The following is a 63,313-nucleotide window of genomic DNA, read 5'->3' as shown; positions in this document are numbered from 1 at the left end:
GCCAGGAAAGGAAGTCCCTGTTTTGCTTCCCCTTAAGCTCTGATTGCCTGTCAAATCTCTTGTGCGCCCCTAATTTTATGCTTGGTTGAATGTCCGCATATGATCACAAAAAGAGCAACTTTCATTTCTCCTATTATGGAAAGTAGCTTGGCTCAGCAAGGTTATTCTGCATATTCAGTGTTTTCCTCTTACATAATGCTGCAGACTGTTGTTAAATATGGCCTCTTCATGTTATTGTTTTTCTCCAATATTCTAATCATATTCTCTTTAATTCATTATATCTCCTCTGACTTCATCTAACTTGATTGTTTTTCATCAACTGTATGCAATTACCTCTTCAAAGGGATTCACTTTATTTCATTTCTTTGGAAATTATAGCATCCACCTTCTCTAAAGTTGCCCCCTCCAAAAAATAAAACTAAAGAAAAGCAAACAAAGAAAAGAAGGAAGGTAGGGAGGGAGGAAGGAAGGAAGAAAGGAAGACAACTTTGTTCTACTCTTTCTGGGTTTTGTGGTTTGGTATGTCTTGCATTTCTACTATGTTTTGAATATTTGATATTAATTTAGTTAGAGCATAAACAAAGATAAATCACATTTTAGTGGACAGAAAATATGAACAGAAAATAAAAAGAAAGTCAATTAGTATATGAGAATGCTATTCTACTCACTAGCAATAAGAAATTATCAAGATGACACAATTTTCTGTTTAATGAATTGAGGAGGGTGTGAAAGAGAGAGTGGTAATTTATTAAAATTATTCTAAATTTAGTGAACAGGGCACACCTGTCGTTTGGGGGACTGTATATCTTAACTAAAAACTATATATAAAAAATTGTCACACATGAAAACAAATTATTGGAGTCCCTTTGATTCAACATTTCACTGACTTCCAATGTAAACTTTAGTAAAGGGATAAAAGAAGAATAAAACTGAATGTTCATATTTTAATTGATAAATGAAAATACAGACAGATATGTAGATAGGGAAGTAGATATGTATACAGTCAGAATCAACTAGATAGAGATAGACAGTTCACCAACAGGGTAAATGGGTCATTTTGGTATTTTTCATGATGCAGTATTATGCAGTCTTGAAAATGAGAATATAGAAATCTAAAAATACCTACACAAAACCCATTATAAATGTGATGTAGAGAAAAGAATATGTCTGTTGGTTAGTATGAATGTCAGTAACCATAAACAGAACTGATTTTTAACCATCATCATTTAATAAGTGTTGTTTGAGGACATACTCTTTTAGGTGCTGCAGTTTTAGCAGTAAGCACAATAGACACGTCACAACTCTCAGAAATTGTATTCTAGGCAGGAGAAGCAAACAATCAGATAAATGATAGAAACATCAGATTGTGATAAGTGAGTGCCAGGCAGAGAATTAAGATGAAGTGGGAGGGAGTGCGCAGAGAATAAGGTGAAATTGGGTGGTCAGAAAAGGCCATTCAAAGGAGTTTTATGTTGTTGTTGTTGTTGTTTTTTTCCCTGTCATGTCTTCAAAATTCTTAAAATAAATGTTTTTACAAGTCAGAAGTATATTTCAGCATATCTAAAGTGATAACTAGTTACCTAATGTTTTTTAATCTTATTTGGATCCCATACAAGGAATTTAGAACAGTGGTCCTCCAACTGCTGCACATTAGAATCGTGTGAGAGTTTTTAAAAATTCAAGTTTTCATAAAAGAAAAAAAAAGTATGTGTCTGCTTCATTGAATAAGTTTTAATAAAGTTTTCTACCATCTCATGACTTGGATTGTTCCTGTCATAAACGTAGATTCACTGCAGCTGTTTCCTGCAAAATGCAAAAGCGTAGCTTTAACAAGTTTCATTTCCTATACAGATAAAAGCACAGAGAGTTGTTGATAGATCTCTGGGCAGCTCTTTCCTTGCAGAAGCTGATGAAAAATGGTGCCCAATAGTTATGGTATGAGTGCTGTTTGACATTTCAGGGGACCAGTGACTTCTCCCTTCCTTGATCTCTCCTGGCCCCTGGAGTAATACTGCTCCTGTCTGATGCTGCAGCCCACAAATGTGTTTCTGTCGTATTGGCTGTTCCTATCAAAGCTGAGGAAATATTGTTTTGAATATCAAGAACACTGTAAAAGCCACACACAATTGTCAGTAAGTTGTTAGAATGTCAAGAAGTTGGAAGTGAAACACCTGAACCCTAGCTCTTCAGTGAAAAGAAATGTCCAAACTCTGCAAACTCTTGACCACTCACCAGTGACAGCAGGTTAATGCTTCTGAATGATGTAAATTCCACAAAGAAAGGAATTTTTGTCTGTGTTGCTCACTGCTTATATCCTCATCACTTAGAACCAGTCCCAAGTGCAATAAATATTTGCATTTGTTAAATGAAGGTACCCTGTACCTATCTGTGCCTGCAGGTTTTAGACCACCCACTGTTCTGGGTAATTCCTTGCCCTGCTTCTCAGACCATCAATCATCTCCCTTCTTCCTTTTACGACCAAATATTCCCAAAGCAGAGTCTGCTCTCACAGCTTAATGTTTTCATGTCACATTCATCTTTCAGTGAATTGCAGTCTTCTCTTCTGAATACCCCTCTAAAATTGTTTCCCCTAATAGCACTCGTGACAACCTGGTAGCTGAATCCAATGAGCCCTAGTCAACCCCCATTCTTTAGGATTTCTCAACAACACTGCTCTGCTTCCTCTGGGCCCTTTGAGATGCTTAGCTTCCAAAATAGGACACTCTTTTTAAGTCTCTTTCCTACTTTCTTAGACATCCTCAATTTCATCTTCACTAATTTCACTTTCTCAGACAGCCACATGTGAGCATTCCTTACAAGGTGTCACCCTCCCCTGGGAACTCTCATTCATTCCCATAACTTACCAGTTTTAGGTGAATTTGTCACAGAATGCCATGTTCCTTCAATCGTGTTCTCTCATGAGATTTTCAAGCTTGCATTTCTAGCGATTTGCAATGCATATTATGACGAATCTTCAATCTATGATGTAAAATCATAGAACTGGTCCAGTCTGAGCTCATGATCCATTTCCCATGCTTCTCCTTTCTTGGCTTCCTATCTCTCTCTCTTAGCATCATCACCATCTAATGCCCGTCCTACTTCCCATCGTCCAAACTCAAAGCTGAGAGATGTCTTTGATTTTGTCCTCTTTTTCACTCTTTATATCTAGTAAATTAGATATAATTTATTTATTTATTTATCTTCACATTTATTAAGTCCTTTCTACCCCCAAATATCTCTAAAGCATAGCCCCCTATTATTTCTAGTCTTTAATTCAGGTCTAGTTCCTTGTTTACTCCTACTGTCTCACTTGTTTTCTAAACTATTAATTGTAATTTCTTCCCTATTCACTTCACTTCCAGCGATTCTCTAATGCTTATGGATTAAAGTCCAAATGCCTTGGGCATTTAAGACCCAGCTTTAGTGTGGTTGCAGCCTTTGTCTATTGCCTTGAGTCTGATTACACCCTGATTTAACCACAGTCCATCTAGGTTATTCTGTTATTGGCTCTGGACACAGCTAGAATGTTTCCATTTCATCCTGTATGGGTATTGTTCCTCCTATCTTGGATAGTCTTTCCTTTTTCTCTTATTATATACTTTCTACTTATTCTCTAAGATTCAACTCAAATCCCTTCTATTCCACGAGATTTCCTTGTAATATCCTAACCTTCATTGAGCTCATTTCTATAATATTATGGAGCAATTATTTTGTGCCAGGCATTAGAACATTTTACTGTTTTTTAGTTCTTCCTGGCTATCTTATATCACTTATCTCTGTTTAAATTATTTTAATTGGAATATAATTCACATATCTTTTAAGGTTTTTTTTTAATATATTCACAAAATTATGCAGTCGTCATCACACCATTATATAGTTACAGAATATTTTCATCACGCCAAAGGAAACCTAATTAATTAACAGTCATTCTCTGTTTCTCTTGCCCCCCTACCCCCAGCCTATACCTACTTTTTGTTTTTATGGATTTGCCTATCATGGGCATTTCATATAAATGGAATCATGTAATACATAGTTTCTTGACTTCTTATACTTAACATGATATTTTTAAGGCTCGTGTATGTTATTACATGTACCAGTACATCATTCCTTTGATGGCTGAATAATGTTACATTATATGTATATACCACATTTTCTTTATCTGTTCATCAGCTGATGGACATGTGGGTTGTTTCCACTTTTTGCCTATTATGAATAAAGCACCTATGAACATTTGTATAAAAGTTTCTGTGTGATCCTCTGTTTTCATTTCTCTTAAGTTTGTACCTAGTCATGGACTACTGGGCCTTATAGTCACTCTATGTTTAGCTTTTTGAGGAACTGCCAATTTTTCAAAGCAGCTACACCATTTTGCATTACCACGAGCAATGTACGAGGGTTCTAATTTATCCAAATCCACGCCAGACGCATTACTTTCTTTTTGATTATAGCCATCTCTGTGGGTGTGAAGTCATATCTCATTGTGGTTTTGATTTGCATTTCCCTAGTGACTGGTGATGAGCATCTTTTCATATGTTTCTTGACCATTTGTATATTTTCTTTAGACAAATATATATTCAGGTCCTTTGCCCAATTTTTAATTGTGTTGTCTTTTTATTGTTGAGTTGTAAGCTTTCTTTATACATTCTGGATACTAGACCCTTATCAGATATATAATTTGCAGATATTTTCTCCCCTTCCGTGGGTTGTTTTCACTTTCTTTATAGTGCCCTTTGAAGCATAAAAGTTTTTAATTTTGATAATATTCAATTTTTCAAATTCGTTTATGCTTTTGGTGTCATACCTAAGAAACTATGGCCTAATCCAAGATTATGAAGTTTATACCTATGTTTTCTTCTAAGAGTTTTATAGTTTTAGCTCTTACATTTAGGCCTCTGATCCATTTTGAGTTAATTTTTGTATGTGATATGAGGTAAATGTTCAGTCTCATTCTTTTTTGCACGTGGCTATCAAGTTTTCCCACCACAGTTTGTTGAAGGATTATTATTTTCCCATTGAGTTTTCTTGGATCCCTTCTGGTTATCTTTTATTTTTTTTAATTTTTATTTTATTTTTTAAAATGTATTTCTTTATTTTTGGCTGTGTTGTGTCTTCGTTGCTGCACACAGGCTTTCTCTTATTTGCAGTGAGCAGGGTCTACTCTTTATTGCGGTCCACAGGCTTCTCTTGTTGTGGAGCTCGGGCTCTAGGTGCACGGGCTTCAGTAGTTGTGGCACGTGGGCTCAGTTGTTGTGGCTCCAAGGCATGTGGACTCTTCCTAGACGAGGGCTCGAACCCGTGTAGCCTGCATCGGCAGGCAGATTCTTAACCACTGCACCACCTAGGAAGTCCCTTACTGGTTATTTTTAACACATATGGCTTTTATCATCTCTAATTAGGCAGAAAGATTTGTGAGGGCAGGGGGCTTTTCTTGTATTTTGAGGTAAACCCTCTGTACTTAACAGGATACCATACCCAGAGTAGGTGCCTGATGGATACATTACTAATGTCTGTCTGTCCAACCAGGTAGTAAGCTCTAAAAGGAGAGGACTCTTGCTTGTTTTTGCTTACCGGTAGGCTGGGATCAGTAAGTACTTTTGGATAATTGAATTAATGATTTCCCAATGATTAGTTCGTGTCTTACTTTAGGATTTTTTTCTCCCTTGCAGCAGAATGCACAACTAGGTAAGAATAATTTTCTTACAGCATGTCATCAAGGGAAGAGGTGAGCAAGGGGCAAACATGACTCCATGGGAAAATCCTAGCTTAGCTCTGATTTTGCCACCATATGATTCTACCATATTCATTTTTTATTGCTTGGTCCTCTTTCGCTCAGACAATATAACCAGGTTTTGAATTAAAGGAAACCCCTATAAAGTTTACAGACTTAGGAAAATTTCCGATTTGTGTTTTAGGTTATGTACCAAGAATTTAAAACAAATCAAATCCAAGCTACCATTTCTGTGTATTGGATTTTTCTCTTCTCAAAGTGTAATAAAAATTAATTCCCTAATTTTTAGCAAGTGCCAGTACTTCCTACTGGTGGACTTTGACAAGGCCTGACGTGTGAAACCACATTTTGAATAATGAGAACAGGAAATATGTTTCTTTCTTGCTCATGGTTTCTGCAACTATAAAAGTGAGTAGCTAACAAAAAAAAAAAAAAAAAAATGGAAATACCCTAAATACCCAATTATAGAGGAATGGTGAATTATTCTGTAATGATTCAGTGAAGCACTAAGTTGCAACTAAAAATAATACTTAAGAAAATTACATAGCAGTAAAGAAACATTTGTAATATAAATTTAAGTATAAAAAGATTACATTATGCAGTGATTGCAACTGGGTAAAATCATGTATTGTCACGAACTAGGGTGATCAACCATCCTGTGATCACCATCCTGGTTTGCCTCAGATTAACTGGTTTTTAGCACTAAAAGTTCTGTATCCCAGGAAATCTCTCAGTCCTGAGCAGAACAGGGTGGTCAGTCACCCTACTATGAACAAATTGCCAAAGAGATAATTGGGGAGGTCCTACCAAAGATTTTCATTCTTTTTTAAGAGTAGACATCAATGGTGTCTCATTATAAGGAGTTAATGTGAGATCAGTAAAAACTAATTATTTGAGATTGTAAAAATGAATAAATAAACTAAAATTCTTAAGGAAACTATAGGTTTGGAGGAGGATCCGCATGAATATTTCAGAAGTGGAGAAAATGAGATAGAAATAAGATCTTGTCTCTTCCCTGAAAGGTGTTCAGGGTGGAGAGCTGAAATTAGGCACGCTATACTCTGCGAAAAACTGGCAGAACAGGTCATTAGATTAAGTTAGATATTTTCAGGAGCCAACTTTATGGGCCCAATTCTTGTATCTCCTCATATCTAGGAAAACACTAACATCCTTCATGGTGACGGCTGCTCCTTGTGACTAGCAGTGACCTTCTGTGAAAAATATGTGCTTGATTGCATGTTTTTCCCTTTCACCAAACCACATATATACTGAGCTTCCTCCCTGCCTCTTTGGAACAGTGTCTCAGAGCTTTCTGGGATGCTGTCTCCTGGGCTGCCGTCCTCATTTTGCCCCAAATAAAACTTAACTCGCAAAAAAAAAAAAAAAAAAAAGATCTTGTCTCTTTTGAAGGTTTTCTCACTGAATTTTGCCTTGAGTCTGCCATTGCCACACCCTCTTCCCTTTCCTCTGGTCCTGGCAGGGACTGGGTCCTGGTCCACCACCATATGCTCCAGTCACATTCTGGAGTGCAAACAGCAAGGAATGTGTGACTAATGACCCACCCTAGGAAAATTTTCCTTGGGAATATGTGTGTGTGTTAGAATATATTGGCACAAATAGTCGGTCTTGACATCTCACAGTTCAAACCCAGATTGGGATTATGTGAATATGAGTTTAAGGCTGTTGGAGCCTCCGCATGGTCAAAATGTTACAAGAATAAAGAAGATTAGGGAGGCATTTCCCTGGTGGTGCAGTGGTTAAGAATCTGCTTGCCAATGCAGGGGACAGGGGTTCGAACCCTGGTCTGGGAAGATCCCACATGCCCTGGTCCGGGAAGATCCCACGTGCCGTGGAGCAACTAAGCCTGTGCGCTACAACTACTGAGCCCACGTGCTGCAACTACTGAAGCCTGAGCACCTGGAGCCCATGCTCTGAAACAAGAGAAGCCACTGCAGTGAGAAGCCTGCACACTGTAAGGAAGAAGAGCCCCAACTCGCCACAACTAGAGAAAAACCCCTGTGCGGCAACGAAGACCCAACGCAGCCAATAAATAAATAAGTAAATAAATAAAAACTTAAAAAAAAAAAAGATTAGGGAAACACCATGTTGGAATCATCTGTTGTAGACGAGAACACACATATGGTTTTATTCATTTTAAACCATTTTCAAGGACTTTGCATAGACAGAGAAATGTCCCAACTCCTTTCTTCCTAATCACAGGAAATATCTTCCATTGGTGGTCCCTGACAAAGTGGAAATATCACTGACAGTGGAAATTACATTGTCCATATACCTGCCAGTCTGGCAGCACTCAACATGTAGGTTATGGTGACATCTTCCTAGGTTGACATTCTTTCTATGTAGGGTAGTAACATCTCTGAATAGGAACAAGAATCAAGAAGTAGGGTAAATATTCCCTGAGATTTGGCATCGTAAGTAATTATGTTATTTTCAAGTATGATCTTCTTTCTCAGAATGTCTATAGCACTTAGTGTCCGCATTCTGTAACCTAACAGCTCATTGTATATTAATGATTTTTCAAAGGTTTGAATGCCTAAGTCTTTTTGTCCCAAAGGGGTAAAACTTGATTTCTGACTCTTTGTGTCCTTCTCAACACCTGTTTCATGCTGGTCAGAGATTAAGTGCTTGATAAAGCTGTTGATTTGGCTCTAGTATTTTATGCAGGCATTGGATAGGCAATTTGGTTATTTCAAGCATTATAGCATTTGAATAGGAAGATCTGGGTATGAAACAAGGCTCTCGCAATTACTTGCTGTGACCATTGACAAATTACCTTTACTTATTTATTAACTTCTTTTCTCTTTGAACATTTGTAAAATAGGGATAAGAATTTTTTTCCCTTGATCATGGAAGTTCAGTTGCAGTTATTTGATAAAATACTTTGTGAACTGGAAAATATTCTACAAATACAAGTATTGATTATCCTTTGCTATTTAGGTACTCTTTATGGCATTTTTTTTTCTGTCATTCTTTCTTCCCTTGCCTAAAGGCTAAAAGTAAGTAGACAGTGCAACCAGGAACCTAGAGGAGGAGTTAGGGAAATTTAAGACAGAAGGAGACCTATAAATGGTGCTGTTTGTACAAAGACAGGGCTGAGGACTGGCCACTTAGAGCTTCCCCAGTGGGGTGTAGAGGCCACAATGTCAGCCCCTTAGAAAGATAGATGAAATAGGTTCTTTATTGTACCTCATTATTATTTTTTTTTTTACTTTCCTGAAAACAGTGGTGCACGAGAGACTCCACGAAAAATGTAGATGTGGAGGGAATTAAAGATAGCTTAGGGATGGCATGGAGCAGTCACTTAACATTTCTCATCTGGTGTGGAGTCTCCCTGCTGCAGAGGGAAGAAATGAAAAAAAAAACTGCTACTGCGGCGACTACTGCCGTAACTACTGCTACTACTACACCTTATCCAAGGAGCAGGCCAGTGAGAAATCACATTCTGCAGCCCTTATTCAGCCTTTCTTTAAATGTAAGAAAGCTGTCCTAATCAAGAAACACGATGATACAGTCTGCTACAATGGCCTGTATCCATCCTCTGAATGAGGATAGAGAGAAGGGAGCTGTGGTCGCTCCACGCAAAGACCAGAGAGAGACATGGAGGCTGCATGCAGAATGCCTTCAGAAATGGGGGTAAATGACTTTGGAAGCTGTGAACACTAATGCTTAAAAAAAAAAGAAAAGAAAACATAAAAAAAAAAAACCCGGGAGTTTAAGGGACACTATCATTTTCTATTGGTGAGACTTCCTGATCTTGGGGAGGTTCTGGAAAGTTTATTTCTGTTTCTTCTCCTCCTTCTCCTTCTCCTCCTCCTCCTCCTTCTTCTTCTTCTTCTTCTTCTTGGACCGGAATAATTTCAATGTCTTCTTCATTCATTGGTTGCAAAGATACCTCAATCTGCTCAACCACCTCTTCTTTTATTTCAATTGCCTCTTCCTTTTTCTCTTCAGCTGACAGGAGAACTACATTCTAGAACACAAAATTGAACAAACTTTTCTTGACCTTTATCAGTGGCACATTTCTCAACAATCTGTACGAATATCAAAATGCCTCTTGGTTTTTATGCTATTTGTGTTATTTTCTATGTGCTTCTGAAGACCAGGATTGAGTTCCCAGGTGCTCACATCCTTATCAAACCACTTATCAAGGCTCATCCTCCAGGCCAGCACATGCTTGCCACTTTGCCTGGAATGATCACACAGTGTTTGGGAAAGAACACTGCAATAATAGAGGAGTTTAAATTTTAGTTTTGCTTGGCCTTTCTTGGAGATAACCTTGGGAAAGTAACTTTCTCTCTCTAATCCTGCCTTCCTCATCTGCAAAATGAAGGAATTAATGATGATTTCTAAATTATATTCCAAAGCTAACGTCCTGTGGTTTCTGAAGCAGTCAGTAATAGATCTATCACTGGGTTTTTCATATCTCCCAATTGTGGAGACTCTTTGAACCTATTGTTTTGGGAGAGGGATTAGATGGAAAATGGGGTGGGGAGAAGGGAATGCTGAGAGATGAGGTGGAGGAACTAGGGGCTTTAATCAGCCTTTAGCCATCCTGTTTTTATGCATTGAGTATGGAATTCTGAAATCAAGAGGGATGACTTAAAGTCCAGAAGAGCCCAAGGTTAATAAAAGGATGCACACAGCATAGGACTGTATCCTCTGTCTAACCTTTAAACTTTTTTCATATTTCAAGACATTTTCCCTCACTACTGGTATTTTCTGCTTTCCAGAAATATGCCAGGATCATTTTCCATGACACTGGCAAGCCTCTTCAGATTACACTATCCATACATGATTCTTTGTAGATGTGACTTTCCTACAGGGAGGTTGTGAACAGCATGGCTTCTACTTACAGATTTGGGTCTGGAGCACATTTTTTTCCATTCGTTCTCAACAGTGCCGGCTGTCACAAGTTTCTGGAGAAAGGCAAAGATCAGCATCACTGCAAAAGTGCCCTGAAGAACAGAAAAATGAGGGTGAAAATGTAATAATGAAAATAGAAGAATATGATTGGTGCTCAGTAAATGACTGTGACTAAAAGTAAATGATTAAAATATCAGTTCTTTTAAGGCAAGAACAATTACTGAGTCCCAAGTTAAACTGTATCCAGCTTTAGGTGGTATGGTATCATATCAAGGAAATCTCTCCGCATGTGGGAGATGCCTTTTTTTTCCCCTTCAAACGCTACACTAAAAGCTCCTTGGGGCAAATGATGTTCATTACAACTTAGGTTCTTCAAAGTTCATCTTAATAATAATAATAATAAATACTAGTTCTGTTAATAATATAACAATAATGAATGTTAAAGCAAACACTTAAATAGCTATGTATCAGACACTGTTCCAAATGCTTTCCATGTATTAACTCAGGCCTCAAAACAGCCTTATAAATACTGTTACCTTCCCCATTTTACAGTTGAGGAAAATTGTACACACTGTGATCAGAATTCTTGCTCAAAGCAATATAAGCAATAAGTAGCAGACACAGTCTGGATCCAGAGTTGATGGTCTCATGAAAAAATGCCATATTTCCTCCCTGCAAATAAACCCAATTTCACACTTACCAGGAACACAAACCGTATGCTGTCACAGTATCGCATAGTTAGGGAGTTTTTCTCAGCGGGGTTAGCGGGTTCACAGCTGTATATGTTAATATGTGGCGTGGGAGCCTTAATGAGATTCAGATTCTCCATTTTAAAAAAATGGGAAATTGTCAGGTTAAATATGTCCATGATCAAAAAAATTATTCCAGAAATAGCAGTAAAGAGGCTCAATGAGTTCATTATTATTCTCGCTCTGACCTGAAATAGAGACATAAGGATTTATTAGTTGAGTTTAATCCCCAGTTGGAGAATATAAGCTAGGAAGGAATTCCAGATCCCATTCCCCTGACTCAAAAAGGTACTACACCTAAATTATTCTAAGTTATCCTAAATCCTGTTTCTCTCAGTTGTTTCTGTTCTCTTTGTCACTGTAAAATAAAAACCTTCCTGTCTGAACCTTGTCCCTTTCTCAGTCTTCCCCCTCTCATTTACACCACCACCATCCAAACCGTTCATCAAGAAAACAGTGTATTTCCTTTCACTGCCATTGCCACTGGAATCCTAGTAGGCATTCGATACACAATTGTTGAGTAAATGAAGTAAATGGTATTCAGCTTGTATCACAGTGAAACAGGATGGTATTGTGGGTACAGGTAGGGAAAGAGTGGATAGACCCCTCTAGGTCTGTACCACCAAGTGGAAGCAAACAAATAGTAACACCTTTTCCCTCCCTGTGGACACAGGCTGCAGTCAGCCCCAGTCAATTGTCTTTCAAAATACAACTAGGGCCGATGTCTCTGGGTAGGACAGGTAAGAGAATGTCAGTGTGAATGTGCTGCCTTGCAGGGATGACAAAAGGTCAAAACAGGAAGATATGAGGGTGAGTCAAAAATCATCCGCACTCTGGCTGTAGAATTTATTTTAATTAACTTTTAAAAAAGACAAACACATCATTTTTTGACATAATCTCCTTGCTTTTCAATACACTTTGTCCATCTGTCAACAAGCTTTTGTATTCCTTCATTAAAAAATGTTTTAGGCTGAGCTGCAAGCCACGAATGCACTGCTGATTCATCATCAGAAGTGAATCCTTCTCCTTCTTGATGGCTAACACTTGTGCGACCTTCCTTGAACTTCTCTATCCATTCATACACACTTCTTCACGACTAAACACTTTCTCCATACTGTGCACAAAGTCTTCAGTAAATGAGGGCACCAGGTACACCCTCAGATCACAAAAAACGAATCACTTCACAGTGCTCTTCTTTTGTGCAAATCACAAGGGGGGCATCCATTTTTGCTCGCACCGCAGTTACAAATGAACTGGTGTAACACGTTCACACCTGCACATCACTGACTAGGGAGACAGTAGCCTTGAACAGATAAGCACTGATAAGACAGTGCAGCCAACAGAAGTTTTAATATAACCAGAGTGCGGATAATTTTTGACTCAGTCTCGTATATGCGGAAAGTACCATAATGGTATGGGGTTATCGATGATTATCTTAAGACACACATATTCCATCCATGATTGTATGACCTACAGATGGCAGGTCAGTAGGACTGACTGTATTTGGAGAATAAATACAACTTGATCTTCATAAACAAGTTTTCCCCTCCAAACTGAGTTTGTCAGACCACCTCTAGAGAGGAGCCATCTCAACCTCCTCAATCTCTCATTGACTTCGGAAGTGACTGCAATTCGTAATAGCTTAGTAAGTGGAGAAGAGTTGAAGGAGGCCTGCTGGTAAGCTCTTGATCTGTATGGAATCAGGGGTTCTTCCTGGGTGTAAATGTGTCCTGAGGGGTTCCATGAACAAGACCACTCTAGCTCTTTATAGCCTCTGAAGCACCTTCTTATATATCACTCCATTTTATTCTCAGGACAATTTCATACGGTAGCAAGGACTATTATCTCCATTTTATAGGTGAAAATTCAGAGGTACATAGGGGTAAACTGACTTGCTCAAGGTTACAACTGAAAGTTAACTAGGACTTTAGTCAGTCACAGCATTGATTAGACAGTTTTCCTAAATGCTGGTGTGACACTATTTTCAGAGAGATCTCAGTCTCACACGGCATCTCACATTCCTAAGACCATAAGCATACTCTTCATTGAGCTGCCTTTAATTCTGTTTCCATGGACATCTCATTTCCATGATTTTTATGAATAAAATCACAACAGCATCATAGAGGATCTTTCGCTTTTTAGGACTGAGAGATAACTCAGTGCTGTTGTGACTCCAAAAGCCTTCATGGGTCCTTGTTTTCAACTGAGAAATACTTCTCTGATGTGTGGGAAAGAAGGACATACGATTACTTGCCAAACTCTTCATGGAGGTTTTCTCCCCTGCTGTCAGGAGTGATCCAGAAATGATATACTGTAAAAAGAGGTGGTGGGTGGGGAAGGGTGGGGAAGAGAGGGGAGAAGCAGCAGAGAGAGAGAGAGGGAGAGAGAGGGAGATCACTTTTTAACATTGAGAACTGGTTGTGAAAAAGCTATCCACACTCTCAGCCACTTGCACTAAACTAAACGATCCAGTCCTTTTTAATGAATTCATTCACTTTTCAGCAGTCACAGTTCTCCTTGATTCAGGCTCAATCACATTCAATCCATGCCTTTTATCCAATCAGCTGGGGAGCTGTGATTAGGAATATAGTAAAACCAGAGGCAGAACTCACATTTCCATGTCAATTAGTATTCACACTGTGAATTGAAAAGTTTTATCTCGGGTTTTCGTTTTCTTAACTTGGGAGAATTGCTCTTTGGAGTTCCCAGTGTTTTAAATGGCTTTGATGGCAATAATGAGTGAATTGATGTGGAAGAAATACTTGGCCTGAACATCGTAGGCACCTCATTAAAATGTGGGCTGCTACAGGAAGTGATCATTATTTCTCATCTTCCTTTTCTACTATTCAAGCTGTAAAATGGAGGAAAGTCTTGCTCTCATCCATCTCTCCTTGTTCTGAAAATTTCAGTCCTGGACCTGTCTTCATAGTGGCATCTATGAAAGTGTAATGGTGATGAAAACATCACTGCCCTGTATCACATCCAGACAGGGTTACAGGCTTGGAAAACACACACATGAAACAGCCATAAGGAGTACTGCTCTGCTGATAAGTGAGAGGGGATTTATTTGGGCTGAAATGATTAATTTCACCATGTGAGACAGTAACTAAAGAGAGTTGTAGGGAAGAAGGACCAGGTGGGAGGAAGTGGGATGCTCCAGCTCCCTCTTGGTTTCTGAAACACCATGCTATACAGTCCAAATATCTAGTACCCAGCCCACTCCGTGCTGGACGTTGATTTTGGAGAGGTTCTGCCTTGAGAAGTCTTCCCTCCTTGTGTAGATCCATGTAGGGCAGCTTTCTCCGAATTCCCATGAAGCATGACCACTGACTCAGCCATGGGATTCATGCTGAATGTAATCAACCACTCTTTCCACTAAGTCACTTCAACCAGATAACCTGTCCCTACTCCTGTGCTTTCCTCAACACGGAAATAATCTGGTATATTCCTGTGGCACTTTTTAACATTTTTGTCTGCATCACTCCCCAAACGGTGGTTCGTTTTTACTCACCATAATGCCTCCCCAGAGAGGGTACCACAAAGTTACACAGATGGGTGCGTAGACCTCTATGTGGATAAATAGGAGGCCGCCCAGGGCAATGTGGAAGAGCCCATTCATAATCTGGACAGCCTGGGGAGAGAACAGAGGCACTGATGGATGAACTTAAGTCATTGTCGAGTCAGAAAGCAACGGTGAGGCTGGAAGCCCTGCTTCCTGACCAGGTGGGGCTGTGTCAGATGTCCAAAGCAAGCAGTGAAAGTGCCAAGACCTTTGTCTTGTTCAGATTTATTTTCCCCACCACCTGGGGTATTTCCTAGGCAGGTATAGGTGGGATGCTGGTGATGAACTAGAATGGGAGACCCCTAAAGCCTCAAAATCAAGAGGGGGCATAAGATCACCATGGTCATCTCTCTGTGCATCCCGGATTTGGCCCACTGTGTCAGACATAAAGATCACCTCAGGTTGGATTAAACACCTTCAAGTTGGATTGAATTCTGTACCTGGCTTACAGCATCTATAGGCCAGAGAGTTCCTAGGATGTAGAATGGAGGGCAACTGACTTACCCCCAAAGCCTTAGATTCCCTCATGAAGAAGCTCTGTGTAGGGCCCATGGTTGAAGCCACCACCCTCCTGGGAATCGGCTTCTGAAGAGGCTGCATGGCAATAGGGCCTTTCATAGGATCTGCTGGGAAACCACTCATCGAATTTCTGGGCGTCGTCATTTCACCCTCAAAAGTCCTGAAAATAAAACAAACAATAAAATGAGGAGAGAGAACAAGCTTTTTGGCAGTCTTTTACCTCCTATCGTGCATCTGAATCCTTTCCTCTGTATCCTCTCCATGGGTGTCGCTGAAGGCAGACATGGCCTCTTCCTAGTGACTTTGGGTCTGAAGCAAGGCCTCCTGCCACATTCTAAGACAGGATCCAGAGGGGGCATCTCAGACAAGGGGATATGGGCCCAGGTATCCCTATTTATTTATTCACTTTATTTTTTTACTTAATTTTTTAATTTTTTTAATTTTTTATTTTTGGGTGTGTTGGGTCTCCATTGCTGTGCACGGGCTTTCTCTAGTTACAGCAAGTGGGGGGATACTCTTTGTTGTGGTGCATGGACTCCTCAGTGTGGTGGCCTCTCTTGTTGTGGAGCACAGGCTCTAGGCCCACAGGCTTCAGTAGTTGCGGCACATGAGCTCAGTAGTTGTGGCACACGGGCTTAGTTGCTCTGTGGCAAGTGGGATCTCCCCAGACCAGGGCTCGAACCCGTGTCCCCTGCCTTGGCAGGTGGATTCTCAAGCACTGCGCCACCAGGGAAGTCCCTCCTTGAAAGTCCCTCCTTGCCAGTATTCTTGACAACCACATTTGGGGCATGTTTTCTCTTTGTAGAGCACGTCACACTCACATTCTGTATGTTCTGTGTGTCTGTTATCCCTGGATGCTGTTCTTGTGCTTTAATATTGGAAAATGTATTTTGTGTGGGTTTGTCCTTGTCCCTTTGTTCATCTGCTTTTGTCCATTGTGATGGGCCAGAGTCACTGTGAGGGAGGACGGTGAAGACTGTTGGAGTCGAGAGGGGCTGATTCAGTCTCCCCGCTTCCCCCTTACCCTGCGTCCTTGAGTAAGTCACTTCAAGGAGGCTCTCAAAGGTTTTGTGTATGGCTGCGGCCTCCTGAATCAGACTGCCTAGGTTTAGATCGTGATTCTTCTATTTGCTGTGGAACTTTGGGCGAGTTCTTTAAACCTTCTGGGCCTCAACTTCTTCAACTGTAGAATGGGGATAGTAATACATTCCTGTCTCATAGGGTTGCTGATGGGGTGTGCATGGCTGGTGTCTTTCCATTCAGGGGTAGCTCAGATGTCAGCCTCTCAAGCCTTTCCTGAGCCCTCAATCCGCAGTGTGTCTGTCTCACAACACCCCACTTCATTTGCTTTGTAGCACTTAATTCACTGTAAGGAATTACCGTATTTGCTTACCTGTTCATTGTCTGCCTCCCCCACTAGACTATAAATTCCTTGTGTTTCCTCTGGTGTTTAATATTTAAAATTATGCCTGAATTTAGGAGTTTCTTCGTATTATTGAAGAAGCAAGTATATGCAAAGCACCCAAGTCTGAACCATTATTTGCTGCTTTTGTTCTTGTTCTTAATATTATTACCTTTAGGAGCATTCGTTTCTATTTTTTCCATCCGAAAAATGAGAACAATACCCCTTTCACAGACATGTTGTGAGAACTAAGTTAACATAAGTGAAAGTGCCTAGCACAGAGGGAGAAAGTAGTAAATGCTTTTGTTCTTCAGATTCTTAATCAGTTTCTGAATAGAAACTTCCCTTTCAAGCTCTAACATTTTAAGACCGCTCTACCTTCTCCATCCCTTTAGTAGTCATTTCTTTATGTCAGTTACTTACACGAGTTCAACTGGGTCTTTCCTGGACCCTGGAAGTCTCTCTTTAGGAACACAATTTTGGTCTTGTCTTTATCGGTTGCAAGTCACGTAAGGGGCCTTGGAGGCCAAGGCTGTCTGTCCAGCCTGCTTATCTTCCTGAAGTCACACAGGACTGGGCATCTGCAGGTATGTGGAAGACAGGTGCTCGGGAGTCTCCCAGACCTCACATCTTTACTCACTTTCTAGTAACAGACACATCACATCTGTCACAGAATGGACAAGGTATGAATCATTGTCTCTATTTTGTAGAAAGGGTAACAAGGGCACAGAGAAGTTTGGTAACTTGTTCAAAGTTAGATAACCATGAGAGATTTAAATTGAAGGGCTTGGACCAGACTGCTTTGTCCCCCATGCGGAATAGGAATTCAGCCTTTCGCTTATGATTCTCTTCCTTCTCTTTCACATAGATTTGGATGACTGTAAATTAGTTGAAAGGACAATATCTGTCTGAAGGGGAAGAGGCTATGGTTGCTTCGCACTTGATTTTGTTGCAGCTCTAGATTACCAGATGTCACGTGGTCTTAGGGATCTGCTTTGCACCACAAACCACCCCACAAGACCACCAACAAAAGGGAATATATTCATATAGACCACGAAGGAGTTTACAAACTGATTCAGGGAGAGTTCTTAGGGCCAGTGAGAACCTCAGAAACCACTCTGTTCATTTGACAAATGAGGAAACTGTGGCCTGGGGATGGGACGTGCCTTGTTAAAGACCTTGCACTTAGTGATGGAGCCAAACCAGAAGGCAGCCGCCTAGGGCTCTGAGGCTGGTGCTCTTTCTGCTGCACTGCAGGCTGGACCACATAGTTAGAGTTGTTTGCTGAGCACCGTCTCTGCACCTGGGATTCCACCTCTCCCACACCTTCCCTACTAAGTGGACACTTTGTCTTTTTTTGCAGGTGTGGAAATAAGGGTTTCTGAGAGGTTAATTAATTTTCCTATGGTGAGTATGGAATGGTGCTGGGGTTACCACGCTCCTCTCCAGAGGGCTCACTTTAATGAGGACAACTTAAAGAGCAAAGGTCATCAGTTATCTGGATAGAAGGAAATGATTGGACTACTGTTGTTTTAATTTATCCTTATTTTTCAGCTGCTTAAGGCTGTGTCTGTATTATTGGTGAGATAACATTTTATGTAAACAAGTCCTACTAGGGCTGTATCTGTAATGACTAATGGCAGTGATGACCGTGGGAGGGGAATATTTTATTTCTCTTAAAATGATGTCTCACTATGGCAACTATATTTCTACAAAGCCTTCAACACATATTACTGTAAAATAGTAGTTTATACACACAGACATACTTGTTTCTCTATGCTACTTCATTTTTTATGGAGATTTTATATATATATATATATATATATATATATATATGCCAGGTCATTGTAGACTGGGTAATGAAAGACTTTATTCATTTTATCATGTGCAAATATATGAGACTAGACCACTCACTTGACAGGATATTGTAGATTCCTGCAGCCTTACCCTATATATATACATATTTTTTCTTTAATTGTTCACAATGACTGCTTGTCCCAACTGTGACACACAGTTATGCTCAAAGACTAGTTGGTACACCAGTAGTGGTTACTGACCACGTTGGCCAAAATGTGATCATAATAAGATTTTATTATCACTGAACTCTACTAAAATCAGGACTCAGTTTATGAGACACTGCCCTGATTCATTACAGGAACTTCCGCAAATCTTTTTGGTTTTGTAAAAACCATTCCGTGTCCATCTACTGAAGATCTTGCAGCATTTATGGGTTTTGGTTTGAATAATGACTTTTAGGTCCCATAATTCCGTCATTTACTCAAAAGGTCAAAGCTGCCCAGCTTTTGTTAGCTCAACTTCCTCCTTTGCCGCCCAAAATAGTTTTGCATTTTTATCCCTTGTGGCCTCTTGTGCACTTATCTCAGAGGAGGAATGTTCTTAATACTTCCTTTTCCTCTGCCTGTGCTCCACAGCCCATCTCCTTCCACCAAGATGTAGTCCTTCAAAGAGGTCGGTTCTTGCATCTTCAGTCTCTTGCTATATATTTGTGGATTATGGAGCAGAAAGAGCTAGTCTTAGCTCTGTTGCTTGCTACCTTTGTGATCTGATCTCTCTATTCAAAGTTGTGTTTTGAGAAATTTTGCAATTTATAAACTACTAAATGCTCAAAGAATAATTGTTATCACTGGAACCTTTGTTAGGATTAAAATGTGCTACACTGTCCTCCAATCCCCAAACCACTGCCCAGTCTCCCCAGTCCTATACTCCCAGCTTCTTAAAAGCTTACTCTCTGCCTCTACTGTCTCACTACCCACTCACTCCTCGACACTTGGCAGCTAGTTCCTGCCAGAGCCACTCAGGTGAAACTCTCTTCAAAGACTGTGCTGCAGGGACTTCCCTGGCGGTCCAGTGGTTAAGACTCCACGCCTCCACTGCCAGGGCACGGGTTCGATTCCTGGTTGGGGAATGAGGATCTCGCATGCCACAACTAACAGCCCACATGCCACTGAGATCCTTCATGCCACTAAGAACCTGTATGCTACACGGTGGAGGCAAAAAAGCTCCATGAAAGAAAGACTGTGCTGCAAAGCCAGGCATCATCCCTCAGATGGCTTCACTGTCACCCTGTCACCCAGGCTTAAGAAGTTGGAGCCATATTCCTCTCCAGCTCCTTCATCTCCCATGTGGAACCAATAGCCAAGTCATGCCATTTCTACCTCCGTAAAGTATCTTATTTTGCAGGTGGACTTTTATCTACTGCTGGTGTCACCCCATGAGTTTGATTTTCATTTCCGCTACTCTAATTTCCTCTCCTGGTTTAGCACAAAAATCTTGCTTTTCTGCCTTCCATCTCTCTCTTTTCTAAACCGTCCCCCACAAGGCTGCTAGATCAGACTCCCTAAATCCCTGCTGAAGTTATGCTTTTCCTGCACGTGAACTCATCTCTGATCTTTTGTTGCGTGCCAGAGAAACCCTTCACCTGGCCTCTCACAGCCTCTGTATAATTTCTCAAGCTCACATCCCACTACTCTCCATGGAGACACTGGTCTGGATGTGTCTCCCACATTCTTCTTTGAACCTTCTCAACTTTGAAATGCTTCTCCTCCCACCCCCTTCACTTTCAGTCCAACTGCCCATCAGACATTCACATCCTGGCCAGGAATTCTCCTTCAAAGCCCACAGCCCTTTGCTTTCCTTACTTGTCACCAAGGGTTTTCTTTCTCATGTCATATTGTTAATCCTTCTAATGGAGTGTGAATTCCTTTTAGGAACGCCCTACTAGGATTACACAGGGAACCTGTTTCCTACACACTGTGAGCTCAAGAAATGGTAAACTGAACAGTAAACTGAACTACTTCCTTGGGATAAGTTTACAAGCACTCAGATGTTGGACAAAAGGTGATAATTTCACCTCACCGGTCAATCAGTGCGATCAAGCCATTTTATGGGAAGCAGGGGAAGGGAATGTTATAAACTGGTTTTAGGAAACAGTGATGGCAGGGTTAAAAGCCGTCTTTGTCAGCCTTCATCTGATCTTCCTGTCGGCTCCTGTGCCCACTCACTCACTCTCTTTCTCTCTCTGTCTCTCTCTCAGCTTCTGTGATGGAGTTGAGGCAGGGTTTTGTGCTCGTTTTCCTCTCCAGAAAACGTTAGCCTGAGAGGCTTAACAACATCTAGGAGTATTCACATTTAGTGGGATAGCTTTGGAGACAAAAGCATTTAAATCGAGAGGCATAGAGCTATTTTCATTATAGCCGTGACTCGTTATTTTCTTATTTGGTACTAGGCGGTCCTAAGAGCGTCAGGAGTTTAGCTCATTTATTCTTCATAACGCAGTGGTATTACTATTGCCCCTGTTTTATAGATGAGGAAACCGAGGAACACAGAGGTTAATAACTTGCCTGAGGTTATACGGCTTGGGCTTGTTGATAGTAGAGCTCAGATTGGAGCCCAGCAGGTAGTAACCATGCTTTAATCTACATGTTGCAATCTGCTACTTTTGTAGAATGACTCCCAGTTAACTCGCCGGGTCATTCTTGAGAGAGAGAGAGTGGTTAAGGTAGTAGGTGGGCAGCAGGCCTTGGTATTCCCCATCCTCAAATGATGACACTATCAGAAGACCTGACCAGGGAAGCCCTAGAATTAAAGCTAAGAATCTCCAGTCTCCAAAACCATCCTCTATGCCTTGTCCATCATTCCCTCTTTAGTCACTTAAACAAAGCAAATGGATTCCTTACCTGAGTCTCCAAGGTCTGAAGGCTCAATGGCTGACGTGGACGCTTGCCGCTGAGTTCAGTTCAGCAGCTAGTTTCTCAAGTACACAGCAGGAGAGTGAAATGAGCCAGGCCTGGGATCGCTGATAGATACCAGGTGACAGGAAATCAGTGGCTTCTGCTACCTTGAGCTTCGCCCCAATTACTTTAGTTTAATACACACTTATCAGAGCCGGAGGATATACAAAAAAGTTTCTGCCTTACCAGGAGGTTTCACTTCTTGAAAAAGATCCCAGGGGACTGCCAGGCGTACTTTACACTGCCTGAATTAGAAGAACTTTGTAGCCCCCACCCTGTAAGCAGGTGTGGATGGTGGGTCCCCAAGGGCAAGAAGGGCTCTAGAAATTCTGCATGGGCTGTTAGGACTTTTACCTTTTTCCGTTACTTTGTTAGGAGTGGGTAGGTGGGAAAGAGGCATCCATGCAGAGAGTTCAAGAATTATTAAGCCCATACACTTGGGAATGTGTGTATCCTCTTCACATATCATCCTCATTTGCCCATATGTAGGGTTCTAGGGGGACCGTGTATGTCTCGTGTTGAATTTAGTAGAAATGGCCTAAAAATATATTTTGGTGCTGTAGACCGCGTCCCCAAACCTTGAGACAAGAGTTCCATATTTTGGGATGTACAGTGAAATAGCACTTTTATCTACAAACCCGCCTTTTCCCTCCATCTATCTAATACCCTGTGTCCTCTCTCTTTCCAGTCAGGGCTGGAGCCATGTGGTCGTCAAACCCAGTTGTAGATCAGGCGAGGAAACAGAGGAAGCTAGTGGCCAGAGGAGTAAACACTTGGGAAATGAGTCAAAGAAAGTTTCACCCAAAGATGTTGTACCCCCTGCCCTACCACATACAACCTTTATGTTCATATTTTGGATTTTTTCCTTTTTAATTTTCTTATCCACTGCTTTATTTCATTAGAGACCCAGGGCTGTCGTTAGGTAACCATTTGCCTAAAGGACTGAAACACGGCAGCTCTATTGCTGAATCTGAGGTTAATTCACATCTTCTCTCTCACTGTCTCTTCTCTCTCTTCTCTGTTTCTCCCTCTGCCTCTTTTTTGGGGTTAGAACCAATGGGTAAAAGTCATCCCAAAGAGGCTGATTTGGGGGCAACATAGAAAAAAAAAATACCATCTCCCCACCACTGGAGAACTTCATTAGTGGAACAGGCTAGCATTTGAATAGAGAACTTGCTGTCATCAAGTATACACAGGTAGAAGCCATGCGGTCCCCCCTCGTTAATGCTACGGAGAGAAGAGGAGTAGAAACTTAAGATCGCCAGCCGTGAAAGGTTCTGGTTGTGGGTCTATGAGTATCTGCTGAAGTGATTGAATGGTTGGTGGTGGAGGGATGGTAATGACACAGGGTCTGAGTTGCGGATGATGGTGAGGCCTGAGGTTTGAGTCCCAGATGACAAGTGGCTGGATGAGTGTGCCTTCACTTCAGTGAGCGTGGGAGCAGGTCAGAACTTGGCAAACATCCGGCATTAACGAGGGTTGGATTGGGTCTCACAACCGGATTTTTCACATCCTTTTCTCTGTGTAGGCCCTGTGTTTTTCCCCCAAGTCTGTCTTGGGGTGTTTGCTACTCTGGTTTTTGTGGCCACGTGAGGTCAGGTAGGTGGCTTTATGTATGAGTCTTCCTGAGTAAGCGTGAATTTGAATTTATATAAATAAACTTCACCTTGCTGTTGCAGGCTTGGATGAACTGACCCTTCAGTGTTTGACCCCGTCAAAATCCTCCTGTGATTTGGATTTGGATTCAGTAGCACTTTCTTTATTCCATCTTTTTTTTTTTTCTGTCTGTAATGTTTGAGCATATTTTATTGGGTCTGTTACACACTTAATATTTCTCTCTCTCAGTTAAACCTCCTGTGATTGTCTAGTGGCTTTCCTGCTTGCAAAGGATGATCACTTCCTTAAAGTCAACATCAGGGTTTATGAGCTACCCTTTTAATGATTTAATATTTGCCTCATTAGGAATTCCCCCCACCTCCTAACACTCCCATCTTTTTTTATCCTTGAGACATTTTGCCTGTCTCATGAGAACTACATTCTACATCATAACTACTCATGTCCTTGCTTTACTTAGCCACTGATCTGTAAGTCCCTGGAAAGCTGGGCTGGGTTTTCTGACTGCTGTGTTCTCTGCGGTGCTTTGCGAGCCAGTGGTCCTGCTGTGTTTTTGTTTTTTGTTTTTTTTTCCTCCCGTCCAGATGACTGTCACAACACTCTCCAGTATCAGGAAGTAGTATTATGATGTGTTCCCAACTGTTCAGCAAGGCATTGGCACCCAGGATCATCTGGTGTTGAAGGGTTTTGGTTTCAGAGAATCGGTAAGGGATGTGCAAGGTCCCTCAGAGGTGAAACTGTAAAGATCTTTTCGCAAATAGAACTTGGTTATAAGTTGGAAAGTCCCAACGTTGTATTTATAAAAAATAATTACTACTAGGGAAAAAAGAAATTCGAGTATTTAAGAGTTTTGTAGTTTATGAGGTCTTCCTTCTGTTTTGAGGGACTCGTGTATATGAAAAAACTAACATTAGTTAAATACCTGCTTATTTGCCAAGCACTGTCCATATAACATCTATAGTGTTCATTCTGTTTTATAATTGTGGAAACCAAAGTTCAGGGGGAGCTTTGGGAGAAACCGGCTCAGGGTCACATAGCAAGTGATAGTGTTTGGGAAGCAAGAAAACTTCAGTGATACATTGAAAAGAAAACCTACCATTTTCTGAGTGATGTTTTAAGTTCCAAGCATTCACAGAATCAGTTCACATGTTTCATTTAAGGGTCACAGTAAACACATTCGGTACGTGTTATTATTACATGTTAGTGTAGGCATTTAAAGCTCACAAAGGTTAAATAATTTGTTCAAGTCACTTAGCTTTAAATGGCAAAATCAACATTTAAACCCAGGCCTGACTTAAAAGCCCTTACCATTAGGTGACCAGGACTCTCACCCTTAAATGTGTCTCAAACCGCCCCCACCCACCGTCAGAATCTAACTCCGCTGCCAGTTGCTTTTCATCGGAACCGCACTCCCTCCCATCCCCTTCTCTCACTTATGTAACTGTAGGCCTTTCTCCTTCCAGCTTATCGCAGAAATGAAAGCCTGCTAGTTTATTCTTTGAGTCTGCTGCCAAAAGAAGTAGAGGATAAAAGGATTTGGAGTTAGGGATCTTGATTCGAATCCTGGTTCTAAATCATACTCTCTTTTGTGGTCCCAGAAAAGTTAACCACTTTGAGCTTCAGTTTCGTGTCTGTGACATGGCGACTTATACCTCTCACAGAGGGCAGTCATGACAATTGAGATGATAGAGGTGAGATTCCTAACACCTCCCAGCTGTGGAAGGCAATGTAACATAAGGCAGCTGTTCTCAAAGGGTGGTCTGGGAATCTCTGGGAGTTCTGGAGACCCTTGTAGGGGTCTGTGACCTCAGAACAATTTTCATCATAATACGAAGACCTTATTTTCCCCTTTGCATGGGCTTACAGCGGTATTCTCCACAGGCTATAGAACAGGAGACACAATGAGAAATGGAATGCAAAAGCAGCCCAGAGAACAGCTGTCTTCCATTAAGCCAGAGTGAAGCAGTAGTTTCCAAGCTTTGTTCTGCACTGGAATCACCTGGGAACCTTCAAAAAATATAGATGTCCGGCTCTCACCACATTCTGATTTAATTGGTATGTGGTGGTGTGCAGTGCACTGGGGCTTCTAAAAGTTCCCTTTGAATGTGCAAATTAAATGGGGATTTGTTTTTCAATGGGTATAAAGTTGCACAAGATAAGTTCTAGACATCTGCTCAACAGCAGAGTATTTACAGTCAATAGTACGGTATTGTGCACTTGAAAATAGGTTAAGAGGACAGACTTCATGTTATGTGTTTTTTACCAAAAACCAAAATCAAAACCAAACCCCATAAAAGAACACAAGGAACACTTTGGAAGTGATGGATATGCTTAGTACCTTGGTGATGGTGATGGTGATGGTACCAGGGCATATGCACACATTAAATGTGTGCAGTTTTTTTTTGGTGAATAAACTGTAGCTTAATAAAGCTAAAAAATAAAAATAAAACAATGTCAAGTAACCTTAAAAAAAAGATTTGCAAAACTATCTATCATTGTCACTCTCTACACTAAATTTTGTTATTTTGGAAAATAGAGTTGTCTTAGTAAAAACGTTTCTTGTATTAATGTGTAATGAGTGGAACAGTTTTTCAGAGTGTCTGGAGATTCTGAGACCAAAAATATAAAAGACGTTGGTATGTTGGTATAGAGAGTAAGACCTTGGGATCTGGAGCCAGGCCACCTGTCGATACCATGACTCTGCCACTGCACACTTTGTGACCTTGGGTACATGACTTATCCCCTCTGTGCTTCAGCTTCATTGTCCGTAAAATGAGTGTAATAATAAAATTCACCTCTTAGATTTTTGTGAGATTAAATGAGCACTACACCTAAGACACAGTGTGGCGCCTGGAACATTGTAGTGGCTTCCACCAACATTTGCCCTCCTCATTGTTACTGTTCTAGTTGTTATAAGTGGCTAAAATGGGTCGATGTAAAATTTGGGGGCCCAGCCATTCTTGCAGCCAGCTCATCTTTCCACACAGCAGTGAAGCAGCAGCCCCTAGGTAGAGTCTCTCCGAGAAATCAGCAGGAGGTGTCTTGGATCTGATCTCGCCACACCCTGGGCTCTGGTTCATTTCTCTGGTTCTTCCAGTGACAACCAACCCTACTTTGCTGTCCTTTTGTGCGGTGAACGCAAGACGAACACAGGAGGTGACACCAAGGCGACCGTGTGGTTTGGGGAGAGGAGGAGATGACCTTGCGAAGAAGCAGGATGTGTTTTTTCAGCTGAAATGGTCCCAGACCCCACTCCCTTGAGTCACTCCCCTCTGCTTCAAGGAGTTCTCATCCTTAAGACTCTGTGTTCCTCCTGGCTTTTCCTCACAAGTATGATTCATCTCTCGGTAATGTTATATCGCATCTTTATTCTCACAGTGCTAGTCAACAGCATTCCTCACAGTCACCACAGTCAGCGGGTCCCCTCAAAATTGAGAAAGACAGGGAAATGAATAATTCGATAATGCTGAAGGCCATCAACATGATCAAAATTCCCTGTAACAGAAGAAAAAAAAAAGAGTCATGGTATTAGTACAGTAATACTCATATAATAGTAGTTTCTGATGACAGTGAGGTAGCAGTCAGTGCCCAGGTAAGAAAAGCCATTCCACATGTCTCAAGTGTATCTGAGTCTTAGGAAGCTGATTAGTAGAGGATCTTGAGAGCATGCGGCTATTTTAGCACAGCGTGGTACAGCATAGCACAGTGTAGGACAGCATGTTATTTTCTAGAGAAAGTTACACGAAATCATCTACTTTGTAAATTGTATGTAGGAAATCCTCCATTTCATAAATATGTGCAATGCAAAGAAATAATATTTAAAAAGCGGTCTGTCGAAAGAGAAAGAAGAGTAAGAAACATGAAAAAGGACCAAAAATAGAAAAGGAAAGAAAAAGAGGGGGAAAAGAAAACTACAGCCTCAGAAAAAGAGGAACATGCAGAAAAAGACACATCAAAAGATGATAATAGTGACTTTTTTGTTCTTTTTGTTACCACTAAAGACCTTTAAAATATTTTGCGTTGTGGCAACCAGGAGCACATACAGAGACACACACCTTGTTAGGAGACCAGAGGGTGGACATACTTGTGTTTTGCAGCCAAGGTTTGTAAAGATTAATATGGTTAACATTCTGTTCTACAACCATATTTGTCTGCGTGTTTTGACTATAGATTGAGAAATTGTTTATTTTAGAGTCACATAGTATCTCTTGGTGAAGTTACCGTAATTTACTTATTCATTAGTGACAGGAAATAATTTATTTCCTCTTTCTCCTCTTCTGTTCTTTTCTGCTTTTTGTTTTGTTTTGTTTTTGTTTGCTTGTTTTTACCACTCTGACCAATGCTGCAATAAGCATTCTTGCACCATATCCTTATATATAGGTGACTTAATTGCTGTGGGGATGGATACCTGAGTTAAAGGTACGTGTATCTTTCGTATAAGTGAATGTCTCCTTGCTTTCCAAAATGGTAGTAACATTTCACATTTCTACAACTGATATACAAGAACATCCTTTTCACCATCTCCGTGCCAGTGATAATTTTTATAACTTTAATTTTTGCCAGTCGAGTGTATGTAAATCCTAGTCTATTGTTAGTTTAATTGGCACTTCCCTACAGGTGAATTTGAGCATCACTCTGAGTGTCTTAGGGTGCTACATTTGCATTTTTGTTCCTTCCTTATGTGTTCTTGACTTTTTGTTACTTCCGTTTTCTCTTTGTGTATAAAAACATTAAAACTTTGCTGTTATCTGCTTTAAAAATATTTTTCCAATTCTTTTGCCACACCAGAGTTTTAATGTAAATATATATATATATTTTTTTTACCCTTTTTTGCTTTCTAGATCAGATATATCACACATTTCCATCACCCCAGTAAGTTCTCCAGTGTTCCTTCCTAGTCAATCCCCCTCCCCCCTCCAAAGGGAACCACTATTCTGATTTCTAACACCATTTGTTAAATTTGCCTGTTAATTTTTGTGTCTGAACTTGTTTATTTGGTATAATGGATTGAATTTCATCCATGTTGCTGCATGCATCAGTATTCTATTGTCTGAACAGTCACAGTTCGTTCAGCCACTCTGTAGCTGATAAACATTTGAATTGTTTCAAGTTTTTAATTGCTGTGAATGTATTTCCCAAGAATATTCTTGTATATATTGCTGAGATATAAATTAGGTCTATGCTTAATTTTGTGTAAAGCTACCAAATAATTTTCCAGGGTGATTGAACCATCTTACATCCCCACCGAAAATGGATAAGAATTCCAGTTGCTTCACATTCCTGCCAGCACTTGGTTTTGCCAGTCCTTTTTTTTTTTTTTTAGCTCTTTATTGGAATATATTTGCTTTACACTCTTGTACCAGTTTTTGAGGTACACCAAAGTGAATCAGCTGTATTTATACATATATCCCTATATCCCCTCCCTCCCGCGACACTCTCCCACACTCCCTGTCCTGGCCCTCTAAGGCATAACCCAGTCCTTTTAATTAAAGTTATTCTGGTGTGCATGCAGTGGTATCTTAATTGTGATTTTAATTTGCATTTCTTTGGTAAGTAGTAATGTTGAGCACATACTCACATGCTCACTAGGTATTGGTATGTCTTTCTTTGTGAAGTGCTTGTTCACGGCTTATCTATTTTTTGGTTTTTTTTTTATTGATTTTCAGGAGTGCTTAATCTGGATATGGGTCCTCTGTCAGATATGTGTATTGAGGAGATTATCTCCCATCCTGTGCCTTGCATTTTCACTTACTTTTTTTAAAAAAATTGAGATATAATTAACATATAACATTGTGTACAGGCTTCCCTGGTGGCGCAGTGGTTAAGAATCCACCTGCCAATGCAGGGGACATGGGTTCGAGCCCTGGTCCAGGAAAATCCCACATGCCACCGAGCAACTAAGCCCGTGCGCCACAACTACTGAGCCCACGTGCCACAACTACTGAAGCCTGCGCACCTAGAGCCTATGCTCTGCAATGAGAGAAGCCACCACAATGAGAAGCCCGTGCACTGCAGGGAAGAGTAGCCCCCGCTCATCACAACTAGAGAAAGCCCATGTGCAGCAACAAAGACCCAATGCAGCCAAAATAAAATGAAAAAAAAAAACATTGTGTACGTTGAAAGTGTACATGTTGATTTGATACATTTATATATTACAATATAATTACCACCATAGTGTTCATTAGCCAGCATTTCTATCATGTCACATAATTATCATTTCTTTTCTGTGACGAGAACATTTACAATCTAATCTCTTAACAGCACTGAGGTATGTAATACAATAGTATTAACAGTAATCACTATGCTGTGGATTAGATCTCTAGAACTTATTCATCTTGTAAATGGAAGTTTATACCCTTTGACCAATGTCTTCCCAAATCCCCCACCCCCAGCCCCTGGTAACCATCATTCTACTCTGTTTTTATAAGTTTGACTTTTTTAGATTCCATATATAAGTGATATCATACAGTATTTGTCTTTCAATATCCGACTTATCTCACTTAGCATAATGTTCTCAAGGTCCATCCATGTTGTTACAAATGGTAGAATTTCTTTCTTTTTCATGGATGAAAAATATTCCAGTGTGTATTGTGTGTGTGTGTGTGTGTGTGTGTGTGTGTGTAATATTTCCTTTATCCATTCATCCATCAATGGACAGTTAGTTTGTTCCCATGTCTTGGCTATTGTAAATACTTCTACAGTGAACATGAGGGTACACATATCTTGTAGAGTTAGTGCTTTAGTTTACTTTGGGTAAATACCAGTGTGGAATTGCTAGATCATATAATAGTTCTATTTTTAACTTTTTTTTAGCAACCTCCATACTGTTTTCCATAGCGGTAGCACTAACTTACTTTCCTACTAACAGTGCACAAGGGTTCTCTTTTCTTCACGTTCTGGCAAACACTTGTTATTTCTTGTCTTTTTGATAGTAGCCATCTGACAGGTGTGAGATGATATCTCATTGTGGTTTTGATTTGCATTTTCCTGATGATTCATGATGTTGAGCATCTTTTCATGTACCTATTAGCCTTTTGTATGTCTTCTGGAAAAAAATTGTCTATTCAGACCCTCTGCCCATTTTTTAATTAGATTTATTTTCAGCTGTTGAATTGTATGGCTTTTTAAATATATTTTGGATATTAGACCCATATCAGATATATTACTTACAAATATTTTCTTCTGTTCCATAGGTTGACTTTTTATCTTGTTGATGGTTTCCTTTGCTGTGCAGAAGCTTTTTAGATTATTTTTGCTTTTGTTGCCTTTGCTTTTGGTTTCAAAAGCAAAAAATCATTGCCAAGACCAATGTCAAGGAGCTTACCACCTATGTTTTCCTTTAGGAGTTTTATGGTTTTAGGTCTTACATTCAAGACTTTAATCCATTTCGAGTTTATTTTTGTGTATGGTGTAAGATAGTGGCCCAGTTTTATTCTTTTGCATGTGACTGTCTGGTTTTTCCCAACACCATTTATCATAGAGATTGTCCTTTTCTCATTGTATGTTCTTGGCTCCTGTGTCATACATTAATTGACCATATACGTATGGCTTTATTTCTGGGCTCTCTATTCTGTTCCACTGATCCCTCTGTCTGTTTTTATGCTGATACTATACTAGTTTGATGATTATAGCTTTGTAATGTGGTTTGAAATCAGGAAGTGTGATGCTTTCAGCTTTGTTTTTCTTTCTCAAGATTGCTTTGGCTATTTGTGGTCTTTTGTGTTTCCATACAAATTTTAGGATTTTGTTTTCTGTGTTCATGAAAAAAGCTATTGGAATTTTGGTAGGGATTGCATTGACACTTGATTGCTTTGGGTAGTATGGACATTAATGATACCAACTCTTCTAATCCATGAGCAGGAGATATCTTTCCATTTCTTTGTGCCTTCTCCAATTTCTTTAATCAGTGTCATCATTTTCAGTGTGCTGATGTTTCACCTCCTTGGTTAAATTTATTCCTGTTTATTTATTTTTATTTATTTTTTAAACAATCTTTTTTTAAATTGTGTTTGTTTATTTATTTATTTATTTATTTTATTGGCTGTGTTAGATCTTTTTTTTTTTTTTTGCTGTGCACAGGCTTTCTTCTTAGTTGAGGTGAGTGGGGGCTACTCTTCCTTGTGGTGTGCGGGCTCCTCATTGCTATGGCTTCTTTTGTTGCAGAGCACAGGCTCTAGGCGCATGGGCTTCAGTAGTTGCAGCACATGGGCTCAATAGTTGTGGCTCACGGGCTCTAAAGCACAGGCTCAATAGTTGTGGCGCACGGGCTTAGTTGCTCCGTGGCATGTGGGATCTTCCTGGAGCAGGGATCGAACCCGTGTCCCCTGCATTGGCAGGTGGATTCTCAACCACTGCGCCACCTAGGAAGACCTATTCCTGTTTATTTTTGATGCAGTTTTAAATGGGATTGTTTCCTTAATTTTTCATTCTGATAGTTTGGTATTAGTGTATAGAAATGCAAGTAGCTTTAGTTTATTTTTTATCCTATAACTTTACTGAATTTGTTTATTAGTTTTAACAATTTTTTGGTGAAGTATTTTCGTATATAATATGTCATCTGCAGACATACAGTTTTACTTCTTCCTTTCTGATTTGGATGCCCTTCTTCCCTCCCCTCCCCTCCTCTCCCCTCCCCTCCCCTCCCCTCCCCTCCTCTCCCCTCCCCTCCCCTCCCCTCCCCTCCTCTCCCCTCCCCTCCCCCTCCTCCCCTCCTCTCTCCTCTCCTCTTCTTTCCTTCTTTACTTCTAATTGCTCTGGTTTTATTGCATAGGACATACACTGTATGAATTCAACTTTTGGTAATAATCTGTAAAAGTTTTATTTACCAATATATAGTAATTTTTGTTGGCATGTGCTATAAAAATGTGTATTCTGTCATTGTTGGGTAAATATATCTATTAGCTCTAGTTTCTTACTTTTGATATCTTAAGCATTAAAACATACCAAAGTCTAAAGTTCTTCAGACCTTTACCCTCTTTTCAGGTAAAACTAAAGCCTTTAGCAAACACAGATAGCAAAAACAACATTTGCTTCTGTTTCTACTTGTATGTTAATGTTGTCTGGTATTTTAAATACTTTATTTTTAATCCTAGTATATATTATTAATACTGCATTACACAAGCAGTATTCACTGGTGTGTGTCTACATATTTATCCCATCCTTTGTTCTTTATTCCTTGTTGCATGTCATTGTGTTATCATTTTCCTTCTATTTGGAGTTCATTTTTTATTATTCCTTTAATGTGGGTCTGCAGGAGGCAAACTCAATTTTTGTATGTCTGAAAATTCTTCATTTCACCTTCACTCTTGTAAGATATTTTAATGGGTAACGACAGGTTATTGGTTGGCATGTTGAAGATCTTATCCTACTGTCTTTTGGCTTTTATTGTTGCTTCTGAGAAATTAGCTGTCAGTCCAATTGCTTCCAGTTTTTCCTTTTTGTAATTTTCATAGTCTTTAAATTTTTTTTTTAGTTTTAGTTATGATTACAGAGAATTGAGAAATGAAAAGATACCATGATTTGAAAAATAACTCAGCAAATTGATCTAAGTTCGTTTTCAATTTAACATAAGGTTTTTCAGAGCCTTATGATTATTCAAGATAAGACCACAGAGAACTATTTTCAACTCTTCTAGTTTGCAAATCTAACCAGTTCCTTCCTAGACTACTGTTACTGTCCCGTAAAACCATCTCATGACTAACTCCAGCTGACGAAACCCTATTAATACCCTTCCCTATTTCCCCCTGTTGAGTCTGAAACTCTGTGCTCTCCTCTGCTTATCAAATTTAATAAAGCTTTTAATTGTCATAGATTTTCCTAGTGGTCTTTGAAGGTGCCAGATAGTCATGGAGGCCCTGGAGAGATCTAGCCAGACCCCTCACCATTATGGTGCTGGTCCTCTGACTCATCTAGTGCCTATTCCACTGGATCCCAGTGAGCCTCCCTGTTTGCACATCAATGCTGGTGAGGTGTTTTCATTGATCAGGGTTTATTTATTTGTCCTAGGACTCTGGTTTCCCAGGACATCTTCATTATCTCTTCAGACTTATTCTTGTTTTCTTTTTCCTCAGTGAAGGTCTGTCAAAGCTTTGCCACTAGCCATCTTGCCCGCCCATCTGCCTTTTATCTATATTTTTGTGCATCTGTAAGAATAAGTCATAGGGTAGAAGTCATTATAGATTTTATAATGCTATCTTCTTAGGCAGCCACAGGGACTAGTGAGTGAAAGGCTCTTTGACCAATATCTCTTCTAGGACTAACTATCTTGGATTACTCATTAAAATCTTAGAAGACTTTTTGTAGTCTTGTCTGTGTATGAGAAATTGGCTGTCGGAGAGATTTCTTTTTCACAAATTCCACCTGTTGGAGGCGTCTGATTCCTTATGTCAGTAGGCCAGGGTGGATTATCCAAGGCTCTCAGTATTCCTAATATCTTCTTACTTCCTGGTTAATCATTGACTGAGTTCTTATGAATTAATTCTGTGTTATATTTCAGTGCATGATTTGACTCCCATTCTGAGAATACGGATTATATAATACATTTGTCACTTTTTCCCACTAGCAGATACGGACTACTTTCCCTGGACAACTGTTTATCATTCTTTATCACGTTAGGCAGGAGATTGGTTATTTTGAAAACTTCATCAGAGAAAGAGTACACTTGAGACTGTTAGATAAGATCTTACATAACACCACCACCACCACTACCACCACATGCCTTTATTGACTAGCATTTCTCTAGAAGTAAATAGTCCAAAAGATAGGACAGCTAAGAGACAGGTGGCCCAAGCGCCTCAGAATTACCAAGTAAACTGCTTCCACTCGAGACTATTGGAACAAAACTCCCCCTGCCCCCAAAATGACAGATGCCATGGATGGTGATGTGCTTATCCTCTTGGCTGTTTTCTCCTTTCTATGCTAGTTCAGGGTTCTAGATTATTGGCAGACAACCCTACAAACATGGTATTACCCAGACAGTCTTCTTTGAAAATTAGTATTGGCATATTTCTTCATTCACTCATACTGACAATAAGGGACAAACTCCTAGAAAGACACAATCTACTAAAACTAACTCAAGAAGAAATAGAAAATCTGAATATACCTATAACATAATTTTATAACTTCCCACAATGAAAAGTTCAAGCCCAGAGGACTTCACTGGTGAAGTCTCCTAAATGGTTTTAGAAAATTTATTACCATTACTTCACAAAATCTCCCAGAAAGTATAAGAGGAAAGAATATTTCCCAGCTCATTCTGTAAGGCCAGTTTTAACCAGACACAAAAATCAAAGACATTACAAAAAAGGACAATTATAAACCAATATCCCTTATAAATATAGATGCAAAAGTCTTTAACAAAATACTAGAAAACTGAATCCAACGACATTTAAAAATTATTATGCACTATGACCAAATAGGATTTATCTCAGGAATGTAAGGTTTATTTAAGATTAAAAAAATCAATGCAATACACCATATCAATAGAATAAAGAACAAAAACCACATGATCATCTCAATAGATAGAGAAAAAGCATTTAGCTAAATTCACCACTCATTATAGAAATGTTCAGTACAGTAGAGAGAGAAGAGAATGTCCTCAACCTGATAAAGTCCATCGGGAAAAAAGTCCTCAGCCAACATCATGCTTAATGGTGAAAGAATAGATGCTTTCTCCCTAAGTACAGGAAAAAGATAAGGGTGTTTGCTCTTGTAACTTCAACATTGTGCTGAAGGTTCTAGCCAGGGCAATTAAGCAGAAAAAGAAATAAAAGCATCCACATTGGAAGAGAAGAAGGAAAACTATCTCAATTTGTATATGATTTGTTCCTATATATAGAAAATCCCAAGGAATCCTCTAAAAACTATTAAAAATGATAAATGAGAGCGAGATTGTAGAATATATTGATATAAAAATCAACTGTATTTCTTCTATACACTAGCAGTGAATGTTGCAGAAATAAAATTAAGAAAACAATTCCATTTGTAATAGCATAAAAAAGAATAAGATAGGAATGAATTCAGCAAAAGAAGTGCCAGCTTGTATACTGAAAACTGTAAGGCATTGGTAAAAAAATTAAAGAACTAAAAAAATGAAGAGGTCCATGGATCAAACAACTTAGGCTACAGATTTAATGCAATACTTATAAAAATCCCAGCTGGCTTTTCTTTTCCAACAAATTGACTGGATGAACCTAAAATTCATATGGAAATGCAAAGACCCACAACAGCCAGAACAACTCTGAAAAAGAAGAACAAATTTGGAGAACTTGCACGTCCCCTTTTCGAAACTTATTACAAAACTACCGTAATCAAGATAGAGTGGTTTTCTATTGGTGGGAATGTAAATTGGTGCAGCCACTAAGGGAAAACAGTGTGAAGGTTGGTTAAAAAACTAAAAATAGAGTTACCATATGACCCAAGTATGCCACTCCTGAGCATATATCCAGACAAAACTGTAATTCAAAAAGATACATGCACCTCAGTGTTCACTGCAGCACTATTTACAATAGGCAAGACATGGAAGTAACCTAAATGTCCATCGACAGAGGAATGGATAAAGAAGGCATGGTATGTATGTGTATATATATATGGTGAAATATTACTCAGCCATAAAAAGGATTGAAATAATGCCATTTGCTGCAACTTGGTTGGACCTAGAGATTATCATACTAAGTGAAGTAAGCCAGACAAAGACAGATATCACTTACATGTGGAATCTTAAAAAAATAATACAGATGAATTTATGTTACAAAACAGAAATAGACTCACAAACATAGAAAACAAACTTGTGGTTACTAAAGGGGAAGGGGAGGAGAGATAAATTAGGAATTTGGGATTAACATACATACACTACTATGTATAAAATAGAAAACCAACAAGGTCTTAATGTATAGCACAGGGAACTCTACTCAATATTTTGTGATAACCTGTAAGGGAAAACCTATAAGGGAAAAGAATCACTTTGCTGTACGCTTAAAACTGACACAACATTTTAAATCAACTACACTTGAAAAAAAAAGACAGCATGGTTCTGGCACAAGGATAGACGTATAGATCAATAGAATAGAACTAAGTGTCGAGAATAAATGATTACATTTATGCTCAACTGATTTTCATCATGTACCATGAAAATAATATAGGTAAAAAAAAAACCCTAAATCTTTTCTACAAATGGAATGCTTGGGCAATATGCAAAATACTGAAGTTGGACCCTTTCCTCACACCATACACAAAAATTATCTCAAAATGGATCATAGAGCTAAGTATAAGAGCTAAAACAATAAAACTCTTAGAAGAAAACACAGGAATACATCTTTATGACCTTGGGTTAGGAAATGGTTTCTTAGATACATTAGCAAAAGCACAAGCAAGAAGAGAAAAAAAAGATAAATTATGCTTCCTCAAAATTAAGAACTTTCATTTTGCAAAGATTGAACCTTAGTGTATGCAAATTAAAAAAATCTTTTAGGTGACCTAGGCATGCCAGAATGTAAAGTAGACCATGACAAAGTAATCTAATTGCATTACTAACATATGTAATAAATTCACAGAAGAGGATTGGAGGTGGGGAAAGGTGCTTATAGAAGTTTCTTTGGAATTGAAAGGAGTCTGTAAGAATAAATGCAAATGGAACTATTCATAAGCACTATTTCCCTAGGAGTTATCAGTTATATTTAACTAAGTTACATTTAGGTGATATATATTATATTTAACTGATACATTTACATTTAACTACTATCCCATCAGTTAAATACAACATCATATATCAGTTACATTTAGCTGGTAAGTTGCTATTCATAAGTTGATTCCCATGGAGGTCTCAGTTAACAGTTCTGACACCATTATACATGTATAAACTGTAATTGAGCAGCAAATGGATGGAGGATGGTGGGAGTCAGGTTTCTCACTGTTGGAGGGGGAGGTTACACATCACCGATGGGGGAGGTAAAATGACCCATGTGGTAATGGAATAGTCTTGTAGAGATCACTATGAAACATATGCCGAGACTAATGTAGACAGCAGTGGATACGTGAAGAAATATGTACAGATATGTATATACATGGGTTAGTACACACATGCATTTCCTCACTCTGTCAGCTGAGAGGGAGGGCCTACGAAGCAATGGCACTCCAGTAGCAAGAAGTACACACACCTACTGCCTATGTCTTATTTCTTAATATGATTCTCCAACAGAGGTAACCAAGGCTCCTTGGAGAATTGGCCTGCTCTAGGCCTGGGGCAGGGGATATACAATATACACCAATAAAAATTAAAAAAAAAAAAAAGAGGAGCCTGGAAAGTCTCATAGTGCCAGGAAGTATGGAAATGCTAAAACAAACACCCCTCTCCCCCACCCCCCCACACACATATAAGGATATGCCAAAGGATCACAGGAGCCAACTGAAAGAGTTCACCGTGGCTAACACTGAACAATTTCCACAGCAAAATAGTTTTAGATGATAATTCAAAGCATAAAATAAAAACCTATAAATCTATACTGATATCAATACATGGTTGAATACATTAGTAACTATGTAGAAGGAGAATAGGCAAATCTCCCATTTAGAAGAATTTCAAATACTTTCTGTAGATACTCTGTCTTCAAGGAGTTGGAGCCTAACTTCCTACTCCTTAACTGTTGGTTGCACATAGTGACTTCATTCCAAAGACTATAATACGGAAGAGGGGAAAAACAGTTAACTTGATACACAGAGGTATTCAGTTTATGAAAACTCATCAAACTATACACTTAAATCTTAAAAAGTTTAAAGTATATGTTGAACAGTGTCTTTTTCTGCAGAAGCCTTCATACAAAGGCTTCCAGGAAAAACTATTGATCATACAAATTGAATTTATCAAATTATCTGAGGCTTAAATCAGTTGTGTCTCAAAAAGATGAATACAGAGAAGGGTATATATAGTGTCTCATGGGATAAAGTTAGTCAAAGTGTGGTCCAAGTAGGGATAGGTCAGATTTTGTAAACTAAAGCAGCAATCTTACCTTTGAAGTACATGAGTCTGTGAAGAATCATATGTCTGAATTAGAAAATGTCAAAATAGCTTGATCTTAGATAGTTTATTTTGAACATAAGGATAGACGAACACCCTGGAGGCTCCTGTCTTAATTCCTTCCAATAGTTATCTCTCCCAAGATGAATATTATTCTAATTGGCTATTTTTTTTAAGATAATCTGTCTTTTCTCACTGGTTGCTTTAAGTTTTTATCTTTTGTTTTCTACATTTTCACTGTAGTGTGTCCGGGTGTTTGGGATTCACTGGACCTCTTGCATATGTGGGCTGATGCTTTTCATTGGTCTAAAATCTATCTGTTGTATTTCTATACACTAAAAACAAAAGATTAGAAAGAGAACTTCAAGAAAAAAATCCCATTTACCATTGCATCAAAAAGAATAAAATACCTAGGAATAAACCTACCTAAGGAGACAAAAGACCTGTACTCCAAAAACTGTAAGATGCTGATGAAAGAAATCAAAGATGACACAAACAGATGGAAAGATATACCATGTTCTTGGATTCTAAGAATTAATATTGTCAAAATGACTAAACTAGCCAAGGCAATCTACAGATTCAGTGCAATCCCTATCAAATTACCAATGGCATTTTTCACAGAATTAGAACAAAAAAATCTTAAAATTTGTATGGAGACACGAAAGACCCCAAATATCCAAAGGAATCTTGAGACAGAAAGGCAGAGCTGGAGGAATCAGGCTCCCTGACTCCTCACTATGCTACAAAGCTGTAGTCATCCAAGCAATATGGTACTGGCACAAAAATAGAAATATAGATCAGTGGAACAGGATAGAAAGCCCAGAAATATAATAAACCCATACACCTATTGTCAATTAATTTATGACAATGGAGGCAAGACTATACAATGGGGGAAAGAGTGTCTCTTCAATAAATGGTGCTGGGAAAACTGGACAGCTACATGTAAAAATATAAAATTAGAACATTCTTTAACACTGTACACAAAAATAAACTGAAAATGGATTAAAGAGCTAAACGTAAGGCCAGACAGTATAAAACTCTTAGAGGAAAACATAGGCAGAACACTCTCTGACATAAATCGCAGCAATATCTTTTTCGATCCATCCTCCCAGAGTAATGGAAACAAAAACAAAAATAAACAAATGCGAACTAATTAAACTCAAAATACTCCACACATGATTCAAATGTACATCTAGGACTGTGAACTATTACTACACTGATCTACCTGTTTTTCTTTTAATATATCATTTTATTTTGTGGAATATATTTACTGGTATGCATGTTTTATCTCCTCATCTGTGAACTAAAGGTGGGAGTTACAATGTATTTATTTTTCTATTCCACGGTGCCTGATATACTGTCTACCAGATACTATGATTTCTGTAAAATGTTTCTGAATAAAATAAAATACACGTCTGCAGTGTTATTTGGTCGGTGCTGATGGGGTGCTCATAAATCTTTAAGAATAAACCCATTTCTCCTCACCCTAAATTTCCAACATACTTACAATGAATAGAATGGTAACAGCCTGACACTGACCACTTTCTTCAGCATAGCCACAAAAGTAGTTTTGATCTAGAATGAAACCAAATATGAGGAGAATGATTCCAGCTGTTGCTGCCAGGGCACTAAGAGAGTTCATCGTTCGGCTCAGCGTCACCTGAGAGAGTAAGAACATAACACAGTGACTCAGCCCAGCCGAGTCCATAGGCAAAGCAACGGATGGGGAGGCTGGAGGGCAGGGTTTCAGTCACAGCGTTGAGATGCTTCAAAGCAGCTGTGTGATCTTATGTGAGGTCAGTTTACCTCTTTTGGCTTCAGATCCTCATCCACAGAAATGAGGGGATCCAGTGAACTTGTAATAACCCTTCCATCCCCCCAAAACTGTGCCTAAGTTAACTCCCATTTAATTGTGGGGAGCGGTGCACAGTGGACAAAACAGGTACTTAGGGGGTGGCCACATTACGTTGCCTTTGGATGCTCCGGTAAAAGTCGTGACCTGTGTACATTTGTGTTTCATGACTGTTTAACTAAACCTTGTATTTCTTTGCAATTTTTATTTCCTCCTAAAACTACAAGCCCACGGGAGATGTATCAATACTTTGCTGAGAATAATTTGTCTTATGAATTAATATATCCTATCTTTGCTTCTTTGGGAACAGTAAAAATACTCTACTTGTAACTTACTTGTAAGTTAAAATTTTGCATTGATTAACACTGTATTATTTATTTTGAGATTCTGCTTACAAGATTGGATTGGGTTGTGTAGATAGTGTACCTATCACATGAGTCAGACCAGTGCCTGCCAAAGTGTCTGGCATGCAGTAGGCACCAAAAATACTACAGAAAGAATAGATGAGGGAGTTACTGGAATACTGAGACCCATTCTCCCATCTGGCTGAGTAACTTGGACAAGTCATTTGATCTATGCCTCAGTGTCTAAGAAGAGATGCAGACGTAGAGAACAGATCTGAGGACACCGCGGCGGGGGGCGGCGGGGGGAGCTGGGATGTAGTGAGAGATTAGCATCGATATATACACACTACTAAATGTGAGATACATGACTAGTGGGAAGCTACTGCAGAGCACAGGGAGATCAGCTTGATGCTTTGTGAAGACCTGAAGGAGTGGGATAGGGAGGTTGGGGGGGGAGCTCAAGAGGGACGGGATATGGGGATATATGTATACACGTGGCTCCTTCATTTTGTTGTACAGCAGAAACTGACACAATACTGTAGAGCAGTTATGCTCCAATAAAGACAAAACAATTTTAAAAAAAGAATTAACCTGGATGTCCTAGAAACTAATGTTTTATGATTCTATGAAAAAAAAAAGAAGCAAACACCATTGATTGGTATCAATACTTGACATTTTGTGGAATCATAGTGGTTTAATGATTTTCCAAATTCATTTTCAAGGCTGAAATGAATTATTTCAAAGTTATACATTTTTTGGAAAAGGGGACATATAACTTACCAGAGTTTCTGTGGTTTTTCTTTCTAGTGCAACTAGAAAGGCTCCAGAATTAATGAACTGTTAAAAAGAATAAATATCTTAGTGATGGACATGTTTAGCTGACAGTAAGTAATTCTCATGTAATAGACAGCTACTTGTTTCTTTTACATACCCTCCTTCTTAGTTCACACCATCCTCAGGGCAGTGAGAAGGGTGAGATGCCTTGTATGATTGTCCACAAATGAATAGTGGACAAAATACTGGACTAGAAATTTGCTTTAGTCTTACCTATTTATCTGAACATGAGAATGTTTTTTTTTTAACCTTACTGGGCTTTAGTTTTCCCATCCACATTCCTTTTATAGTAATCGTGGACCCAGCTTTAATATCATGAGAGACTGGTGTCGAATCAGTTTACAACCAATAAGATCGGATTTCACCATTTGTATGAGAAACCTCCTTCATACCCATTTGCCATCCAGTTTGTACTCTTGGATGAGAATGTGGGTGGAGTTGCAGCTAATATGCTGGAAATTCTGGAAAAATCCCAATAATTTTCATGAAGGTGAGTCATGTTGTGGTAGCATCATGGTCTAGTAGAAACTTTAAATCTGATTACAGCTTACCCATTTTAAAATTCCTACTCCCATGGGCTGGTATTTCTTCAGCTTCACCCCTCCACTCTCACTTTCTGTGCTGAACTCAGAGTTCTCAAAATAGAAGATGTTCTTTCTCCCATACCGTAAGCCCATGTTTCTTTTGCCCATGTTTATCCCTTGGTATGCAGTAGCATAACCCTACCCCTCAACACCCATGCATCCTCCACTCCTCTCCTCCGTGTGTGTCCTCACTTGATTGACTACGCAATCCTTTAAAATTCAGTCAAGCCGCAGATGTTTCGGGACGATCTCCCCTCCGTTTTGTAGATGTCTCTCCTGCTGTAAAGTCGGCTTGCAGGTCCTTTATCACCGCTCATCACACCATATGGTAACTGTCTTAACACTCCACTCAGTTGAGACCTTGGGACCAGGGACTGTCCTTTCTCTGAATCCCCACATGCTGCCCATTCTCTGGTACTAAAATAGGTGCTAAAATAATGTTTATTGAATGTGATGAAATGTGATTAAGTAAAAGCTTCTATGCAGCTCAAAGGTACGTCTGAGAAGCCTTCTCTGCTTCCCTACTTCTCTAAAGAATAAATTGATCTTTCATCTCTGCTTAGGTAAGCACTTTCTACACCTCTGTGATATCATTTATCAACTACCTTGACATGACCTGTTTGCATGTTTTCCTGCTTGCTAGGCTTGAGAGCCTTTTGAAGGAAGGGCTCATGCATTACTCTTTTTCTTTCTTTGTTTTTACCCCCAGTTTTATTGAGATATAATTGTAATACAGCATTGTATAAGTTTAGGGTATACAGCATAATGATTTGACTTACATATATCGTGAAATGATTACCACAGTGAGTTTAGTTAGCATCCATCCATCATCTCATTTAAGTACAAAAAAAGGGAAAAGAAAGCAAAAACAGAAAAAAAATTTTCCTCCTTGTGATGAGAACTCTTAGGATCTACTCTTTTAAAAATTTTGCTGTGTATCATAAAGCAGTGTTAACATAATGGTACACATTGCATTTCCAGCACTTATTTATCTTATAACTGGACGTTTGTGCTGTTAGACCAGCTGCATCCAATCACCTCCCCACCATGCCCCGATCTCCTTTTTAGAGTCCACACGTAAGTGAGATCATATGGTACTTATCTTTCTCTGTCTGACTTATTTCAATTAGCACCATGCACTGAGGGTTCATTTGTATTGTTACAAGTGGTAGGATTTCCTCATTTTCTTATGAACGGGGCTGAATAATATTCCAGAGTGTGTGTGTGTGTGTGTGTGTGTGTGTGTGTGTGTAACACAACTTCTTCATCCATTTGTCCACTGATGGACACTTAGGTTGTTTCCATATCTTGCCTATTGTAAATAATGCTGCTGTGACCGTAGGAGTACAGATACCTCTTTGACAGAGTGTTTTTATTTCCTCTGGGTATATTCCCAGACGTGGAATTTCTGGGTCATATGGCAGTTCTATTTTTAATTTATTGTGAAACCTCTATACTGTTTTCCATAGTGAGGGCCCTTATATTAGTAACCTTTGGGTCCTCACTGCCTTCCTCTATGTATCTGGCTTAAAATAGATAGTAACTCATTTTGAATGAATAAATGGACAAACACATGTCAAGAACCACACAAGTATTCCCAAAGGAACCTCAAGACCCAATGATGGAATATAAGTAACTCTGATGAATCAATGGGGAAATCATTTCAACAAGGCTGAACTTTATAATAATTTTCCAAAGCTTATCATCCTATGAAATGAGCTAAATGTAGTTCATTTCATTGCTAAGAATTCCCTATAGGCATGGCTTCAAATTGAACTTGACTGACTATACTCACCAAAACGGAGCTCCAGAATGGATATCCTGAAATAAATATAAAGGGAAACCTTGGATATGGGTTTTCAAAGGTGAAAAGTAAAACAATTCCAAAAGAAAAGTTCATCAGTCCAAACAGGATCTGCATAGTCTGTAAACAGAGGAAAAAGTCATGGTGAGGAAAAAAGCAAAGTGGTGGGTTTCCCTTTTGAAAATTTAGAAGATCTCCTTTTGGTTAAAAGGATTTGGCAATTACCCCCTTTTATAAATAAGGGAAGTACAGTAGAACCTTTTTTTATAATGACAGTAGAAGCTCCTACAGGTATTTTCTTGATCCCTCTATCTGGTGTTTGGTAATAGGTAAAATGATCTAAATCAGTGCTCCTGAAAATGTAGTCCATGGATGGGTAACATTAGGATCACCTGGGAATTACAAATGCAGACTATCAGGTCCTGTCCTATACTTACTAGATAGAATCTTCAGGTGAGACTGAGACGTCTGTGTCTTAAACTCTCCAAGCATCAGGGAAATGCAAATAAAAACCGTAAAGAGATATCACCTCACATCTGTTAGAATGGCCATTATCAAAAAGTCAAGGTAGCAAATGCTAGTGAGGATGTGGAGAAAAGACAACACTTGTGCTCTGTTGATGGGACTGTATCACTACGGCAAACAGTACAGAGATCTCTCAAAATATGAAAAATAGTACTACTGTGTGATCCAGCAATTCCACTTCTAGGTAAAAATCCAAAGGAAATGCAATCACTGTCTCGAAGAGGTATCTATGCTGTCATGTTCATTGAGGAATTATTCACAATAGGCAAGACACGGAAACAGCCTAAGTGTCCCTTGACAGATGACTGGATAGAGAAGATTGCACACACACACACACACACACAAAATGGAATATCAGTCTTAAAAAAAGAATGATGTTTACAAAAACATGGATGGATCCTGTGGGCATTATGCTAAGTGAGATAAGTCAAAAGAAAAGACAAACACTGTATTATATCCTTTATACGTGGAATCTGAAAACATTGGACTCACAGGAACAGAGAGTAGAATGGTGGTGGCCAGGGACTGAGGGGCGGGAGAAATGGGAAGAGGTCAGTCAAAGGGTACAAACTTTTGGTTTTAAGTTCTGTAGATCTAGGTTACAGCATAGTGAGTACAGTTAACAATACTCTATTATGCACTTGAAAGTTGCTGTGAGAGTCAAGCTTTAATACTCTTACCACCACCACCACAACAATAAAAACAGTAATTATGTGCGGTGAAGGATGTGATAACTAACCTTATTGTGGAAATGTTGCAATGCACGTGTGTATCAAATCATCACATTGTACACCTTAAATTTACACAAATGCTGTGTGTCAGTTACATCTCAATAAAGCTGGGTGGGAAACCTCAAAGTCTTTATCATATAATGGTAGAGTTTGAAAAACACTAAATTCTAAATCACCATACCAGCCTGGCCTCAAGCAGTAGACTGTCAGAAAGCCCTTCTGCTGATGACCAGTGCTCTGAGCCTGTGGATGTACTCTTATGTCCCTGAGCCCAGAGCACTCCCCATCTTTTCTACTTTTTCCTGTTTTTTTCTCTTCATGCCACACTTGTGATGCCCTACAATACCAAGCAGTGGTTTGACGAATGCTAGCAAAGATTGATGAGAATGACGTGAAGAATGGAAGGTATACAATGTATGAGTCTGTGTCCTCTGTCTTCATTTATTTTCAGCCCACCTTCTCAGACAGTAATCTCCTTTACTCCCATAGCAGCTACTACCTTTGAGCAGGTGAGTTGTAAACGATACCATCTTCCTCAACTCCAGACCCACATTTTTAGCTCTCATCAAACACCCCCACTTGAATGTCCCACCACCACCTTGCATTCCATATGTCCAGAAATAAGTTCACTTTTCTCCCTTTAAACCTTGTCTTCTTTCTGCCTTCTCTGTCTTTATTTTTATCACCATCTTTTTTCTTAGGTTTGAAGTCTTAAGGTCATTTTCTGCTCTTCTAATGTCCCTTGATCCCCTGCAGTCAAAAAGTAGCTAAGCCTTCTTCTCTCTATTTGCAAAATCATAAATATTTGGCTTTTTTTCTTTTTTCTTTCCCTGTTGCAACCGATGTCAGGGCACCTATTTCATACACCCTTAGTCCCCCCCATATGTAGTTACACATGTACAAATATTCCCAGTCTGTCTCCATCTATAGTTGGTAAGTTGACCCCCTTCTCTCTTTCCTTCTTGAGGATGAGCTCTTGCACTGAGCACACATTCTCTTCTGCTTCTCAATGCCCTAGGTATTCTAGGGGCAAATACTACTCTTGCAGTGAGAAAGCCTGATATTCGGAGAGTAAGCTCAACTCAGTAGCCACTACCATTCACCTGAACTGTTAAAACTGTTTTCTAACTGGCCTTTCTGCACCAGCCTCCTTTTTGCCTATGCCAGTAGTTCCAGAATGAGGCCTGGGGACGTGGTATTATAAAGCTCCATAGGTCATTTTATTGATTTTATAGATTGGAAACTACTTGTCTACATTATAAAATCTAAGTAAGGATGGAATATAGGATTCTTGGCAATTAGGTTTCCAAATTACTTTCCTGGTTATTTCTCCCCATCCCTTAGTTTTTTGTTTTGTTTTGTTTTTTTGTTTTTTGTTTTTGTATTTTTTAACATCATGGTAAAATATAAAATAACATAAAATCGGCCATACTTACCATTTTATTTAAATTAATAAATTAATAAGCTTCATGTTTAAAAGAAGTTTTAGGCTCACAGAAAAATTAAGTGGAAAGTGCAGAAGCTTTCCATATATCCCCTGCCCCTTCCTATCCTCCCCCACTATCAACATCTCCCTACCAGATGGCACGTTTCTTAAAACTGATGAACCAGCATTGACACGCAATTGTCAACCGAAGTTCATAGTTTACATTGGGCTTCACTCTTTGTGTTGTATTCCAGGGGTTTCAGCAAATGTGTGATGGTGTGCATCCACCCGTATCCTGTTGTACAGAATAGTTTTCCTGCCCTGAAAATCCTCTGTCCTCCACTCATTCATCCCACCCTCCCGCCCTCATCTCCTGGCAACCACCGATCTTCTTATCGTCTCTGTATTTTGGCTTTTCCAGAATGTCATATAGTTGGCATCATGTAGTTGGTAGCCTCTCCAGGCTGGCTTCCTTCACTTAGCAGAGTATGGTTTAGATTCCTCCTTGTCCCTTCAGAGTTGCTCCATTTCTTTTTAGTGCTAAGTAATATTCCACTGTGTGCATGTACCACAGTTTGTTTACCCATCCTGGTTGCTTCTTATTTCTTATTTTGCACTTGTAAATCCTCACACATATTTCAAGCCTAGTTTGTTTTCTCCCAGCTCTCCTTTGCCATTCCTGAGCTATGCTGCCATCAGCTTTTGGCCATGGTGCATTCTTCATCTAGAATATTCTGCCTCCCTCCTCTCCCCTCATTAAGATCCCATCACCTCTGGGATAGGGAGGGTGGGAGGGAGTTGCAGGGGATATGGGAATATATATATAAATACAGCTGATTCACTTTGTTGTACAGCAAAAGCTGGCACAGCAGTGTAAAGCAATTATATTCCAATGAAGAGCTTAAAAAAAAATCCCATCACCTCATCTGTGTTCAGATTGGCATGATGTTTTCTCATCCCTTTTAGCTGCAAGTAATTGTTTCCTCTCTGGGTTCTGCCGCCCCGCCACCAACACCATTTATGGCTTTTAGTAAATGGTACATTGAAATGTAGTTATTAACATTTTCATTTTATTAATTTTAAATTATGTATTTACTCTCCTCCGTAAGAGAAACTAGGTTGTGTTTATTTCTGTAGGCCCCATAGTGTGAAACATAGTTTCCTGCACATAGTTTAATACATATTTGTTAAAATAACTTTCACTCTTCAGCAGAAGTTTGCATATCACTGTATTTGAATAGATGCTAACACAGTTTAGGCTGATGGCCCCATTCTGCATGTCAGTAGGCCATCTTTCTCTACCAATCTGGTTTTTGTTTTTCTGAAAAAAATTTATTTCTTTCTATTTTTCATTCTTAGAGGCTGGGGGTTAAAAGGATATTTTCTAAGATATGGGCAATATTATAGCCTCAAACCTGAATCCCTGCATTGTCTGAAAGGATTGGTAAATAATTGATAATTAGTGTTGATGAAGTGGCTAGATGGATGGATAGATGAAGACTACAGTTTTAAGGGGATTTTTGTGCAAAAAATCCCCACGTACAAAAATACCATACTATTGTGGTCAAACTGAATTTTGATTTCTCATTGAGAAAATATGAAACTGTAGAACTCAATAACCCAGGGTGTAGAATTTAGTCTGTTGACTTCTATTTGATTTTCTCCTGTCTTTGTTTTCTCTGAACTTGACTGGCAAAAATCTTATAGGTGGTCAGTTTGGAGATTTTTACTTTGTGATTTTTGAGGGCCCAGAGATCTTGGCTTATTTAATATTTTCATTTACATAGAACCTTATACATACTTGATATAGAAATGTGATACACAGTCCCTGAATTTAATGAGTGTAAAAGTTTGAATTGGCTCCTACCTTAAAACATTGTGCCACCAACCATAAAGAAAACAAAAAGACAACTTACAGAATAGGAGAAAATATGTGCAAACAATGCAACCGACAAGGGCATAGTTTTCAAAATATACAAACAGCACATACAACTCAACAACAAAAAACCAAACAACCCAATTGAAAAATAGATAGAAGACCTAAATAGATATTTCTCCAAAGAAGACATATGGATGGCCAACAGGCATGTGAAAAGATGCTCAACATTGTTAATTATTAAAGAAATGCAAATCAAAACTACGGTGGGGTACCACCTCACACCGGTCAGAATGGCCATGATTAAAAAATATATAAATAACAAATGCTGGAGAGGGTGTGGGGAGAGGGGACCTCCTACAGCATTGGTGCGAGTGTAAATTGGTGTAGCCACTGTGGAGAACAGTATGGAGGTTCCTTAACAAACTGAAAGTGGAGTTGCCACATGATCTAGCAATCCCACTCCTGGGCATATATCCACACAAAGCTATAATTCGAAAAGATGCATGCACCACAATGTTCATAGTAGCACTATTTACAATAGGCAAGACATGGAAGCAACCTGAATGTCCACTGACAGCTGAATGGATAAAGACATGGTATATATACACAATGGGATATTACTCAGCCATAAAAAAGAATGAAATAATGCCATTTGCAGCAACATGGATGGACCTAGAGAGGATCATACGAAATGAAGTCAGAAAGAGAAAGACAAATACCATATGATATCACTTATATGTGAACTCTAAAATATGACACAAATGAACTTATCTATGAAACAGAAACAGACTCAGAGACCTAGAGAACAGACTGGTAGTTGCCCAGGGAGGAGGAGGGGAAGGGGAGGGTTGGATTGGAAGTTTGGAATTGGCAGATGCAAATTATTATATATAGAATAGATAAACAACAAGGTCCTACTGTATAGTACAGAAAACTATATTCAATGTCCTGTGATAAAGAAAAAGAATAGGAAAAGAATATTAAAAAGAATGTGTATATATGTATAACTGAATCACTTTGCTGTACAGCAGAAATTAACACAACATTGTAAATCAACTACACTTCTATAAAATAAATTTAAAAAAAAATTGTGCTATCAGGTATATATTGTTTCTTTTCTTCTCCTCTTACCCCCATCTTAGTTCAGGCTTCTATAAAAAGGTACCATAGATTGAACAGCTTATAAACAACAGAAATTTATTTCTCATAGTTCTGGAGACTGGAAGTCTGAGGTCAGATTGCCAGCATGGTTGGGTTCTGGAGAAGACCCTCTGCCAGGTTGCAGAGTGCTGACTTTTCTGTTGTATCCTCTCATGATGGAAAGAGAGCTAGCTAGCTTTCTGACCTCTTCTTAGAAGGGCGCTCATCCCTTTCATGCAGCCTCCACGATCATGAACTCATTACCTCCCAAGAGCCTCCTCTCTAAATACCATCACACTGGGATTATGGTTTCAAATATGAATTTTGGGGATAACAGACATTAAGCCCATAACATACCCTCAGTAGAGCTTACATGAGGGGCAGATCTTACTCACCCCTAAGATTTTCATTCTTGTGGCAAGTAACTTTGGAAAGGGCATGCTAGACTCATAGGTTGTGCCTGTAATGTCCATTGACTGAAATTCGGGAACAGTGATGTCTGGAGGAAATACCAGAAACACAGGATGCTGTGCAGCGTTTGACTCCATGACGGCGCAGTTGATATTCTGAAGTGAAAAAAAAATGATTTAGTTGATGCTTCAGTCTAGGTCATGTTCTTCTCCTGTACCAAGGCTGTCTGGAGCACTCTCATTGCTGTTGTGCCTTGTCTTGGAATTATAGAACTCTTGAGTCACAGAGTGATGGAATCTCAGGATGGGTCAAGATCTCAAGAAGGTTAGTGAGTAAAAGGCCCAGAACAGGGGGTCAGAGGACCTGACTGGTAATCCTGATTCAGTTAGGAATTCACTGTGACCTTGGGCAAGTCACATCCATTCTCTTGGTTTCAGCCTCCTTGTATCTACACTGATTAGGTTGTATTAGGTGGTCTATAAAGACATTTCAATTCCCAAATAAATGAGTATTGTGAACATTTATTCTAGTCCTCTCTCTTCAGACAGGCAGAAGACAAAACCTCTCAGGCCACAGAATTAATGAGCGACTTCTTGAAGCAGACATAGTGTCTATTTAGCCTGTCTCTTTTGTTTTTTGCCACCTGATTTTAGTAGCTTGGCTGTGAACAAACTTCTTCAAGACCCAGTGGCTTCAAACAGCCACCGTGTGATTTTGCTTACAATTCTGTGGGTTCTCTGGGCGGTTCTACTGGGCTGGCCCAGCTCAGCTTTTCTCCGCCGGGTTTTCTTATGCATCTGTGGTTATCTAGTGGAGTGACCAGAGCTAGATGATTCAGTATGGCCTGAGTCACATATCTGGAAGTTGGCAGACTCTTGCTTCCAAATGTTTCTCAGGAGTTTGCTGAACCGTGTGTGCTAATGTCCCATTTCCTAAGCAAATGGCATGGACAGCCCTGACTCAAGGGGTAAGAAAACAGACCGCATATCTTCAGAGGAGGATCTGTGCTGTCATAGTGCACGGATGAAGGGAGGGGAAGAATTGTATTCATTTATACTCTGGACTTTGTCATCCTCTGTTGTTTCCTATTAAGATCAGATCTTCCTAAGTTGAAAATCATGATGTGGCAGAATGTAGCCCCTTGCCAGTTAGAACATTTTAAAAGACCACTGCCCCCCCCACAAGTTCTTTTCTCTGAATTTACCTTCTCTCATTCAATTTTGCATAGATACAGCATCCTAATGGTGATCATCCATTATGAAAATACTTTGATGTTGGGTTAGAGTTCTGAGTTAAGCAAACTCTATTCCAACTACTTTATAATATATTGTACCATTTCATCCTCCTCACTCATAGTTTAGCTTTCCTCTGGACCTTTTCCAGCTTCTCTCTCTCTTCCCTGCCCCTTTCTCTAAGCGTGATGATTAGAACAATGTATGTGTAGTAATAGCTGTCTGACAAATGGTAGAAAGATAACTAAGTTTTTGTTATGTTTCAGTTCATGCAAGCTAATTCTGGAGATACAGTGAAAGACCCAATCCTTAGAGCATAAAAACCTAGATTAATTCTAAACCCTTTTATTTATTACTTATGGGGTCTTGGCTAAGTGATATATTAACCTACATATTCATATTAATGTACATATTTATTAAAACATTGCATTTCTTATGAAAAATTGGAATACTAATTGTTATCTTGCGGGGTAATTGTGAGTGAATTATAAAGTATCTAGCCTGTAGTGGATGTTAAATAAATTGTAATAATAAAAATAGGAGCAATAAGTATTTTTTCTGTTATTATTACCATTTTCGTCATGGTGGCCAGATGCTTTGTTTTGCTTTATGTTTGCATTATTTCCAAAGTTCATTTTGGTTGGTTCATCAGCTACATGTCCTCTGTGTTTTTATGAGCTTAGCTATAAGAACACAGGAAATGTCACACTGAGTTAGTTCAGAAGCTATTTTCTCCATTTCAAGGTGGCTATAGCCTTCTGATAGGTAAATACTATTCCCGTTGATACGTGGATAACGTGTTGTGTACTACTTTTCATTCTTCCCACATCCTTAGATTTCTTCTTATTTTCCAATTTATCAAAGACTCCTCTTGTCATGGGAGTAACTCTAGCCTTAAGATGGTCTGTGGAATAATGTGTAATATCCCTGTCTTCCTTATCGTCCCCAAATCAAGCTTTTATTTCAAGTCTGTTATTGCTGTTTATTCCAGAGAAGTTACAATGGTCCAGGTGATCAGAGTTGTCTGAGTCATAGTCAGTGGGATTCTGCTTCTCCTTCTCACAGCTGCTTCTCTGATTCTCTTGCTAGATAGTTCCAAGAAAGGCTCTCTCTGTTCCTTCTCTTTTTCTTCTTTTTCTGCAACTGAAGCTCAGTCTTACTTGTTTTTAAGTTTCTCCTCTTTCTCTCTGTTGCAAAATTTCGCCCTTTTTAAACATCTATACTCTAGAGAGTACAACAGTAGCAGTCAACTAGTGTGACCACATGTCACCTGCTCAGGGGTTCCCAAATCCTCTAGTTTTCTCTTGCTATTTAATTTGTAAATAATAATGGCTCTAGATCTTATCCTATGAATGATGATAAAACCCAGTGTCCTTCCCAAATATATCTTGGAAGGGGTGAGTGGATATGGGGGAAGGAGGGCAATTTGGGCTTCTGTTTTGCCTTGTGGTCTCAGTCTTGATTTCCTGCTTCTGTTGAATTCTTAGCTGTATGTCTGAGCTTCTGTATGATGACCCTTTTCCTCACTGCATTTTTTTTTCTGCCTGTTCTCATCCTCATTCTTCACTCCCCTAAAGTAGTGTTAGCACAATACTGCATATATTAACATTCTTAAAAAAATAATAACAGCAAACACTTCTACAGTATCTATAAAGGCAGGGGCTAAGGATTTCCCACTGGTGTATCTTCTGACATAAACTCTCTAATTCCTATTCTTTGCCTGCTGTGTAGATCTTAGCGCTTCCTTTTGTGACAATCCAGAGCTTTTATTCTCAAAAACAAAAACAAACAAACAAACAAAAAACAAAGATACTTTGTTTCATGTGGTCAGATGGGCTTTTTATCCCCTTACTCCCTTCCCTACCTTCCAAGAAAAAAAAACAAAAAAAAGAGTATGTATTAGTCTGCTTGGGCTGCCATAACAAAATACCTAAACTGAGTGATTTAAGCGACATCAATTTATTTCTCACAGCTCTGGAGGCTGGGAAGTCTGAGGTCACAGTGTTGACTGATTCAGTTCCTGGTGAGGGTTGTGTTCTTGGCTTGCGGATGGCTGCCTCCTGGCCCTGGGCTCACACGGCCTTTCTTCAGTGTGCACACTTACAAAGAGAGAGTGCAGAGCAAGCTCTTTGATGTTTCCTCTTATAATCTCTCATGACCTCATCTAAACCTAATTACCTCCCAAAGGCTCAGTCTCCAAATAGCATCACATTGAGGTTAGGGTTTTGACTATGAATTTTGGGAATTGCACACTTCAGTCCATAGCAGGGAGATAATCTGTACAATTTAGAATAAAGAGAGAGATTTTGTTGGCATAAAATAGATGAAATTTATGCCACAAGAAGCAGTAATTTCTAGTAAGATAATTTGTTTTATAGATGTTTCATTATGGAAAAAAAGGAGTGCCTACTGCATACCAGATATCCATCTAAACCCTGTACGTGCATTGATTATTCAATCTTCACCACAGTCCCATGCTGTATGCTATTTCTATTCACCTTTTATAGGTGGGGAAACTGAAGCACAAAGATTTTAAGAAACTTTCGCAAAATATCCCAGCCAGTAATGTTGTAGGACCAAAATTATGAACCCGTTGGTTTAGTTTAGAGCTTGTGGATTCAGTTTGATGCTTTAGAGCTTTGCCTTCAGGACTTAAAGTTTTCTGCAGTGATAGATAAAACCATTTGTCTGACCAGAGGCTCCATGCCTGGATCTTCGTGGAAGGCAGAGGGGTAGAAAAGCATTAAAGGGACCACAGGGAAGGAAAGCCTTACGTATGTTTGTGCGTGTTGGTGGGGGAACAGAATGACAGATGGGAATTCCCAAAGGCCCAAAGTGTACCTTGTGAATTGATGGAGAATTTACTGGGTGATAAGATCTGCATCCTCTTTAGGACTCTTTGTGTCAGTGTGAGCACCAACAGTAAATTTATCTTGTTGGTACTGCAGTATACCTACATGCCCTCCTAGGCATTATAAGCACAAGCGAGGCATTATATACAAAGAGATGATTCTTTCCAAGAGAGCATCTCTGCACCATGTTTCTTAATATAACAAACATTTTAGTTCCTTGTTAATGACAAGTCTCAGTGAGGGTTTTATGGATATACATCTGTATTGCAGTAACTCTCCTGATAAGAGCAGATGATTTCAACTAAAGCCCTTCCCATACTGCAGCCCCACGTCAGTCAGCATAAACTAGATGGGATGGTTAATTCTATGTGTCAACCTGACTGGGATTTGAGGTGCCCAGATATTTGGTTACACAGTATTCTGGATGTGGGTATATCTGGATAAGAGTAATACTTGAAATGGTTGACTCAGCAAAACAGATTTCCCTCCCCAGTGTGGGTGGGCCTCATATAATCCATCAAAGGCTTGAATAGAACAAAAGACTGATTGGAGGGGCGGGGGGTGAAGGGGAAGCTGAGATGAAGTGAGAGAGTAGCATAGACATATATATACTACCAACCGTAAAATAGATAGCCTGTGGGAAGTTGCTGTATAACAAAGGGAGTGCAACTCGAGCATGGATGATGCCTTAGAGGACTGGGACAGGGAGGATGGTGGGGAGTCAAGGGAGGGAGGGAATACAGGGATATGTGTATAAATACAGATGATTGAACTTGGTGTACCTCAAAAAAAATAATAAATAAATTTAAAAAAAAAAAAAGACTGAGCAAGAGAGAATTTGCTTTCTCTGACTGATGATCTTCGAGCTGGGATACTGGTCTTCTCCTAACTTTGAACTCACACTCAGGCTAAAATTTACATCATCAGCTGTCTTGGGTCTCAGCTTACAGATCTTTGTTTTTACAACTACAACTAGATTCAAGTCCCAGCAGGCCTGGAAACATGTAGGATTTTCCTTTACTTATGTTTTGGGGTTCATTGAGGTCCTTGGGGTTGTGGACTTCTGGTTTTCATCAAAGTTGAACTATTTTTTTTAATTTTTGATTAATTTTTATTTTATTAATTAATTAATTACTTTATTTATTTTGGCTACGCCTGGTCTTCGTTGCTGCATGCAGGCTCTTCGTTGCAGCATGAAGACTCTTCGTTGCGGCATGCCGACTCTTAGTTGTGGCATGAGGAGTCTAACCAACTGGACTACCAGGTAAGTCCCTAAGTTGAAACTATTTCTGCCAATAATTGTTTAAACATCTTTTCTACCATTTTTTTCTCTTCTTCTTTTGGGACTCTGATTACACATGTTTAGACAACTTGAAATAGTCCCACAGTGACAGATGCTTGGTTCAATCTTTTTCAGCATTTTTCCTCTTTAATTTAGCATAATCATTATTGATTGCCTTCTGGTGTAGAGTTGCTTTTTGTTTGTTTATTTCATGTTCTTTTATTCATTTTTTTTTTTTTTTTTTTTTTTTTTAGTAAGCGAGTTTGGTATTAATTTTATTCTATTTTCTGTATAACTTTAAGTACATAAAGGTTTATTTCCACAGGCCTCAGGAAATGGGTAGAAATCACAGGACAATCTCTCTTCCCACCAAAAAAAGTTGCATATTTTGGTAAAGTGTTTGTCCTAGAGGAAGAACTGAAATTTACGTTAGCAATGCTGTGCAAGATTTTTACACAAGACCTAAAACCAGCCTGCAGTGGAGATTTTAGTCCTCTGTTCAGGTGCCCAGACAGAAGCCAGAAGCTGTTGAGCATGACAGGGCAAAGGAGGCAATGAAGATGGATGATGGGCACCTAGCATGGAAGGAGCAAGGGAAGCCAGATTCCTGGGAATGGTGTGGTTTTCTTTTTTCTTCCTAAGTCATCTCTGTAGGAAGGTGCTGGGCAGGGGCCCCAGAGAGAGGAAGGGTCCAAGACTCCTTTAGCTGGCCTGGGTGCAGGGCACCGCCACAGCAGCTAACACAGGACAACTTACTATCTCAGGTTCGGGCAGATGCAGGATGGAATGCAGAAGAAAAGGAATGCTTACAGGAAATCATTTTGCTTGGAATGCTAGATGGCCAAGCTTCAGCCTTTGGTCCTGTGCAACCCTTGCCTCACTTGTCAATAGTGAAATTAGTTTGTTAGAAGAACCAACTAGGATCACACCAGCTTCTGCTACCTTCATGCTCATTGTTAGAAAAAGATTAACTTGTGTGAACATTCTGGTCTGTTAATTCCTGGGGACTGCTTTATTCTTCCCAAGACTATTTGTTGGTCAAATAAACTCCAAAGGCTGAAAGCAAAAACACACCTGTCCTGATCTGCACTTCCTTAAGAATGGACTGGCGGTGTGGTTGAGCTGATATGGAGAAGCTGCACCTTCCTGCAGAAGATCAATGACCTGCTATCCCACCCCAAATCTCAGCCTGAGGTATATTTCAGTGAAGGCAGGTAGCTGTGCTTCTCAAAGCAGAGAAGCAGTTTAAGAGCAGAAAGGTAGAGGAAATCTAGAAAAGAACCGTCTTGATACAGATTTATCCCATGGTGTGAGGGAGAGGGCAGAGAACCCAGTGGCACTTTGCTTATCCAGCAATTTCTGTCACTGTGGTGACCAACTTCTGCCCATTCCACATGGTCTTGAACTGCTCAGGGACTGGGAACTCATTAAAGTCACCGCCTTCTGTAGGAATGAGGACATTCATCTCAGAAGATTTGGCACTGACTATCTCGCAATCCAGGGAATTCTTGCTCAGGTAAACGTGGCAGCCATCTGTCTTGTTGATGGAAATGGTTGGCACTTTACCCATTACCTGAACTTTGACATCCCTACTATTGATTATCTCCACAATGCCCACCACGTCATTGAACACCAGGCCGAGTTTCTTACAGTTATCTACTGTAATGGAGTTAATTTTGCCCTTGATTTGCAATGTCGAGTTGACACACTTGAATATGTAAGCCACCTGTTTCAGCTCTGTGTCATCTATCACCAGGTTGGAAACATTCTCCTGATTTTCCACTCTCCACTTCTTGCCCTCCAGTTCAAGTAGAGCTGGCTCCTTCTTTATGACTGGTTTGGGGGATGGGCTGACTCCTGGTTTAGATGCAGAGAATGGTTTGGGGCCACTTCATACTGGAGCACTCTGAGCCTTCAAGGCAGGGTTCTTGTGAGTCTTCATGTCATCAGATACATGTTTCAGGGCATGTGTGATGCTCTCCCCCTGATTAATCTGCGCAAACAGTGCTGAGCGTGAAGCAGACTCATCTGAGCCTGAACTGGTGGGGACTGGGGGTGGAGGTGGGCCTGGTGGGGGGGGAGGGGGACCCGATCCAGCAGAAGGTCCAGACGGCAATCCACTCAATTCTTTTGCCACAGGCCCCGTTTTGCTCCAGGCCAGTCCAGTGGTATGGAACTCCTTAATGTAAGCCTGCAGCTCTACCCATATACTCAAGTAAGCTTTGACCCAGTCCACATGCTTCTTATCCACGTCTTTGTACTCCTTGAGGACTCGGTTTGTATAAAACATGGCAGCATCATTCATTTCCTTCACATAGGGACCAGGCTTGGGAGCCATAGCCACCCAACCTAGCGCCTGGATACTTTCGCTGACAGCAGACAGGTGATTGAACAACTTGCTGCCTCGGTTCTTCTCCCGAAAGGTTATCACTTCTTGGATCTGCTCGGAGATGGGTGCCAACAAATCAGAAAGCTTGTTTCCTGCTGGCTGCTGGCACTGAGAGGCTGTAACCAAGAGAGCTCGCTCCAACTTCAGACCTGTGTGGACCATCTCTGCATGTTTCTGCACATCTCCCCCAATCTCTTTACTGATCTTGAGGTACTCTGCCACAGGACCGGCCAGCAGTGAGTCAAAGCCTTGCACATATGGAGCTGTTCCTTTTGCAGCACTGTCTCCATACCCACAGTGTGTGTCAGAAGCCTGGGAGACTGCCTCAAGGCGGCCCACTGCTCTCTCCAATCTGTCTACCAGATTTTGCATGTCAGCCATAATGTACCACCTCAGAGTTCTGCCTCACCTCGCGACTCCTTTTATTCATTTTTAAATTGGTGTTTTAATCCTTTTCATTGATCTTTAAGAATTGCTTGCATAGTATAATATTTCCCTGTTACACTGTTTATACTACTGTGCTGTTTGCCTTTATATTTCCTTAAGTTTTTGATTTGTAGAAGTTATTTAAAAAATTTTGATGATCAACTCAACTTCTACTGTTTTGAAATGTTTCTTTCCTTTTTTAGTTAATTTTTATTGAAGTATAGGTGTTTTACAATGTTGTGTTAGTTTCTGCTGTACAGCAAAGTGAATCAGCTATATGTATACACATATATCCCCTCTTTTTTGGATTTCCTTCCTGTTTAGGTCACCACAGAGCACTGAGTAGAGTTCCCTGTGCTATACAGTAGATTCTCACTAGTTATCTATTTTATACATAGTAGTGTATATATGTCAATCCCAACCTCCCAATTCATCCATCGCCCCCTTTCCCCCTTGGTATCCATACATATGTGTCTCAGCTTCTGCTCTGCAAATACTAGATTTCACATATATGTGTTAATATACAGTATTTGTTAGAGTGCCTTTATTCGTCAGTGTTTATTCTGTTATCAAACCCAAGTAATACATGTTTTAAAAAATTTCAGATACAAGATTTTTCAGATCTAAAATGTGTACTTTGTTTTCATAGTGCTCACTTAAATTTTGTCTCCATTTTTTCCATCTTTTTCTGTAATTTCTAGATTTATTTATGTGATTTTCTTTTCAAAATAATTTTATTGAAATGTAGTTGATTTACAATATATATCTATTCTTTATTAGATTCTTTTCCATTATAGGTTATTACAAGATATTGAGTATAGTTTCTGGTGCTATACAGTACGTCCTTGTTGGTTATCTATTTTATATATAGTAGTGTGTATATGTTAATCCCAAACTCCTAGTTTATCCCTCCCCTCCCTTTCCCTTTTGGTAACCATAAGTTTGTTTTCTATGTCTGTGAGTCTATGTCTGTTTCATAGATAAGTTCATTTGTATCATTTTTTTAAGGATTCCACATATGAGGGATATCATATGATATTTGTCTTTCTCTGTCTGACTTATTTCACTTAGTATGATCCATGTTGCTACAAATGGCATAAGAGTTATTTTAAAGCCCTTTTCTGTTCGTTTCAATATCTGGGTCATTTGTAGATTGGATTCTGTTATTGCTTTTCTTTGACTGTGGTTTTCATTTTCATGTTTTTTTATAATTTTATAAGAGGCATTGTGTAAGAAAACCAGTGAAGAATAATGCATTTTAGTTTTTATTAAAAGAGAATGACACACTCCCTCTTGTAAGAGCACCGGAATTACAACTAACTGCTGAACAATCATCCACAGAAAGACACTGGAGCTCACCAAAAAAGACACCCCACATCCAGAGACAAAGGAGAAGCCGCAATGAGATGGTAGGAGGGGCGCAATCACGTTACAATCAAATCACATAAATGCTGGGTGGGTGACTCACAGACTGGAGAACAGTTATACTGCAGAAGTCCACCCACTAAAGTGAGGGTTCTGAGCCCCACATCAGGCTTACCAACGTGGGAGTCCAGCAACGGGAGGAGGAATCCCCAGAGAATCAGACCCTGAAAGCCAGTGGGAGTTGATTGCAGGACCTCCACAGGACTGGGGAAAACGGAGACTCCACTTTTGGAGGGCACACAAAAAAGTGTGCTCACCAGGACCCAGGGGGAAGGAGCACTGACCTCATAGGAGACTGAACCAGACCCACCTGCTGGTGTTGGAGGGTTGTCTGCCGAGGTGGGGGGCAGCTGTGGCTCACCGAGGAGGCAGGGGCACTGGCAGCAGGGGTTTGGGGAAGTGCTTATTGGTGTGAGCCCTCCCAGAGTCCGCCATTAGCCCCACCAAAGAGCCTGTGGGCTCCAGCACTAGGTGGCCTCAGGCCAAACAACCAACAAGGTGTGAACACAGCCCTACCCATTAGCAGACAAGCAGATTAAAGTTTTACTGAGCTCCGCCCACCAAATCAGATTAAAGCTTTACTGAGCTCCACCCACCCAGCCCTACCCACCATCAGTCCCTCCCATCAGGAAGCACGCACCAGCCTCCTAGATAGCTTCCTCCACAAGAGGGCAGACAGCAGTATCAAGCAGTATCAGCAGTATTTCATCTTGCAGAACTGAAAACCACAGCCACAGAAAGATAGAGAAAATGAAAAAGCAGAGGACTTTGTACCAGATGAAGGGACAGGATAAAGCCCCAGAAGAACAACTAAATGAAGAGGAGATAGGCACCCTTATAGAAAAAGAATTCAGAATAATGATAGTGAAGATGATCCAGGACTTTGAAAAAAAGGCTGGATGCAAAGATCGAAAAGTTTACCAAAGACCTAGAAGAATTAAAGAGCAAACAAACAGAGATATGCAACACAATAACTGAAATGAAAAATACACTAGAAGGAACCAATAGCAGATTAACTGAGGCAGAAGGGCGAATAAGTGACCTGGAGGACAGAATGGTGATAATCACTGATGTGGAAAAGAATAAAGAAAAAAGAATGAAAAGAACTGAAGACAGCCTAAGAGACCTCTGGGACAATGTTAAACACACCAACATTCGCATTATAGGGGTCCCAGAAGGAGAAGAGAGAGAGAAAGGACCTGAGAAAATATTGGAAGAGATTATAGTGGAAAACTTCCCTAACTTGGGAAAGGAAATAGCTACCCAAGTCCAGGAAGCACAGAGAGTCCCAGGCAGGATAAACCCAAGGAGAAACACACCAAGACATATAGTAGTCAAGCTGACAAAAATTAAAGACAGAAATGTTATTAAAAGCCACAAGGGAAAAATGACAAATAACATACAAGGGAACTCCCATAAGGTTAACAGCTGATTTCTCAGCAGAAACTCTGCAAGCCAGAAGGGAGTGGCATGATATATTTCAAGTGATGAAAGGGAAGAACCTACAACCAAGAATACTCTACCCAGCAAGGATCTCATTCAGATTCGAGGGAGAAATCAAAAGTTTTACAGACAAGCAACAGCTAAGAGAATTCAGCACCGCCAAACCAGCCCTACAACAAATGCTAAAGGAACGTCTCTAAGCGGGAAACATAAGAGAAGAGAAGGACCTACAAAAACAAAAACAAAACAATTAAGAAAATTGTAATAGGAACATACATATCAATAATTACCTTGAATGTAAATGGACTAAATGCACCAACCAGAAGACACAGACTGGCTGAATGGATACAAAAACAAGACCCATATATATGCTGTCTCGAAGAGACCCACTTCAGACCTAGGCACACATACAGACGGAAAGTGAGGGGATGGAAAAAGATATTCCATGCAAATGAAAATCAAAAGAAAGCTGGAGTAGCAATACTCATATCAGATCAAATAGACTTTAAAATAAAAAATGTTACAAGCAACAAGAAAGGACATTACATAAAGATCAAGGGATCCATCCAAGAAGAGGAGATAACAATTATAAATATATATGCACCCAGAATAGGAGCACCTCAATACATAAGGCAAATGCTAATAACTATGAAAGAGGAAATGCAAGGCAGAAAAAGAGACACAGGTGTAGAGAACAAACAAATGGACACCAAGTGGGGAAAGCAGGGAGGGTTGGGGGGGAATGAATTGGGAGATTGGGACACCAAATTGTACACTCTAAATATATGCTGTTTATTGTCTGTTAACTGTATCTCAATAAAAGTTCTTAAAAAAATTAAAAAAAAAAAAGAGAATGACAGCTCTTTGCTAAGCTTAGTGGCGAATGTCAGAAGGTGATCATCTCAATTTTATCAAATGTTAAATTGATCGAGGACTGAGCTGCCAGTTTATGAAGACTGAACTCACCTCTGGTTGACCAACTCAAACTTTCCTTACTGCTGCTTCTGCCAGCATTGCCACTGCTTCAGCTTCCTGGAAACTAGGCTTTGTGTAGTGTTTGAGTCTGGAGCTAAGAGCGTGATGAGCTGCAGTATTGCCCAAGTACCATGAGAATGCATATACTGGGCAGGTTCATTTTCCTTTACCATCCCACCTTTGTCTCTTCTCACCAAATTTAGGGTAGATATAGGATAGGAGTTATTGGGCTGCGCCCCGAAGTCCTGCAGTCCTTGCAGTTGCCCAGCCACTAGACTGAAGAAAGAACCATCAATGATTTGTTGGACAGGGAATCTTACAAGTCAAAGGTCCTGGAGCAGCACCCCACCATGTACGGCTTGATGGCAGGCAGTACAGGACAGCGGTCTTTGCTACACAGGGGAGGAGGTGGCTATCAGTTAAAGGGCACATGACATCAGAAGGGCTCCTTTGTTACCAGGGAACTTGGTTACACAGCTCTTTGGGTTAGTATCCATTGCTAAGGTCTGGTGTTTCCTGTTGATAACTGAACATACTGGAACCAGTCTAGTTCCAGGGCTAGAATAGTTGTTAGCTAGGGCTCAGGCCAATCGCAAAGGTAGTTACTGATTAAACTTTCATCTTAAGAGGGGGAGGCAATCACGTGCATAAGTTAAGGGTGAAGCAGGCCCAGGTTGGGCAGGGGATGTTCAGAGAGCAAGAGAGCAGCTATCTTATGGGGCCTGACCATTCAGGAGTTAATTGTCATAGGACAAAAGTTATTGATGTGTTTGCAGAGAATTCCAGATTCTAATCCATCCCACTTGCTCATAGTTTGGCTAATCTCTTCTTGACCAGGTAGTTTCTTTACTGTGAGTTGACCTGCTCTTCTCCCCCCTGCACCCAGACTTAGCATTTGCCCCCCAAAGTTTCTGTTACTGGCTGTTCAAAAGGCAAATGGAGAACAAATAGATCTCTTGAAAATAGAAATGATAGTTGAAAAGAAAATCTCAGTAGAGGGTTTTGATAAGAATTAGAGAAAACTAACCAGAATGTAGAAGAGAAGAGCAAGAAAACAGAAAATAGAAAAGAAAATATAGTAATAATAATGATAAAATAATAATAATAATAAAATATCTAATTCAGGAGCTTCAATAACAGTGACAGAAAGAGAAGAGAGAAAAAGCAGGGGGAGAAAATAATTTAAAAACTTACATTTGAATACCAAGAAAAATTGATGAAAATAGACCCACATGAGTAAATTTCAGAACAGTTGGTACAAATGAAACATCCTTTAAGATTCCAAGAAGAAAACAAATTTAAAGTCACACATAAAGGACTAGAAATCAAAATGGCTTTGGATTTTTCAACAGCAATAGTGGAAATGAGAAGACAATTAAGCTTTAAACATTCCGAAGAATAATTATTCTAGAATCTTGTACCCAAAACAAACCATCAAACTATTCACGAGATGTAAATTAAAACATTTTCAGACAGGCACAATCTACAAATTTTATCTCCCATGTGCTCTTTTTGAAAAGGATATTGGCAACATAAAAGG

The 63,313-nt window shown here is 39.6% G+C and overlaps 3 protein-coding genes across 3 annotated transcripts; all 3 read right to left on the bottom strand.

The window, feature by feature from the left end:
* Positions 1–9,458: 9,458 nt before the first annotated feature.
* MS4A1 (membrane spanning 4-domains A1) lies at positions 9,459–21,619 on the bottom strand. Its single transcript, XM_057728807.1, has 7 exons — positions 21,542–21,619; positions 15,428–15,602; positions 14,873–14,992; positions 13,616–13,672; positions 11,313–11,549; positions 10,603–10,704; positions 9,459–9,719 (listed from the first exon to the last, which is right to left on the bottom strand). The coding sequence occupies exons 2-7, from the start codon at positions 15,584–15,586 to the stop codon at positions 9,462–9,464; spliced, it is 933 nt and encodes a 310-aa protein (XP_057584790.1). The 5' UTR covers positions 15,587–15,602; positions 21,542–21,619; the 3' UTR covers positions 9,459–9,461.
* A 4,974-nt stretch (positions 21,620–26,593) lies between these two features.
* MS4A5 (membrane spanning 4-domains A5) lies at positions 26,594–49,886 on the bottom strand. Its single transcript, XM_057725663.1, has 5 exons — positions 49,734–49,886; positions 43,629–43,757; positions 41,196–41,252; positions 39,727–39,879; positions 26,594–26,704 (listed from the first exon to the last, which is right to left on the bottom strand). Exons 1-5 carry the CDS (start codon positions 49,884–49,886, stop codon positions 26,594–26,596), a joined length of 603 nt encoding a protein of 200 aa, XP_057581646.1.
* A 5,487-nt stretch (positions 49,887–55,373) lies between these two features.
* LOC130849994 (adenylyl cyclase-associated protein 1-like) lies at positions 55,374–57,916 on the bottom strand. Its single transcript, XM_057729300.1, has one exon. It carries the CDS (start codon positions 57,883–57,885, stop codon positions 57,007–57,009), a length of 879 nt encoding a protein of 292 aa, XP_057585283.1. The 5' UTR covers positions 57,886–57,916; the 3' UTR covers positions 55,374–57,006.
* Positions 57,917–63,313: the final 5,397 nt, after the last annotated feature.

Source organism: Hippopotamus amphibius, chromosome 3, assembly GCF_030028045.1.
Source record: "Hippopotamus amphibius kiboko isolate mHipAmp2 chromosome 3, mHipAmp2.hap2, whole genome shotgun sequence".
NCBI lineage: Eukaryota > Metazoa > Chordata > Mammalia > Artiodactyla > Hippopotamidae > Hippopotamus > Hippopotamus amphibius.
This window is presented reverse-complemented; position numbering and strand designations above follow the sequence as displayed.

What these genes read in the sequence shown, in the direction of transcription:
- MS4A1 (XM_057728807.1), bottom strand. Translation starts at nt 15,586, where the DNA reads ATGACGACGCCCAGAAATTCGATGAGTGGTTTCCCAGCAGATCCTATG. An exon ending in AAACCTCCATGAAGAGTTTG is followed by an intron (nt 11,550 to 13,615) that starts GCAAGTAATCGT and finishes TCTCTATTTCAG; the next exon opens with GTCAGAGCGAGAATAATAAT. An exon ending in TGTGCTCCAGACCCAAATCT is followed by an intron (nt 9,720 to 10,602) that starts GTAAGTAGAAGC and finishes TTTGTGTTCTAG; the next exon opens with AATGTAGTTCTCCTGTCAGC.
- MS4A5 (XM_057725663.1), bottom strand. Translation starts at nt 49,886, where the DNA reads ATGGAGTCAAACGCTGCACAGCATCCTGTGTTTCTGGTATTTCCTCCA. An exon ending in CAAGAATGAAAATCTTAGGG is followed by an intron (nt 43,758 to 49,733) that starts GTGAGTAAGATC and finishes CTCTGTTTACAG; the next exon opens with ACTATGCAGATCCTGTTTGG. An exon ending in GAAAAACCACAGAAACTCTG is followed by an intron (nt 39,880 to 41,195) that starts GTAAGTTATATG and finishes TTACTCTCTCAG; the next exon opens with GTGACGCTGAGCCGAACGAT.
- LOC130849994 (XM_057729300.1), bottom strand. Translation starts at nt 57,885, where the DNA reads ATGGCTGACATGCAAAATCTGGTAGACAGATTGGAGAGAGCAGTGGGC.